Source organism: Eubalaena glacialis, chromosome 12 (genome assembly GCF_028564815.1).
Source record: "Eubalaena glacialis isolate mEubGla1 chromosome 12, mEubGla1.1.hap2.+ XY, whole genome shotgun sequence".
In the NCBI taxonomy this organism is placed as follows: domain Eukaryota; kingdom Metazoa; phylum Chordata; class Mammalia; order Artiodactyla; family Balaenidae; genus Eubalaena; species Eubalaena glacialis.
The window spans coordinates 81,874,155-81,945,964 of NC_083727.1; positions in this window are offsets into that span (position 1 = coordinate 81,874,155).

A 71,810-nucleotide genomic window follows, 5' to 3' on the forward strand; every position below is an offset into this window, starting at 1 on the left:
TTTGCCTTTCCGGCTTGCTTGGTTGGCCAAAAAGGGCGTATGCGTTTTTTCCTGAATATATTCAGGAAAAAACGCATACGCCCTTTTTGGCCAAGGGCATCATTGTCAACGCTTTGCCGCTTTTCATGTGCTTTCAAGGCGAGTCGAATCTACATCCTGAAACCGGTTTCCTGCAATTCTGCCTTGCTTTCAAATCCTCTTCGTTGCCTTCCCTCAATATATTTGTGGACGAGAGTTATCATTTACAACTTTGCAGGTTTGTGAATTGCAGTGCCCCTGAGCTCCATTTGTCAACTCGCTTTTTTGGGAGCTGGCCGCAAAAGCGCAGGATTGCTTCAGGCCCTATTCTGGTTCCGGGGGGCAGGCTGAGCCTGTGGTTCATTCTTCTTCCTGGTGGGAAAATAGGGTAACCTGTGCCTGTCCCAACACCTAGAGCTAGTCTCTCATTGGTTCCCCCTCTTCCCGTTCATCCTCGGGACAAATTGCGACCTGTACGAAACAGGAGGTCAACGGTGCTGATTCTCCACGTAGGGAGATTGTTAGTGAAGCGGCTGGAATGGCGAACCCGTGCACAAGGAGAGGAGAAATGAGGTGCGTTTTAGAAACCTTTCCCGATCACACGGTGTACCATCTTCTGGGTTTCCCAGGCATGTTTTCGATGTAGGAAGATGCCCTTGAACCTGGAGATTTGGGACCCATGGCATGGGTACCACGCAGTATTACTTTAAAGGGTCTGCGTTTGCTCACCCAACCTCACCAATCCTCTCAGCCCCAAGAGTGTCCAGCCTTATGTCTCATCCAGCTGTGGGTCTAGATATGGTCAATGCAGGTTGCATCAGAGCCCCTGATCGGATTTTGTAAGAATTTCTCTCTCTTTCACTGTCTTTGTTTTATGGGTTTTTTTTTAAGTAATCTATTTTTATAATGGGGTTTAGCTGCCTTTCCCTGCTGTGTTTATGCCGCTTTACACCCTCTTGATTCACTTCCAGAGAGATATCAATACATAGGTTTTAAGACTCTTCCTAGTCAGATATATTCTTGGGCGGTGAATAGGGGGTGTTGAGTCCAGTTCACTGAGGAGGGATTAGGACTTGTCTGTTACATATTTGGCTTGTGGAACGGTATCTGAGCTAATTTCAAACCCTTGTTTTATGCATCGCCCCACCTCACCTTTCCCGTTAAGCAGCCATAGTGTGTTTTCTAAATGTGTGACTCTGTTCTGTTTTGGAATTCAGTTCAGGTGTAGCGATTTTGACATTCCCTCTACAAGTGATAACTTAGGATAAGTGTCCTTTTCTGTGTGACTTACTTCACTTAGAGTCATTGTCCCTAAATGCACTCATCATGCTGCTACTAGCCTTATGACACTGATTTCATGGCTGAGTGATATTCCATTGTGCATAAGTACCACAACTTCTTTATCCATGTTTCTCTTTCCTGGGATATTTAAGGTGTACCGAAGTGGAGGTTCTTGGAAACAGAGCAGCCCTAAACTTTGGGGTGCCTGTGTCTTGTTGATTTTTAGGTTTCCCGATTTCTACGCCCATGAGTGGAAGTGCCCTATGCTCTCTAAGCTGTGTTTATTCCATGTTTCAGAACGCAGCGTACACTTCTCCAGAGTGGCTGTTGGCAATTTCCACCCCGCCCATCAGCGTAGCAAGGCTCCCATGTCTCCATGGCCTGTCCTGCATTTCCGGTTTTTACACTTTTTTCAGCATGGCCCTTTTGACCGCTGGCAAGCGAGACTTCTTTGTAGCGCCGATTTGCCTTTCCGGCTTGCTTGGTTGGCCAAAAAGGGCGTATGCGTTTTTTCCTGAATATATTCAGGAAAAAACGCATACGCCCTTTTTGGCCAAGGGCATCATTGTCAACGCTTTGCCGCTTTTCATGTGCTTTCAAGGCGAGTCGAATCTACATCCTGAAACCGGTTTCCTGCAATTCTGCCTTGCTTTCAAATCCTCTTCGTTGCCTTCCCTCAATATATTTGTGGACGAGAGTTATCATTTACAACTCTGCAGGTTTGTGAATTGCAGTGCCCCTGAGCTCCATTTGTCAACTCGCTTTTTTGGGAGCTGGCCGCAAAAGCGCAGGATTGCTTCAGGCCCTATTCTGGTTCCGGGGGGCAGGCTGAGCCTGTGGTTTATTCTTCTTCCTGATGGGAAAATAGGGTGACCTGTGCCTGTCCCAACACCTAGAGCTAGTCTCTCATTGGTTCCCCCTCTTCCCGTTCATCCTCGGGACAAATTGCGACCTGTACGAAACAGGAGGTCAACGGTGCTGATTCTCCACGTAGGGAGATTGTTAGTGAAGCGGCTGGAATGGCGAACCCGAGCACAAGGAGAGGAGAAATGAGGTGCGTTTTAGAAACCTTTCCCGATCACACGGTGTACCATCTTCTGGGTTTCCCAGGCATGTTTTCGATGTAGGAAGATGCCCTTGAACCTGGAGATTTGGGACCCATGGCATGGGTACCAGGCAGTATTACTTTAAAGGGTCTGCGTTTGCTCACCCAACCTCACCAATCCTCTCAGCCCCAAGAGTGTCCAGCCTTATGTCTCATCCAGCTGTGGGTCTAGATATGGTCAATGCAGGTTGCATCAGAGCCCCTGAACGGATTTTGTAAGAATTTCTCTCTCTTTCACTGTCTTTGTTTTATGGGTTTTTTTTTTTTAAGTAGTCAATGTTTATAAGGGGGTTTAGCTTCTTTTCCTTGCTGTGTTTATGCCGCTTTACACCCTCTTGATTCACTTCCAGAGAGATATCAATACATAGGTTTTAAGACTCTTCCTAGTCAGATATATTCTTGGGTGGTGAATAGGGGGTGTTGAGTCCAGTTCACTGAGCAGGGAGTAGGTCTTGTCTGTTACATATTTGGCTTGTGGAACGGTATCTGAGCTAATTTCAAACCCTTGTTTTATGCATCGCCCCACCTCACCTTTCCCGTTAAGCAGCCATAGTGTGTTTTCTAAATGTGTGACTCTGTTCTATTTTGGAATTCAGTTCAGGTGTAGCGATTTTGACATTCCCTCTATAAGTGATAACTTAGGATAAGTTTCCTTTTCTGTGTGACTTACTTCACTTAGAGTCATCGTCCCTAAATGCACTCATCATGCTGCTACTAGCCTTATGACACTGATTTCATGGCTGAGTGATATTCCATTGTGCATAAGTACCACAACTTCTTTATCCATTTTTCTCTTTCCTGGGATATTTAAGGTGTACCGAAGTGGAGGTTCTTGGAAACAGAGCAGCCCTAAACTTTGGGGTGCCTGTGTCTTGTTGATTTTTAGGTTTCCCGATTTCTACGCCCATTAGTGGAAGTGCCCTATGCTCTCTAAGCTGTGTTTATTCCATGTTTCAGAACGCAGCGTACACTTCTCCAGAGTGGCTGTTGGCAATTTCCACCCCGCCCATCAGCGTATCAAGGCTCCCATGTCTCCATGGCCTGTCCTGCATTTCCGGTTTTTACACTTTTTTCAGCATGGCCCTTTTGACCGCTGGCAAGCGAGACTTCTTTGTAGCGCCGATTTGCCTTTCCGGCTTGCTTGGTTGGCCAAAAAGGGCGTATGCGTTTTTTCCTGAATATATTCAGGAAAAAACGCATACGCCCTTTTTGGCCAAGGGCATCATTGTCAACGCTTTGCCGCTTTTCATGTGCTTTCAAGGCGAGTCGAATCTACATCCTGAAACCGGTTTCCTGCAATTCTGCCTTGCTTTCAAATCCTCTTCGTTGCCTTCCCTCAATATATTTGTGGACGAGAGTTATCATTTACAACTCTGCAGGTTTGTGAATTGCAGTGCCCCTGAGCTCCATTTGTCAACTCGCTTTTTTGGGAGCTGGCCGCAAAAGCGCAGGATTGCTTCAGGCCCTATTCTGGTTCCGGGGGGCAGGCTGAGCCTGTGGTTCATTCTTCTTCCTGATGGGAAAATAGAGTGACCTGTGCCTGTCCCAACACCTAGAGCTAGTCTCTCATTGGTTCCCCCTCTTCCCGTTCATCCTCGGGACAAATTGCGACCTGTACGAAACAGGAGGTCAACGGTGCTGATTCTCCACGTAGGGAGATTGTTAGTGAAGCGGCTGGAATGGCGAACCCGAGCACAAGGAGAGGAGAAATGAGGTGCGTTTTAGAAACCTTTCCCGATCACACGGTGTACCATCTTCTGGGTTTCCCAGGCATGTTTTCGATGTAGGAAGATGCCCTTGAACCTGGAGATTTGGGACCCATGGCATGGGTACCACGCAGTATTACTTTAAAGGGTCTGCGTTTGCTCACCCAACCTCACCAATCCTCTCAGCCCCAAGAGTGTCCAGCCTTATGTCTCATCCAGCTGTGGGTCTAGATATGGTCAATCCAGGTTGCATCAGAGCCCCTGAACGGATTTTGTAAGAATTTCTCTCTCTTTCACTGTCTTTGTTTTATGGGTTTTTTTTTTTTAAGTAGTCAATTTTTATAAGGGGGTTTAGCTTCTTTTCCTTGCTGTGTTTATGCCGTTTTACACCCTCTTGATTCACTTCCAGAGAGATATCAATACATAGGTTTTAAGACTCTTCCTAGTCAGATATATTCTTGGGTGGTGAATAGGGGGTGTTGAGTCCAGTTCTCTGAGCAGGGAGTAGGTCTTGTCTATTAAATATTTGGCTTGTGGAACGGTATCTGAGCTAATTTCAAACCCTTGTTTTATGCATCGCCCCACCTCAGCTTTCCCGTTAAGCAGCCATAGTGTGTTTTCTAAATGTGTGACTCTGTTCTGTTTTGGAATTCAGTTCAGGTGTAGCGATTTTGACATTCCCTCTACAAGTGATACAAGTTTCCTTTTCTGTGTGACTTACTTCACTTAGAGTCATTGTCCCTAAATGCACTCATCATGCTGCTACTAGCCTTATGACACTGATTTCATGGCTGAGTGATATTCCATTGTGCATAAGTACCACAACTTCTTTATCCATTTTTCTCTTTCCTGGGATATTTAAGGTGTACCGAAGTGGAGGTTCTTGGAAACAGAGCAGCCCTAAACTTTGGGGTGCCTGTGTCTTGTTGATTTTTAGGTTTCCCGATTTCTACGCCCATGAGTGGAAGTGCCCTATGCTCTCTAAGCTGTGTTTATTCCATGTTTCAGAACGCAGCGTACACTTCTCCAGAGTGGCTGTTGGCAATTTCCACCCCGCCCATCAGCGTAGCAAGGCTCCCATGTCTCCATGGCCTGTCCTGCATTTCCGGTTTTTACACTTTTTTCAGCATGGCCCTTTTGACCTCTGGCAAGCGAGACTTCTTTGTAGCGCCGATTTGCCTTTCCGGCTTGCTTGGTTGGCCAAAAAGGGCGTATGCGTTTTTTCCTGAATATATTCAGGAAAAAACGCATACGCCCTTTTTGGCCAAGTACATCATTGTCAAAGCTTTACCGCTTTTCATGTGCTTTCAAGGCGAGTCGAATCTACCTCCTGAAACCGGTTTCCTGCAATTCTGCCTTGCTTTCAAATCCTCTTCGTTGCCTTCCCTCAATATATTTGTGGACGAGAGTTATCATTTACAACTTTGCAGGTTTGTGAATTGCAGCGCCCCTGAGCTCCATTTGTCAACTCGCTTTTTTGGGAGCTGGCCGCAAAAGCGCAGGATTGCTTCAGGCCCTATTCTGGTTCCGGGGGGCAGGCTTAGCCTGTGGTTCATTCTTCTTCCTGGTGGGAAAATAGGGTGACCTGTGCCTGTCCCAACACCTAGAGCTAGTCTCTCATTGGTTCCCCCTCTTCCCGTTCATCCTGAGGACAAATTGCAACCTGTACGAAACAGGAGGTCAACGGTGCTGATTCTCCACGTAGGGAGATTGTTAGTGAAGCGGCTGGAATGGCGAACCCGAGCACAAGGAGAGGAGAAATGAGGTGCGTTTTAGAAACCTTTCCCGATCACACGGTGTACCATCTTCTGGGTTTCCCAGGCATGTTTTCGATGTAGGAAGATGCCCTTGAACCTGGAGATTTGGGACCCATGGCATGGGTACCACGCAGTATTACTTTAAAGGGTCTGCGTTTGCTCACCCAACCTCACCAATCCTCTCAGCCCCAAGAGTGTCCAGCCTTATGTCTCATCCAGCTGTGGGTCTAGATATGGTCAATCCAGGTTGCATCAGAGCCCCTGAACGGATTTTGTAAGAATTTCTCTCTCTTTCACTGTCTTTGTTTTATGGGTTTTTTTTTTAAGTAGTCAATTTTTATAAGGGGGTTTAGCTTCTTTTCCTTGCTGTGTTTATGCCGTTTTACACCCTCTTGATTCACTTCCAGAGAGATATCAATACATAGGTTTTAAGACTCTTCCTAGTCAGATATATTTTTGGGTGGTGAATAGGGGGTGTTGAGTCCAGTTCTCTGAGCAGGGAGTAGGTCTTGTCTATTACATATTTGGCTTGTGGAACGGTATCTGAGCTAATTTCAAACCCTTGTTTTATGCATCGCCCCACCTCAGCTTTCCCGTTAAGCAGCCATAGTGTGTTTTCTAAATGTGTGACTCTGTTCTGTTTTGGAATTCAGTTCAGGTGTAGCGATTTTGACATTCCCTCTACAAGTGATAACTTAGGATAAGTTTCCTTTTCTGTGTGACTTACTTCACTTAGAGTCATTGTCCCTAAATGCACTCATCATGCTGCTACTAGCCTTATGACACTGATTTCATGGCTGAGTGATATTCCATTGTGCATAAGTACCACAACTTCTTTATCCATTTTTCTCTTTCCTGGGATATTTAAGGTGTACCGAAGTGGAGGTTCTTGGAAACAGAGCAGCCCTAAACTTTGGGGTGCCTGTGTCTTGTTGATTTTTAGGTTTCCCGATTTCTACGCCCATGAGTGGAAGTGCCCTATGCTCTCTAAGCTGTGTTTATTCCATGTTTCAGAACGCAGCGTACACTTCTCCAGAGTGGCTGTTGGCAATTTCCACCCCGCCCATCAGCGTAGCAAGGCTCCCATGTCTCCATGGCCTGTCCTGCATTTCCGGTTTTTACACTTTTTCAGCATGGCCCTTTTGACCGCTGGCAAGCGAGACTTCTTTGTAGCGCCGATTTGCCTTTCCGGCTTGCTTGGTTGGCCAAAAAGGGCGTATGCGTTTTTTCCTGAATATATTCAGGAAAAAACGCATACGCCCTTTTTGGCCAAGGGCATCATTGTCAACGCTTTGCCGCTTTTCATGTGCTTTCAAGGCGAGTCGAATCTACATCCTGAAACCGGTTTCCTGCAATTCTGCCTTGCTTTCAAATCCTCTTCGTTGCCTTCCCTCAATATATTTGTGGACGAGAGTTATCATTTACAACTTTGCAGGTTTGTGAATTGCAGTGCCCCTGAGCTCCATTTGTCAACTCGCTTTTTTGGGAGCTGGCCGCAAAAGCGCAGGATTGCTTCAGGCCCTATTCTGGTTCCGGGGGGCAGGCTGAGCCTGTGGTTCATTCTTCTTCCTGGTGGGAAAATAGGGTGACCTGTGCCTGTCCCAACACCTAGAGCTAGTCTCTCATTGGTTCCCCCTCTTCCCGTTCATCCTCGGGACAAATTGCGACCTGTACGAAACAGGAGGTCAACGGTGCTGATTCTCCACGTAGGGAGATTGTTAGTGAAGCGGCTGGAATGGCGAACCCGTGCACAAGGAGAGGAGAAATGAGGTGCGTTTTAGAAACCTTTCCCGATCACACGGTGTACCATCTTCTGGGTTTCCCAGGCATGTTTTCGATGTAGGAAGATGCCCTTGAACCTGGAGATTTGGGACCCATGGCATGGGTACCACGCAGTATTACTTTAAAGGGTCTGCGTTTGCTCACCCAACCTCACCAATCCTCTCAGCCCCAAGAGTGTCCAGCCTTATGTCTCATCCAGCTGTGGGTCTAGATATGGTCAATGCAGGTTGCATCAGAGCCCCTGATCGGATTTTGTAAGAATTTCTCTCTCTTTCACTGTCTTTGTTTTATGGGTTTTTTTTAAAGTAATCTATTTTTATAATGGGGTTTAGCTGCCTTTCCCTGCTGTGTTTATGCCGCTTTACACCCTCTTGATTCACTTCCAGAGAGATATCAATACATAGGTTTTAAGACTCTTCCTAGTCAGATATATTCTTGGGCGGTGAATAGGGGGTGTTGAGTCCAGTTCACTGAGCAGGGATTAGGACTTGTCTGTTACATATTTGGCTTGTGGAACGGTATCTGAGCTAATTTCAAACCCTTGTTTTATGCATCGCCCCACCTCACCTTTCCCGTTAAGCAGCCATAGTGTGTTTTCTAAATGTGTGACTCTGTTCTGTTTTGGAATTCAGTTCAGGTGTAGCGATTTTGACATTCCCTCTACAAGTGATAACTTAGGATAAGTTTCCTTTTCTGTGTGACTTACTTCACTTAGAGTCATTGTCCCTAAATGCACTCATCATGCTGCTACTAGCCTTATGACACTGATTTCATGGCTGAGTGATATTCCATTGTGCATAAGTACCACAACTTCTTTATCCATGTTTCTCTTTCCTGGGATATTTAAGGTGTACCGAAGTGGAGGTTCTTGGAAACAGAGCAGCCCTAAACTTTGGGGTGCCTGTGTCTTGTTGATTTTTAGGTTTCCCGATTTCTACGCCCATGAGTGGAAGTGCCCTATGCTCTCTAAGCTGTGTTTATTCCATGTTTCAGAACGCAGCGTACACTTCTCCAGAGTGGCTGTTGGCAATTTCCACCCCGCCCATCAGCGTAGCAAGGCTCCCATGTCTCCATGGCCTGTCCTGCATTTCCGGTTTTTACACTTTTTTCAGCATGGCCCTTTTGACCGCTGGCAAGCGAGACTTCTTTGTAGCGCCGATTTGCCTTTCCGGCTTGCTTGGTTGGCCAAAAAGGGCGTATGCGTTTTTTCCTGAATATATTCAGGAAAAAACGCATACGCCCTTTTTGGCCAAGGGCATCATTGTCAACGCTTTGCCGCTTTTCATGTGCTTTCAAGGCGAGTCGAATCTACATCCTGAAACCGGTTTCCTGCAATTCTGCCTTGCTTTCAAATCCTCTTCGTTGCCTTCCCTCAATATATTTGTGGACGAGAGTTATCATTTACAACTCTGCAGGTTTGTGAATTGCAGTGCCCCTGAGCTCCATTTGTCAACTCGCTTTTTTGGGAGCTGGCCGCAAAAGCGCAGGATTGCTTCAGGCCCTATTCTGGTTCCGGGGGGCAGGCTGAGCCTGTGATTCATTCTTCTTCCTGATGGGAAAATAGGGTGACCTGTGCCTGTCCCAACACCTAGAGCTAGTCTCTCATTGGTTCCCCCTCTTCCCGTTCATCCTCGGGACAAATTGCGACCTGTACGAAACAGGAGGTCAACGGTGCTGATTCTCCACGTAGGGAGATTGTTAGTGAAGCGGCTGGAATGGCGAACCCGAGCACAAGGAGAGGAGAAATGAGGTGCGTTTTAGAAACCTTTCCCGATCACACGGTGTACCATCTTCTGGGTTTCCCAGGCATGTTTTCGATGTAGGAAGATGCCCTTGAACCTGGAGATTTGGGACCCATGGCATGGGTACCACGCAGTATTACTTTAAAGGGTCTGCGTTTGCTCACCCAACCTCACCAATCCTCTCAGCCCCAAGAGTGTCCAGCCTTATGTCTCATCCAGCTGTGGGTCTACATATGGTCAATGCAGGTTGCATCAGAGCCCCTGATCGGATTTTGTAAGAATTTCTCTCTCTTTCACTGTCTTTGTTTTATGGGGTTTTTTTTTTAAGTAATCTATTTTTATAATGGGGTTTAGCTGCCTTTCCCTGCTGTGTTTATGCCGCTTTACACCCTCTTGATTCACTTCCAGAGAGATATCAATACATAGGTTTTAAGACTCTTCCTAGTCAGATATATTCTTGGGCGGTGAATAGGGGGTGTTGAGTCCAGTTCACTGAGCAGGGAGTAGGTCTTGTCTATTACATATTTGGCTGGTGGAACGGTATCTGAGCTAATTTCAAACCCTTGTTTTATGCATCGCCCCACCTCAGCTTTCCCGTTAAGCAGCCATAGTGTGTTTACTAAATGTGTGACTCTGTTCTGTTTTGGAATTCAGTTCAGGTGTAGCGATTTTGACATTCCCTCTATAAGTCATATCTTAGGATAAGTGTCCTTTTCTGTGTGACTTACTTCACTTAGAGTCATTGTCCCTAAATCCACTCATAATGCTGCTACTAGCCTTATGACACTGATTTCATGGCTGAGTGATATTCCATTGTGCATAAGTACCGCAACTTCTTTATCCATTTTTCTCTTTCCTGGGATATTTAAGGTGTACCGAAGTGGAGGTTCTTGGAAACAGAGCAGCCCTAAACTTTGGGGTGCCTGTGTCTTGTTGATTTTTAGGTTTCCCGATTTCTACGCCCATGAGTGGAAGTGCCCTATGCTCTCTAAGCTGTGTTTATTCCATGTTTCAGGACGCAGCGTACACTTCTCCAGAGTGGCTGTTGGCAATTTCCACCCCGCCCATCAGCGTAGCAAGGCTCCCATGTCTCCATGGCCTGTCCTGCATTTCCGGTTTTTACACTTTTTTCAGCATGGCCCTTTTGACCGCTGGCAAGAGAGACTTCCTTGTAGCGCCGATTTGCCTTTCCAGCTTGCTTGGTTGGCCAAAAAGGGCGTATGCGTTTTTTCCTGAATATATTCAGGAAAAAACGCATACGCCCTTTTTGGCCAAGGGCATCATTGTCAACGCTTTGCCGCTTTTCATGTGCTTTCAAGGCGAGTCGAATCTACATCCTGAAACCGGTTTCCTGCAATTCTGCCTTGTTTTCAAATCCTCTTCGTTGCCTTCCCTCAATATATTTGTGGACGAGAGTTATCATTTACAACTCTGCAGGTTTGTGAATTGCAGTGCCCCTGAGCTCCATTTGTCAACTCGCTTTTTTGGGAGCTGGCCGCAAAAGCGCAGGATTGCTTCAGGCCCTATTCTGGTTCCGGGGGGCAGGCTGAGCCTGTGGTTCATTCTTCTTCCTGATGGGAAAATAGGGTGACCTGTGCCTGTCCCAACACCTAGAGCTAGTCTCTCATTGGTTCCCCCTCTTCCCGTTCATCCTCGGGACAAATTGCGACCTGTACGAAACAGGAGGTCAACGGTGCTGATTCTCCACGTAGGGAGATTGTTAGTGAAGCGGCTGGAATGGCGAACCCGTGCACAAGGAGAGGAGAAATGAGGTGCGTTTTAGAAACCTTTCCCGATCACACGGTGTACCATCTTCTGGGTTTCCCAGGCATGTTTTCGATGTAGGAAGATGCCCTTGAACCTGGAGATTTCGGACCCATGGCATGGGTACCACGCAGTATTACTTTAAAGGGTCTGCGTTTGCTCACCCAACCTCACCAATCCTCTCAGCCCCAAGAGTGTCCAGCCTTATGTCTCATCCAGCTGTGGGTCTAGATATGGTCAATGCAGGTTGCATTAGAGCCCCTGATCGGATTTTGTAAGAATTTCTCTCTCTTTCACTGTCTTTGTTTTATGGGTTTTTTTTTTAAGTAATCTATTTTTATAATGGGGTTTAGCTGCCTTTCCCTGCTGTGTTTATGCCGCTTTACACCCTCTTGATTCACTTCCAGAGAGATATCAATACATAGGTTTTAAGACTCTTCCTAGTCAGATATATTCTTGGGCGGTGAATAGTGGGTGTTGAGTCCACTTCACTGAGCAGGGATTAGGACTTGTCTGTTACATATTTGGCTTGTGGAACGGTATCTGAGCTAATTTCAAACCCTTGTTGTATGCATCGCCCCACCTCAGCTTTCCCGTTAAGCAGCCATAGTGTGTTTTCTAAATGTGTGACTCTGTTCTGTTTTGGAATTCAGTTCAGGTGTAGCGATTTTGACATTCCCTCTACAAGTGATAACTTAGGATAAGTTTCCTTTTCTGTGTGACTTACTTCACTTAGAGTCATTGTCCCTAAATCCACTCATCATTCTGCTACTAGCCTTATGACACTGATTTCATGGCTGAGTGATATTCCATTGTGCATAAGTACCACAACTTCTTTATCCATTTTTCTCTTTCCTGGGATATTTAAGGTGTACCGAAGTGGAGGTTCTTGGAAACAGAGCAGCCCTAAACTTTGGGGTGCCTGTGTCTTGTTGATTTTTAGGTTTCCCGATTTCTACGCCCATGAGTGGAAGTGCCCTATGCTCTCTAAGCTGTGTTTATTACATGTTTCAGGACGCAGCGTACACTTCTCCAGAGTGGCTGTTGGCAATTTCCATCCCGCCCATCAGCGTAGCAAGGCTCCCATGTCTCCATGGCCTGTCCTGCATTTCCGGTTTTTACACTTTTTTCAGCATGGCCCTTTTGACCTCTGGCAAGCGAGACTTCTTTGTAGCGCCGATTTGCCTTTCCGGCTTGCTTGGTTGGCCAAAAAGGGCGTATGCGTTTTTTCCTGAATATATTCAGGAAAAAACGCATACGCCCTTTTTGGCCAAGGGCATCATTGTCAACGCTTTGCCGCTTTTCATGTGCTTTCAAGGCGAGTCGAATCTACCTCCTGAAACCGGTTTCCTGCAATTCTGCCTTGCTTTCAAATCCTCTTCGTTGCCTTCCCTCAATATATTTGTGGACGAGAGTTATCATTTACAACTCTGCAGGTTTGTGAATTGCAGTGCCCCTGAGCTCCATTTGTCAACTCGCTTTTTTGGGAGCTGGCCGCAAAAGCGCAGGATTGCTTCAGGCCCTATTCTGGTTCCGGGGGGCAGGCTGAGCCTGTGGTTCAGTCTTCTTCCTGATGGGAAAATAGAGTGACCTGTGCCTGTCCCAACACCTAGAGCTAGTCTCTCATTGGTTCCCCCTCTTCCCGTTCATCCTCGGGACAAATTGCGACCTGTACGAAACAGGAGGTCAACGGTGCTGATTCTCCAGGTAGGGAGATTGTTAGTGAAGCGGCTGGAATGGCGAACCCGAGCACAAGGAGAGGAGAAATGAGGTGCGTTTTAGAAACCTTTCCCGATCACACGGTGTAGCATCTTCTGGGTTTCCCAGGCATGTTTTCGATGTAGGAAGATGCCCTTGAACCTGGAGATTTGGGACCCATGGCATGGGTACCACGCAGTATTACTTTAAAGGGTCTGCGTTTGCTCACCCAACCTCACCAATCCTCTCAGCCCCAAGAGTGTCCAGCCTTATGTCTCATCCAGCTGTGGGTCTAGATATGGTCAATCCAGGTTGCATCAGAGCCCCTGAACGGATTTTGTAAGAATTTCTCTCTCTTTCACTGTCTTTGTTTTATGGGGTTTTTTTTTTAAGTAGTCAATTTTTATAAGGGGGTTTAGCTTCTTTTCCTTGCTGTGTTTATGCCGCTTTACACCCTCTTGATTCACTTCCAGAGAGATATCAATACATAGGTTTTAAGACTCTTCCTAGTCAGAGATATTCTTGGGTGGTGAATAGGGGGTGTTGAGTCCAGTTCACTGAGCAGGGAGTAGGTCTTGTCTGTTACATATTTGGCTTGTGGAACGGTATCTGAGCTAATTTCAAACCCTTGTTTTATGCATCGCCCCACCTCACCTTTCCCGTTAAGCAGCCATAGTGTGTTTTCTAAATGTGTGACTCTGTTCTATTTTGGAATTCAGTTCAGGTGTAGCGATTTTGACATTCCCTCTATAAGTGATATCTTAGGATAAGTGTCCTTTTTTGTGTGACTTACTTCACTTAGAGTCATCGTCCCTAAATCCACTCATCATGCTGATACTAGCCTTATGACACTGATTTCATGGCTGAGTGATATTCCATTGTGCATAAGTACCACAACTTCTTTATCCATTTTTATCTTTCCTGGGATATTTAAGGTGTACCGAAGTGGAGGTTCTTGGAAACAGAGCAGCCCTAAACTTTGGGGTGCCTGTGTCTTGTTGATTTTTAGGTTTCCCGATTTCTACGCCCATGAGTGGAAGTGCCCTATGCTCTCTAAGCTGTGTTTATTACATGTTTCAGGACGCAGCGTACACTTCTCCAGAGTGGCTGTTGGCAATTTCCATCCCGCCCATCAGCGTAGCAAGGCTCCCATGTCTCCATGGGCTGTCCTGCATTTCCGGTTTTTACACTTTTTTCAGCATGGCCCTTTTGACCTCTGGCAAGCGAGACTTCTTTGTAGCGCCGATTTGCCTTTCCGGCTTGCTTGGTTGGCCAAAAAGGGCGTATGCGTTTTTCCCTGAATATATTCAGGAAAAAACGCATACGCCCTTTTTGGCCAAGTACATCATTGTCAAAGCTTTGCCGCTTTTCATGTGCTTTCAAGGCGAGTCGAATCTACCTCCTGAAACCGGTTTTCTGCAATTCTGCCTTGCTTTCAAATCCTCTTCGTTGCCTTCCCTCAATATATTTGTGGACAAGAGTTATCATTTACAACTCTGCAGGTTTGTGAATTGCAGTGCCCCTGAGCTCCATTTGTCAACTCGCTTTTTTGGGAGCTGGCCGCAAAAGCGCAGGATTGCTTCAGGCCCTATTCTGGTTCCGGGGTCCAGGCTGAGCCTGTGGTTCATTCTTCTTCCTGATGGGAAAATAGAGTGACCTGTGCCTGTCCCAACACCTAGAGCTAGTCTCTCATTGGTTCCCCCTTTTGCCGTTCATCCTGAGGACAAATTGCAACCTGTACGAAACAGGAGGTCAACGGTGCTGATTCTCCACGTAGGGAGATTGTTAGTGAAGCGGCTGGAATGGCGAACCCGAGCACAAGGAGAGGAGAAATGAGGTGCGTTTTAGAAACCTTTCCCGATCACACGGTGTACCATCTTCTGGGTTTCCCAGGCATGTTTTCGATGTAGGAAGATGCCCTTGAACCTGGAGATTTGGGACCCATGGCATGGGTACCATGCAGTATTACTTTAAAGGGTCTGCGTTTGCTCACCCAACCTCACCAATCCTCTCAGCCCCAAGAGTGTCCAGCCTTATGTCTCATCCAGCTGTGGGTCTAGATATGGTCAATGCAGGTTGCATCAGAGCCCCTGAACGGATTTTGTAAGAATTTCTCTCTCTTTCACTGTCTTTGTTTTATGGGGGTTTTTTTTAAGTAATCTATTTTTATAATGGGGTTTAGCTGCCTTTCCCTGCTGTGTTTATGCCGCTTTACACCCTCTTGATTCACTTCCAGAGAGATATCAATACATAGGTTTTAAGACTCTTCCTAGTCAGATATATTCTTGGGCGGTGAATAGGGGGTGTTGAGTCCAGTTCACTGAGCAGGGATTAGGACTTGTCTGTTACATATTTGGCTTGTGGAACGGTATCTGAGCTAATTTCAAACCCTTGTTTTATGCATCGCCCCACCTCACCTTTCCCGTTAAGCAGCCATAGTGTGTTTTCTAAATGTGTGACTCTGTTCTGTTTTGGAATTCAGTTCAGGTGTAGCGATTTTGACATTCCCTCTACAAGTGATAACTTAGGATAAGTTTCCTTTTCTGTGTGACTTACTTCACTTAGAGTCATCGTCCCTAAATGCACTCATCATGCTGCTACTAGCCTTATGACACTGATTTCATGGCTGAGTGATATTCCATTGTGCATAAGTACCACAACTTCTTTATCCATTTTTCTCTTTCCTGGGATATTTAAGGTGTACCGAAGTGGAGGTTCTTGGAAACAGAGCAGCCCTAAACTTTGGGGTGCCTGTGTCTTGTTGATTTTTAGGTTTCCCGATTTCTACGCCCATGAGTGGAACTGCCCTATGCTCTCTAAGCTGTGTTTATTCCATGTTTCAGGACGCAGCGTACACTTCTCCAGAGTGGCTGTTGGCAATTTCCACCCCGCCCATCAGCGTAGCAAGGCTCCCATGTCTCCATGGGCTGTCCTGCATTTCCGGTTTTTACACTTTTTTCAGCATGGCCCTTTTGACCTCTGGCAAGCGAGACTTCTTTGTAGCGCCGATTTGCCTTTCCGGCTTGCTTGGTTGGCCAAAAAGGGCGTATGCGTTTTTTCCTGAATATATTCAGGAAAAAACGCATACGCCCTTTTTGGCCAAGTACATCATTGTCAACGCTTTGCCGCTTTTCATGTGTTTTCAAGGCGAGTCGAATCTTCATCCTGAAACCGGTTTCCTGCAATTCTGCCTTGCTTTCAAATCCTCTTCGTTGCCTTCCCTCAATATATTTGTGGACGAGAGTTATCATTTACAACTCTGCAGGTTTGTGAATTGCAGTGCCCCTGAGCTCCATTTGTCAACTCGCTTTTTTGGGAGCTGGCTGCAAAAGCGCAGGATTGCTTCAGGCCCTATTCTGGTTCCGGGGGGCAGGCTGAGCCTGTGGTTCATTCTTCTTCCTGATGGGAAAATAGGGTGACCTGTGCCTGTCCCAACACCTAGAGCTAGTCTCTCATTGGTTCCCCCTCTTCCCGTTCATCCTCGGGACAAATTGCGACCTGTACGAAACAGGAGGTCAACGGTGCTGATTCTCCACGTAGGGAGATTGTTAGTGAAGCGGCTGGAATGGCGAACCCGAGCACAAGGAGAGGAGAAATGAGGTGCGTTTTAGAAACCTTTCCCGATCACACGGTGTACCATCTTCTGGGTTTCCCAGGCATGTTTTCGATGTAGGAAGATGCCCTTGAACCTGGAGATTTGGGACCCATGGCATGGGTACCACGCAGTATTACTTTAAAGGGTCTGCGTTTGCTCACCCAACCTCACCAATCCTCTCAGCCCCAAGAGTGTCCAGCCTTATGTCTCATCCAGCTGTGGGTCTACATATGGTCAATGCAGGTTGCATCAGAGCCCCTGATCGGATTTTGTAAGAATTTCTCTCTCTTTCACTGTCTTTGTTTTATGCGGTTTTTTTTAAGTAATCTATTTTTATAATGGGGTTTAGCTGCCTTTCCCTGCTGTGTTTATGCCGCTTTACACCCTCTTGATTCACTTCCAGAGAGATATCAATACATAGGTTTTAAGACTCTTCCTAGTCAGATATATTCTTGGGTGGTGAATAGGGGGTGTTGAGTCCAGTTCACTGAGCAGGGAGTAGGTCTTGTCTATTACATATTTGGCTTGTGGAACGGTATCTGAGCTAATTTCAAACCCTTGTTTTATGCATCGCCCCACCTCACCTTTCCCGTTAAGCAGCCATAGTGTGTTTTCTAAATGTGTGACTCTGTTGTGTTTTGGAATTCAGTTCAGGTGTAGCGGTTTTGACATTCCCTCTATAAGTGATATCTTAGGATAAGTGTCCTTTTCTGTGTGACTTACTTCACTTAGAGTCATCGTCCCTAAATCCACTCATCATGCTGCTACTAGCCTTATGACACTGATTTATGGCTGAGTGATATTCCATTGTGCATAAGTACCACAACTTCTTTATCCATTTTTCTCTTTCCTGGGATATTTAAGGTGTACCGAAGTGGAGGTTCTTGGAAACAGAGCAGCCCTAAACTTTCGGGTGCCTGTGTCTTGTTGATTTTTAGGTTTCCCGATTTCTACGCCCATGAGTGGAAGTGCCCTATGCTCTCTAAGCTGTGTTTATTACATGTTTCAGGACGCAGCGTACACTTCTCCAGAGTGGCTGTTGGCAATTTCCACCCCGCCCATCAGCGTAGCAAGGCTCCCATGTCTCCATGGCCTGTCCTGCATTTCCGGTTTTTACACTTTTTTCAGCATGGCCCTTTTGACCTCTGGCAAGCGAGACTTCTTTGTAGCGCCGATTTGCCTTTCTGGCTTGCTTGGTTGGCCAAAAAGGGCGTATGCGTTTTTTCCTGAATATATTCAGGAAAAAACGCATACGCCCTTTTTGGCCAAGGGCATCATTGTCAACGCTTTGCCGCTTTTCATGTGCTTTCAAGGCGAGTCGAATCTACCTCCTGAAACCGGTTTCCTGCAATTCTGCCTTGCTTTCAAATCCTCTTCGTTGCCTTCCCTCAATATATTTGTGGACGAGAGTTATCATTTACAACTCTGCAGGTTTGTGAATTGCAGTGCCCCTGAGCTCCATTTGTCAACTCGCTTTTTTGGGAGCTGGCCGCAAAAGCGCAGGATTGCTTCAGGCCCTATTCTGGTTCCGGGGGGCAGGCTGAGCCTGTGGTTCATTCTTCTTCCTGATGGGAAAATAGAGTGACCTGTGCCTGTCCCAACACCTAGAGCTAGTCTCTCATTGGTTCCCCCTCTTCCCGTTCATCCTGAGGACAAATTGCAACCTGTACGAAACAGGAGGTCAACGGTGCTGATTCTCCACGTAGGGAGATTGTTAGTGAAGCGGCTGGAATGGCGAACCCGAGCACAAGGAGAGGAGAAATGAGGTGCGTTTTAGAAACCTTTCCCGATCACACGGTGTACCATCTTCTGGGTTTCCCAGGCATGTTTTCGATGTAGGAAGATGCCCTTGAACCTGGAGATTTGGGACCCATGGCATGGGTACCACGCAGTATTACTTTAAAGGGTCTGCGTTTGCTCACCCAACCTCACCAATCCTCTCAGCCCCAAGAGTGTCCAGCCTTATGTCTCATCCAGCTGTGGGTCTAGATATGGTCAATGCAGTTTGCATCAGAGCCCCTGAACGGATTTTGTAAGAATTTCTCTCTCTTTCACTGTCTTTGTTTTATGGGTTTTTTTTTTTTAAGTAGTCAATTTTTATAAGGGGGTTTAGCTTCTTTTCCTTGCTGTGTTTATGCCGCTTTACACCCTCTTGATTCACTTCCAGAGAGATATCAATACATAGGTTTTAAGACTCTTCCTAGTCAGATATATTCTTGGGTGGTGAATAGGGGGTGTTGAGTCCAGTTCACTGAGCAGGGAGTAGGTCTTGTCTGTTACATATTTGGCTTGTGGAACGGTATCTGAGCTAATTTCAAACCCTTGTTTTATGCATCGCCCCACCTCACCTTTCCCGTTAAGCAGCCATAGTGGGTTTTCTAAATGTGTGACTCTGTTCTATTTTTGAATTCAGTTCAGGTGTAGCGATTTTGACATTCCCTCTATAAGTGATATCTTAGGATAAGTGTCCTTTTCTGTGTGACTTACTTCACTTAGAGTCATCGTCCCTAAATCCACTCATCATGCTGCTACTAGCCTTATGACACTGATTTCATGGCTGAGTGATATTCCATTGTGCATAAGTACCACAACTTCTTTATCCATTTTTATCTTTCCTGGGATATTTAAGGTGTACCGAAGTGGAGGTTCTTGGAAACAGAGCAGCCCTAAACTTTGGGGTGCCTGTGTCTTGTTGATTTTTAGGTTTCCCGATTTCTACGCCCATGAGTGGAACTGCCCTATGCTCTCTAAGCTGTGTTTATTACATGTTTCAGGACGCAGCGTACACTTCTCCAGAGTGGCTGTTGGCAATTTCCATCCCGCCCATCAGCGTAGCAAGGCTCCCATGTCTCCATGGGCTGTCCTGCATTTCCGGTTTTTACACTTTTTTCAGCATGGCCCTTTTGACCTCTGGCATGCCAGACTTCTTTGTAGCGCCGATTTGCCTTTCCGGCTTGCTTGGTTGGCCAAAAAGGGCGTATGCGTTTTTTCCTGAATATATTCAGGAAAAAACGCATACGCCCTTTTTAGCCAAGGGCATCATTGTCAACGCTTTGCTGCTTTTCATGTGCTTTCAAGGCGAGTCGAATCTACCTCCTGAAACCGGTTTCCTGCAATTCTGCCTTGCTTTCAAATCCTCTTTGTTGCCTTCCCTCAATATATTTGTGGACGAGAGTTATCATTTACAACTCTGCAGGTTTGTGAATTGCAGTGCCCCTGAGCTCCATTTGTCAACTCGCTTTTTTGGGAGCTGGCCTCAAAAGCGCAGGATTGCTTCAGGCCCTATTCTGGTTCTGGGGGGCAGGCTGAGCCTGTGGTTCATTCTTCTTCCTGATGGGAAAATAGAGTGACCTGTGCCTGTCCCAACACCTAGAGCTAGTCTCTCATTGGTTCCCCCGCTTCCCGTTCATCCTCGGGACAAATTGCGACCTGTACGAAACAGGAGGTCAACGGTGCTGATTCTCCACGTAGGGAGATTGTTAGTGAAGCGGCTGGAATGGCGAACCCGAGCACAAGGAGAGGAGAAATGAGGTGCGTTTTAGAAACCTTTCCCGATCACACGGTGTACCATCTTCTGGGTTTCCTAGGCATGTTTTCGATGTAGGAAGATGCCCTTGAACCTGGAGATTTGGGACCCATGGCATGGGTACCACGCAGTATTACTTTAAAGGGTCTGCGTTTGCTCACCCAACCTCACCAATCCTCTCAGCCCCAAGAATGTCCAGCCTTATGTTTCATCCAGCTGTGGGTCTAGATATGGACAACCCAGGTTGCATCAGAGCCCCTGAACGGATTTTGTAAGAATTTCTCTCACTTTCACTGTCTTTGTTTTATGGGGTTTTTTTTTAAAGTAGTCTATTTTTATAATGGGGTTTAGCTGCTTTTCCGTGCTGTGTTTATGCCGTTTTACACCCTCTTGATTCACTTCCAGAGAGATATCAATACATAGGTTTTAAGACTCTTCCTAGTCAGATATATTCTTGGGCGGTGAATAGGGGGTGTTGAGTCCAGTTCACTGAGCAGGGAGTCGGTCTTGTCTGTTACATATTTGGCTTGTGGAACGGTATCTGAGCTAATTTCAAACCCTTGTTTTATACATCGCCCCACCTCACCTTTCCCTTTAAGCAGCCATAGTGTGTTTTCTAAATGTGTGACTCTGTTCTGTTTTGGAATTCAGTTCAGGTGTAGAGATTTTGACATTCCCTCTATAAGTGATATCTTAGGATAAGTGTCCTTTTCTGTTTGACTTACTTCACTTAGAGTCATCGTCCCTAAATCCAGTCATCATGCTGCTACTAGCCTTATGACACTGATTTATGGCTGAGTGATATTCCATTGTGCATAAGTACCACAACTTCTTTATCCATTTTTCTCTTTCCTGGGATATTTAAGGTGTACCGAAGTGGAGGTTCTTGGAAACAGAGCAGCCCTAAACTTTGGGGTGCCTGTGTCTTGTTGATTTTTAGGTTTCCCGATTTCTACGCCCATGAGTGGAAGTGCCCTATGCTCTCTAAGCTGTGTTTATTCCATGTTTCAGGACGCAGCGTACACTTCTCCAGAGTGGCTTTTGGCAATTTCCACCCCGCCCATCAGCGTAACAAGGCTCCCATGTCTCCATGGCCTGTCCTGCATTTCTGGTTTTTACACTTTTTTCAGCATGGCCCTGTTGACCGCTGGCAAGCGAGACTTCTTTGTAGCGCCGATTTGCCTTTCCGGCTTGCTTGGTTGGCCAAAAAGGGCGTATGCGTTTTTTCCTGAATATATTTAGGAAAAAACGCATACGCCCTTTTTGGCCAAGGGCATCATTGTCAACACTTTGCCGCTTTTCATGTGCTTTCAAGGCGAGTCGAATCTACCTCCTGAAATCGGTTTCCTGCAATTCTGCCTTGCTTTCAAATCCTCTTCGTTGCCTTCCCTCAATATATTTGTGGACGAGAGTTATCATTTATAACTCTGCAGGTTTGTGAATTGCAGTGCCCCTGAGCTCCATTTGTCAACTCGCTTTTTTGGGAGCTGGCCTCAAAAGCGCAGGATTGCTTCAGGCCCTATTCTGGTTCCGGGGGGCAGGCTGAGCCTGTGGTTCATTCTTCTTCCTGATGGGAAAATAGAGTGACCTGTGCCTGTCCCAACACCTAGAGCTAGTCTCTCATTGGTTCCCCCGCTTCCCGTTCATCCTCGGGACAAATTGCGACCTGTACGAAACAGGAGGTCAACGGTGCTGATTCTCCACGTAGGGAGATTGTTAGTGAAGCGGCTGGAATGGCGAACCCGAGCACAAGGAGAGGAGAAATGAGGTGCGTTTTAGAAACCTTTCCCGATCACACGGTGTACCATCTTCTGGGTTTCCTAGGCATGTTTTCGATGTAGGAAGATGCCCTTGAACCTGGAGATTTGGGACCCATGGCATGGGTACCACGCAGTATTACTTTAAAGGGTCTGCGTTTGCTCACCCAACCTCACCAATCCTCTCAGCCCCAAGAGTGTCCAGCCTTATGTCTCATCCAGCTGTGGGTCTAGATATGGTCAATGCAGGTTGCATCAGAGCCCCTGAACGGATTTTGTAAGAATTTCTCTCTCTTTCACTGTCTTTGTTTTATGGTTTTTTTTTAAGTAATCTATTTTTATAATGGGGTTTAGCTGCCTTTCCCTGCTGTGTTTATGCCGCTTTACACCCTCTTGATTCACTTCCAGAGAGATATCAATACATGGGTTTTAAGACTCTTCCTAGTCAGATATATTCTCGGGCGGTGAATAGGGGGTGTTGAGTCCAGTTCACTGAGCAGGGAGTAGGTCTTGTCTATTACATATTTGGCTTGTGGAACGGTATCTGAGCTAATTTCAAACCCTTGTTTTATGCATCGCCCCACTTCAGCTTTCCCGTTAAGCAGCCATAGTGTGTTTTCTAAATGTGTGACTCTGTTCCGTTTTGGAATTCAGTTCAGGTGTAGCGATTCTGACATTCCTTCTATAAGTGATATCTTAGGATAAGTGTCCTTTTCTGTGTGACTTACTTCACTTAGAGTCATTGTCTCTAAATCCACTCATCATGCTGCTACTAGCCTTATGACACTGATTTCATGGCTGAGTGATATTCCATTGTGCATAAGTACCACAACTTCTTTATCCATTTTTATCTTTCCTGGGATATTTAAGGTGTCCCGAAGTGGAGGCTCTTGGAAACAGAGCAGCCCTAAAGTTTGGGGTGCCTGTGTCTTGTTGATTTTTAGGTTTCCCGATTTCTAGGCCCATGAGTGGAAGTGCTCTATGCTCTCTCAGCTGTGTCTATTACATGATTCAGGACGCAGCGTACACTTCTGCAGAGTGGCTGTTGGCAATTTCCACCCCGCCCATCAGCGTAGCAAGGCTCCCATGTCTCCATGGCCTGTCCTGCATTTCTGGTTTTTACACTTTTTTCAGCATGTCCCTTTTGACCGCTGGCAAGCGAGACTTCTGTGTAGCGCTGATTGCCTTTCCGGCTTGCTTGGTTTGCCAAAAAGGGCGTATGCGTTTTTTCCTGAATATAATCAGGAAAAAACGCATACGCCCTTTTTGGCCAAGGGCATCATTGTCAACGCTTTGCCGCTTTTCATGTGCTTTCAAGGCGAGTCGAATCTACCTCCTGAAATCTGTTTCCTGCAATTCTGCCTTGCTTTCAAATCCTCTTCGTTGCCTTCCCTCAATATATTTGTGGACGAGAGTTATCATTTATAACTCTGCAGGTTTGTGAATTTCAGTGCCCCTGAGCTCCATTTGTCAACTCGCTTTTTTGGGAGCTGGCCGCAAAAGCGCAGGATTGCTTCAGGCCCTATTCTGGTTCCGGGGGGCAGGCTGAGCCTGTGGTTCATTCTTCTTCCTGATGGGAAAATAGAGTGACCTGTGCCTGTCCCAACACCTAGAGCTAGTCTCTCATTGGTTCCCCCGCTTCCCGTTCATCCTCGGGACAAATTGCGACCTGTACGAAACAGGAGGTCAACGGTGCTGATTCTCCACGTAGGGAGATTGTTAGTGAAGCGGCTGGAATGGCGAACCCGAGCACAAGGAGAGGAGAAATGAGGTGCGTTTTAGAAACCTTTCCCGATCACACGGTGTACCATCTTCTGGGTTTCCTAGGCATGTTTTCGATGTAGGAAGATGCCCTTGAACCTGGAGATTTGGGACCCATGGCATGGGTACCACGCAGTATTACTTTAAAGGGTCTGCGTTTGCTCACCCAACCTCACCAATCCTCTCAGCCCCAAGAGTGTCCAGCCTTATGTCTCATCCAGCTGTGGGTCTAGATATGGTCAATGCAGGTTGCATCAGAGCCCCTGAACGGATTTTGTAAGAATTTCTCTCTCTTTCACTGTCTTTGTTTTATGGTTTTTTTTTAAGTAATCTATTTTTATAATGGGGTTTAGCTGCCTTTCCCTGCTGTGTTTATGCCGCTTTACACCCTCTTGATTCACTTCCAGAGAGATATCAATACATGGGTTTTAAGACTCTTCCTAGTCAGATATATTCTCGGGCGGTGAATAGGGGGTGTTGAGTCCAGTTCACTGAGCAGGGAGTAGGTCTTGTCTATTACATATTTGGCTTGTGGAACGGTATCTGAGCTAATTTCAAACCCTTGTTTTATGCATCGCCCCACTTCAGCTTTCCCGTTAAGCAGCCATAGTGTGTTTTCTAAATGTGTGACTCTGTTCCGTTTTGGAATTCAGTTCAGGTGTAGCGATTCTGACATTCCTTCTATAAGTGATATCTTAGGATAAGTGTCCTTTTCTGTGTGACTTACTTCACTTAGAGTCATTGTCTCTAAATCCACTCATCATGCTGCTACTAGCCTTATGACACTGATTTCATGGCTGAGTGATATTCCATTGTGCATAAGTACCACAACTTCTTTATCCATTTTTATCTTTCCTGGGATATTTAAGGTGTCCCGAAGTGGAGGCTCTTGGAAACAGAGCAGCCCTAAAGTTTGGGGTGCCTGTGTCTTGTTGATTTTTAGGTTTCCCGATTTCTAGGCCCATGAGTGGAAGTGCTCTATGCTCTCTCAGCTGTGTCTATTACATGATTCAGGACGCAGCGTACACTTCTGCAGAGTGGCTGTTGGCAATTTCCACCCCGCCCATCAGCGTAGCAAGGCTCCCATGTCTCCATGGCCTGTCCTGCATTTCTGGTTTTTACACTTTTTTCAGCATGTCCCTTTTGACCGCTGGCAAGCGAGACTTCTGTGTAGCGCTGATTGCCTTTCCGGCTTGCTTGGTTTGCCAAAAAGGGCGTATGCGTTTTTTCCTGAATATAATCAGGAAAAAACGCATACGCCCTTTTTGGCCAAGGGCATCATTGTCAACGCTTTGCCGCTTTTCATGTGCTTTCAAGGCGAGTCGAATCTACCTCCTGAAATCTGTTTCCTGCAATTCTGCCTTGCTTTCAAATCCTCTTCGTTGCCTTCCCTCAATATATTTGTGGACGAGAGTTATCATTTATAACTCTGCAGGTTTGTGAATTTCAGTGCCCCTGAGCTCCATTTGTCAACTCGCTTTTTTGGGAGCTGGCCGCAAAAGCGCAGGATTGCTTCAGGCCCTATTCTGGTTCCGGGGGGCAGGCTGAGCCTGTGGTTCATTCTTCTTCCTGATGGGAAAATAGAGTGACCTGTGCCTGTCCCAATACCTAGAGCTAGTCTCTCATTGATTCCCCCTCTTCCCGTTCATCCTCGGGACAAATTGCGACCTGCACGAAACAGGAGGTCAACGGTGCTGATTCTCCACGTAGGGAGATTGTTAGTGAAGCGGCTGGAATGGCGAACCCGAGCAGAAGGAGAGGAGAAATGAGGTGCGTTTTAGAAACCTTTCCCGATCACACGGTGTACCATCTTCTGGGTTTCCTAGGCATGTTTTCGATGTAGGAAGATGCCCTTGAACCTGGAGATTTGGGACCCATGGCATGGGTACCACGCAGTATTACTTTAAAGGGTCTGCGTTTGCTCACCCAACCTCACCAATCCTCTCAGCCCCAAGAGTGTCCAGCCTTATGTCTCATCCAGCTGTGGGTCTAGATATGGTCAATCCAGGTTGCATCAGAGCCCCTGAACGGATTTTGTAAGAATTTCTCTCTCTTTCACTGTCTTTGTTTTATGGTTTTTTTTTTAAGTAATCTATTTTTATAATGGGGTTTAGCTGCCTTTCCCTGCTGTGTTTATGCCGCTTTACACCCTCTTGATTCACTTCCAGAGAGATATCAATACATAGGTTTTAAGACTCTTCCTAGTCAGATATATTCTTGGGCGGTGAATAGGGGGTGTTGAGTCCAGTTCACTGAGCAGGGAGTAGGTCTTGTCTGTTACATATTTGGCTTGTGGAACGGTATCTGAGCTAATTTCAAACCCTTGTTTTATGCATCGCCCCACCTCACCTTTCCCGTTAAGCAGCCATAGTGTGTTTTCTAAATGTGTGACTCTGTTGTGTTTTGGAATTCAGTTCAGGTGTAGCGATTCTGACATTCCTTCTATAAGTGATAACTTAGGATAAGTTTCCTTTTCTGTGTGACTTACTTCACTTAGAGTCATCGTCCCTAAATCCACTCATCATGCTGCTACTAGCCTTATGACATTGATTTCTTGGCTGAGTGATATTCCATTGTGCATAAGTACCACAACTTCTTTATCCATTTTTCTCTTTCCTGGGATATTTAAGGTGTACTGAAGTGGAGGTTCTTGGAAACAGAGCAGCCCTAAACTTTGGGGTGCCTGTGTCTTGTTGATTTTTAGGTTTCCCGATTTCTACGCCCATGAGTGGAAGTGCCCTATGCTCTCTAAGCTGTGTTTATTACATGTTTCAGGACGCAGCGTACACTTCTGCAGAGTGGCTGTTGGCAATTTCCACCCCGCCTGTCAGCGTAGCAAGGCTCCCATGTCTCCATGGCCTGTCCTGCATTTCTGGTTTTTACACTTTTTTCAGCATGGCCCTTTTGACCGCTGGCAAGCCAGACTTTTTTGTAGCGCCGATATGCCTTTCCGGCTTGCTTGGTTGGCCAAAAAGGGCGTATGCGTTTTTTCCTGAATATATTCAGGAAAAAACGCATACGCCCTTTTTGGCCAAGGCCATCATTGTCAACGCTTTGCCGCTTTTCATGTGCTTTCAAGGCGAGTCGAATCTACCTCCTGAAATCGGTTTCCTGCAATTCTGCCTTGCTTTCAAATCCTCTTCGTTGCCTTCCCTCAATATATTTGTGGACGAGAGTTATCATTTATAACTCTGCAGGTTTGTGAATTGCAGTGCCCCTGAGCTCCATTTGTCAACTCGCTTTTTTGGGAGCTGGCTGCAAAAGCTCAGGATTGCTTCAGGCCCTATTCTGGTTCCGGGGGGCAGGCTGAGCTTGTGGTTCATTCTTCTTCCTGATGGGAAAATAGAGTGACCTGTGCCTGTCCCAACACCTAGAGCTAGTCTCTCATTGGTTCCCCCTCTTCCCGTTCATCCTCGGGACAAATTGCGACCTGTACGAAACAGGAGGTCAACTGGGCTGATTCTCCACGTAGGGAGATTGTTAGTGAATCGGCTGGAATGGCGAACCCGAGCACAAGGAGAGGAGAAATGAGGTGCGTTTTAGAAACCTTTCCCGATCACACGGTGTACCATATTCTGGGTTTCCCAGGCATGTTTTCGATGTAGGAAGATGCCCTTGAACCTGGAGATTTGGGACCCATGGCATGGGTACCACGCAGTATTACTTTAAAGGGTCTGTGTTTGCTCACCCAACCTCACCAATCCTCTCAGCCCCAAGAATGTCCAGCCTTATGTTTCATCCAGCTGTGGGTCTAGATATGGTCAATCCAGGTTGCATCATAGCCCCTGAACGGATTTTGTAAGAATTTCTCACACTTTCAGTGTCTTTGTTTTATGCGGTTTTTTTTAAAGTAGTCTATTTTTATAATGGTGTTTAGCTGCTTTTCCGTGCTGTGTTTATGCCGCTTTACACCCTCTTGATTCACTTCCAGAGAGATATCAATACATATGTTTTAAGACTCTTCCTAGTCAGATATATTCTCGGGCGGTGAAGAGGGGGTGTTGAGTCCAGTTCACTGAGCAGGGAGTAGGTCTTGTCTATTACATATTTGGCTTGTGGAACGGTATCTGAGCTAATTTCAAACCCTTGTTTTATGAATCGCCCCACTTCAGCTTTCCCGTTAAGCAGCCATAGTGTGTTTTCTAAATGTGTGACTCTGTTCCGTTTTGGAATTCAGTTCAGGTGTAGCGATTCTGACATTCCTTCTATAAGTGATATCTTAGGATAAGTGTCCTTTTCTGTGTGACTTACTTCACTTAGAGTCATTGTCCCTAAATCCACTCATCATGCTGCTACTAGCCTTATGACACTGATTTCATGGCTGAGTGATATGCCATTGTGCATAAGTACCACAACTTCTTTATCCATTTTTCTCTTTCCTGGGATATTTAAGGTGTCCCGAAGTGGAGGCTCTTGGAAACAGAGCAGCCCTAAAGTTTGGGGTGCCTGTGTCTTGTTGATTTTTAGGTTTCCCGATTTCTAGGCCCATGAGTGGAAGTGCTCTATGCTCTCTCAGCTGTGTCTATTACATGATTCAGGACGCAGCGTACACTTCTGCAGAGTGGCTGTTGGCAATTTCCACCCCGCCCATCAGCGTAGCAAGGCTCCCATGTCTCCATGGCCTGTCCTGCATTTCTGGTTTTTACACTTTTTTCAGCATGGCCCTTTTGACCGCTGGCAAGCGAGACTTCTGTGTAGCGCTGATTTGCCTTTCCGGCTTGCTTGGTTTGCCAAAAAGGGCGTATGCGTTTTTTCCTGAATATAATCAGGAAAAAACGCATACGCCCTTTTTGGCCAAGGGCATCATTGTCAACGCTTTGCCGCTTTTCATGTGCTTTCAAGGCGAGTCGAATCTACCTCCTGAAATCGGTTTCCTGCAATTCTGCCTTGCTTTCAAATCCTCTTCGTTGCCTTCCCTCAATATATTTGTGGACGAGAGTTATCATTTATAACTCTGCAGGTTTGTGAATTTCAGTGCCCCTGAGCTCCATTTGTCAACTCGCTTTTTTGGGAGCTGGCCGCAAAAGCGCAGGATTGCTTCAGGCCCTATTCTGGTTCCGGGGGGCAGGCTGACCCTGTGGTTCATTCTTCTTCCTGATGGGAAAATAGAGTGACCTGTGCCTGTCCCAACACCTAGAGCTAGTCTCTCATTGGTTCCCCCTCTTCCCGTTCATCCTCGGGACAAATTGCGACCTGTACGAAACAGGAGGTCAACTGGGCTGATTCTCCACGTAGGGAGATTGTTAGTGAATCGGCTGGAATGGCGAACCCGAGCACAAGGAGAGGAGAAATGAGGTGCGTTTTAGAAACCTTTCCCGATCACACGGTGTACCATCTTCTGGGTTTCCCAGGCATGTTTTCGATGTAGGAAGATGCCCTTGAACCTGGAGATTTGGGACCCATGGCATGGGTACCACACAGTATTACTTTAAAGGGTCTGTGTTTGCTCACCCAACCTCACCAATCCTCTCAGCCCCAAGAATGTCCAGCCTTATGTTTCATCCAGCTGTGGGTGTAGATATGGTCAATCCAGGTTGCATCATAGCCCCTGAACGGATTTTGTAAGAATTTCTCACACTTTCAGTGCTTTGTTTTATGCGGTTTTTTTTAAAGTAGTCTATTTTTATAATGGTGTTTAGCTGCTTTTCCGTGCTGTGTTTATGCCGCTTTACACCCTCTTGATTCACTTCCAGAGAGATATCAATACATGGGTTTTAAGACTCTTCCTAGTCAGATATATTCTCGGGCGGTGAATAGGGGGTGTTGAGTCCAGTTCACTGAGCAGGGAGTAGGTCTTGTCTATTACATATTTGGCTTGTGGAACGGTATCTGAGCTAATTTCAAACCCTTGTTTTATGCATCGCCCCACTTCAGCTTTCCCGTTAAGCAGCCATAGTGTGTTTTCTAAATGTGTCACTCTGTTCCGTTTTGGAATTCAGTTCAGGTGTAGCGATTCTGACATTCCTTCTATAAGTGATATCTTAGGATAAGTGTCCTTTTCTGTGTGACTTACTTCACTTAGAGTCATTGTCCCTAAATCCACTCATCATGCTGCTACTAGCCTTATGACACTGATTTCATGGCTGAGTGATATTCCATTGTGCATAAGTACCACAACTTCTTTATCCATTTTTATCTTTCCTGGGATATTTAAGGTGTCCCGAAGTGGAGGCTCTTGGAAACAGAGCAGCCCTAAAGTTTGGGGTGCCTGTGTCTTGTTGATTTTTAGGTTTCCCGATTTCTAGGCCCATGAGTGGAAGTGCTCTATGCTCTCTCAGCTGTGTCTATTACATGATTCAGGACGCAGCGTACACTTCTGCAGAGTGGCTGTTGGCAATTTCCACCCCGCCCATCAGCGTAGCAAGGCTCCCATGTCTCCATGGCCTGTCCTGCATTTCTGGTTTTTACACTTTTTTCAGCATGGCCCTTTTGACCGCTGGCAAGCGAGACTTCTGTGTAGCGCTGATTGCCTTTCCGGCTTGCTTGGTTTGCCAAAAAGGGCGTATGCGTTTTTTCCTGAATATAATCAGGAAAAAACGCATACGCCCTTTTTGGCCAAGGGCATCATTGTCAACGCTTTGCCGCTTTTCATGTGCTTTCAAGGCGAGTCGAATCTACCTCCTGAAATCTGTTTCCTGCAATTCTGCCTTGCTTTCAAATCCTCTTCGTTGCCTTCCCTCAATATATTTGTGGACGAGAGTTATCATTTATAACTCTGCAGGTTTGTGAATTTCAGTGCCCCTGAGCTCCATTTGTCAACTCGCTTTTTTGGGAGCTGGCCGCAAAAGCGCAGGATTGCTTCAGGCCCTATTCTGGTTCCGGGGGGCAGGCTGAGCCTGTGGTTCATTCTTCTTCCTGATGGGAAAATAGAGTGACCTGTGCCTGTCCCAACACCTAGAGCTAGTCTCTCATTGGTTCCCCCTCTTCGCGTTCATCCTCGGGACAAATTGCGACCTGTACGAAACAGGAGGTCAACGGTGCTGATTCTCCACGTAGGGAGATTGTTAGTGAAGCGGCTGGAATGGCGAACCCGAGCAGAAGGAGAGGAGAAATGAGGTGCGTTTTAGAAACCTTTCCCGATCACACGGTGTACCATCTTCTGGGTTTCCTAGGCATGTTTTCGATGTAGGAAGATGCCCTTGAACCTGGAGATTTGGGACCCATGGCATGGGTACCACGCAGTATTACTTTAAAGGGTCTGCGTTTGCTCACCCAACCTCACCAATCCTCTCAGCCCCAAGAGTGTCCAGCCTTATGTCTCATCCAGCTGTGGGTCTAGATATGGTCAATCCAGGTTGCATCAGAGCCCCTGAACGGATTTTGTAAGAATTTCTCTCTCTTTCACTGTCTTTGTTTTATGGTTTTTTTTTTAAGTAATCTATTTTTATAATGGGGTTTAGCTGCCTTTCCCTGCTGTGTTTATGCCGCTTTACACCCTCTTGATTCACTTCCAGAGAGATATCAATACATAGGTTTTAAGACTCTTCCTAGTCAGATATATTCTTGGGCGGTGAATAGGGGGTGTTGAGTCCAGTTCACTGAGCAGGGAGTAGGTCTTCTCTATTACATATTTGGCTTGTGGAACGGTATCTGAGCTAATTTCAAACCCTTGTTTTATGCATCGCCCCACCTCAGCTTTCCCGTTAAGCAGCCATAGTGTGTTTTCTAAATGTGTGACTCTGTTCTGTTTTGGAATTCAGTTCAGGTGTAGCGATTTTGACATTCCCTCTACAAGTGATAACTTAGGATAAGTTTCCTTTTCTGTGTGACTTACTTCACTTAGAGTCATTGTCCCTAAATGCACTCATCATGCTGCTACTAGCCTTATGACACTGATTTCATGGCTGAGTGATATTCCATTGTGCATAAGTACCACAACTTCTTTATCCATGTTTCTCTTTCCTGGGATATTTAAGGTGTACCGAAGTGGAGGTTCTTGGAAACAGAGCAGCCCTAAACTTTGGGGTGCCTGTGTCTTGTTGATTTTTAGGTTTCCCGATTTCTACGCCCATGAGTGGAAGTGCCCTATGCTCTCTAAGCTGTGTTTATTCCATGTTTCAGAACGCAGCGTACACTTCTCCAGAGTGGCTGTTGGCAATTTCCACCCCGCCCATCAGCGTAGCAAGGCTCCCATGTCTCCATGGCCTGTCCTGCATTTCCGGTTTTTACACTTTTTTCAGCATGGCCCTTTTGACCGCTGGCAAGCGAGACTTCTTTGTAGCGCCGATTTGCCTTTCCGGCTTGCTTGGTTGGCCAAAAAGGGCGTATGCGTTTTTTCCTGAATATATTCAGGAAAAAACGCATACGCCCTTTTTGGCCAAGGGCATCATTGTCAACGCTTTGCCGCTTTTCATGTGCTTTCAAGGCGAGTCGAATCTACATCCTGAAACCGGTTTCCTGCAATTCTGCCTTGCTTTCAAATCCTCTTCGTTGCCTTCCCTCAATATATTTGTGGACGAGAGTTATCATTTACAACTCTGCAGGTTTGTGAATTGCAGTGCCCCTGAGCTCCATTTGTCAACTCGCTTTTTTGGGAGCTGGCCGCAAAAGCGCAGGATTGCTTCAGGCCCTATTCTGGTTCCGGGGGGCAGGCTGAGCCTGTGGTTCATTCTTCTTCCTGATGGGAAAATAGGGTGACCTGTGCCTGTCCCAACACCTAGAGCTAGTCTCTCATTGGTTCCCCCTCTTCCCGTTCATCCTCGGGACAAATTGCGACCTGTACGAAACAGGAGGTCAACGGTGCTGATTCTCCACGTAGGGAGATTGTTAGTGAAGCGGCTGGAATGGCGAACCCGAGCACAAGGAGAGGAGAAATGAGGTGCGTTTTAGAAACCTTTCCCGATCACACGGTGTACCATCTTCTGGGTTTCCCAGGCATGTTTTCGATGTAGGAAGATGCCCTTGAACCTGGAGATTTGGGACCCATGGCATGGGTACCACGCAGTATTACTTTAAAGGGTCTGCGTTTGCTCACCCAACCTCACCAATCCTCTCAGCCCCAAGAGTGTCCAGCCTTATGTCTCATCCAGCTGTGGGTCTACATATGGTCAATGCAGGTTGCATCAGAGCCCCTGATCGGATTTTGTAAGAATTTCTCTCTCTTTCACTGTCTTTGTTTTATGGGGTTTTTTTTTTAAGTAATCTATTTTTATAATGGGGTTTAGCTGCCTTTCCCTGCTGTGTTTATGCCGCTTTACACCCTCTTGATTCACTTCCAGAGAGATATCAATACATAGGTTTTAAGACTCTTCCTAGTCAGATATATTCTTGGGCGGTGAATAGGGGGTGTTGAGTCCAGTTCACTGAGCAGGGAGTAGGTCTTGTCTATTACATATTTGGCTTGTGGAACGGTATCTGAGCTAATTTCAAACCCTTGTTTTATGCATCGCCCCACCTCAGCTTTCCCGTTAAGCAGCCATAGTGTGTTTTCTAAATGTGTGACTCTGTTCTGTTTTGGAATTCAGTTCAGGTGTAGCGATTTTGACATTCCCTCTATAAGTCATATCTTAGGATAAGTGTCCTTTTCTGTGTGACTTACTTCACTTAGAGTCATTGTCCCTAAATCCACTCATAATGCTGCTACTAGCCTTATGACACTGATTTCATGGCTGAGTGATATTCCATTGTGCATAAGTACCGCAACTTCTTTATCCATTTTTCTCTTTCCTGGGATATTTAAGGTGTACCGAAGTGGAGGTTCTTGGAAACAGAGCAGCCCTAAACTTTGGGGTGCCTGTGTCTTGTTGATTTTTAGGTTTCCCGATTTCTACGCCCATGAGTGGAAGTGCCCTATGCTCTCTAAGCTGTGTTTATTCCATGTTTCAGGACGCAGCGTACACTTCTGCAGAGTGGCTGTTGGCAATTTCCACCCCGCCCATCAGCGTAGCAAGGCTCCCATGTCTCCATGGCCTGTCCTGCATTTCCGGTTTTTACACTTTTTTCAGCATGGCCCTTTTGACCGCTGGCAAGAGAGACTTCCTTGTAGCGCCGATTTGCCTTTCCAGCTTGCTTGGTTGGCCAAAAAGGGCGTATGCGTTTTTTCCTGAATATATTCAGGAAAAAACGCATACGCCCTTTTTGGCCAAGGGCATCATTGTCAACGCTTTGCCGCTTTTCATGTGCTTTCAAGGCGAGTCGAATCTACATCCTGAAACCGGTTTCCTGCAATTCTGCCTTGTTTTCAAATCCTCTTCGTTGCCTTCCCTCAATATATTTGTGGACGAGAGTTATCATTTACAACTCTGCAGGTTTGTGAATTGCAGTGCCCCTGAGCTCCATTTGTCAACTCGCTTTTTTGGGAGCTGGCCGCAAAAGCGCAGGATTGCTTCAGGCCCTATTCTGGTTCCGGGGGGCAGGCTGAGCCTGTGGTTCATTCTTCTTCCTGATGGGAAAATAGGGTGACCTGTGCCTGTCCCAACACCTAGAGCTAGTCTCTCATTGGTTCCCCCTCTTCCCGTTCATCCTCGGGACAAATTGCGACCTGTACGAAACAGGAGGTCAACTGGGCTGATTCTCCACGTAGGGAGATTGTTAGTGAATCGGCTGGAATGGCGAACCCGAGCACAAGGAGAGGAGAAATGAGGTGCGTTTTAGAAACCTTTCCCGATCACACGGTGTACCATATTCTGGGTTTCCCAGGCATGTTTTCGATGTAGGAAGATGCCCTTGAACCTGGAGATTTCGGACCCATGGCATGGGTACCACGCAGTATTACTTTAAAGGGTCTGCGTTTGCTCACCCAACCTCACCAATCCTCTCAGCCCCAAGAGTGTCCAGCCTTATGTCTCATCCAGCTGTGGGTCTAGATATGGTCAATGCAGGTTGCATTAGAGCCCCTGATCGGATTTTGTAAGAATTTCTCTCTCTTTCACTGTCTTTGTTTTATGGGTTTTTTTTTTAAGTAATCTATTTTTATAATGGGGTTTAGCTGCCTTTCCCTGCTGTGTTTATGCCGCTTTACACCCTCTTGATTCACTTCCAGAGAGATATCAATACATAGGTTTTAAGACTCTTCCTAGTCAGATATATTCTTGGGTGGTGAATAGGGGGTGTTGAGTCCAGTTCACTGAGCAGGGAGTAGGTCTTGTCTGTTACATATTTGGCTTGTGGAACGGTATCTGAGCTAATTTCAAACCCTTGTTTTATGCATCGCCCCACCTCACCTTTCCCGTTAAGCAGCCATAGTGTGTTTTCTAAATGTGTGACTCTGTTCTATTTTTGAATTCAGTTCAGGTGTAGCGATTTTGACATTCCCTCTATAAGTGATATCTTAGGATAAGTGTCCTTTTCTGTGTGACTTACTTCACTTAGAGTCATCGTCCCTAAATCCACTCATCATGCTGCTACTAGCCTTATGACACTGATTTCATGGCTGAGTGATATTCCATTGTGCATAAGTACCACAACTTCTTTATCCATTTTTCTCTTTCCTGGGATATTTAAGGTGTACCGAAGTGGAGGTTCTTGGAAACAGAGCAGCCCTAAACTTTGGGGTGCCTGTGTCTTGTTGATTTTTAGGTTTCCCGATTTCTAGGCCCATGAGTGGAAGTGCTCTATGCTCTCTCAGCTGTGTCTATTACATGATTCAGGACGCAGCGTACACTTCTGCAGAGTGGCTGTTGGCAATTTCCACCCCGCCCATCAGCGTAGCAAGGCTCCCATGTCTCCATGGCCTGTCCTGCATTTCTGGTTTTTACACTTTTTTCAGCATGTCCCTTTTGACCGCTGGCAAGCGAGACTTCTGTGTAGCGCTGATTGCCTTTCCGGCTTGCTTGGTTTGCCAAAAAGGGCGTATGCGTTTTTTCCTGAATATAATCAGGAAAAAACGCATACGCCCTTTTTGGCCAAGGGCATCATTGTCAACGCTTTGCCGCTTTTCATGTGCTTTCAAGGCGAGTCGAATCTACCTCCTGAAATCTGTTTCCTGCAATTCTGCCTTGCTTTCAAATCCTCTTCGTTGCCTTCCCTCAATATATTTGTGGACGAGAGTTATCATTTATAACTCTGCAGGTTTGTGAATTTCAGTGCCCCTGAGCTCCATTTGTCAACTCGCTTTTTTGGGAGCTGGCCGCAAAAGCGCAGGATTGCTTCAGGCCCTATTCTGGTTCCGGGCGGCAGGCTGAGCCTGTGGTTCATTCTTCTTCCTGATGGGAAAATAGAGTGACCTGTGCCTGTCCCAATACCTAGAGCTAGTCTCTCATTGATTCCCCCTCTTCCCGTTCATCCTCGGGACAAATTGCGACCTGTACGAAACAGGAGGTCAACGGTGCTGATTCTCCACGTAGGGAGATTGTTAGTGAAGCGGCTGGAATGGCGAACCCGAGCAGAAGGAGAGGAGAAATGAGGTGCGTTTTAGAAACCTTTCCCGATCACACGGTGTACCATCTTCTGGGTTTCCTAGGCATGTTTTCGATGTAGGAAGATGCCCTTGAACCTGGAGATTTGGGACCCATGGCATGGGTACCACGCAGTATTACTTTAAAGGGTCTGCGTTTGCTCACCCAACCTCACCAATCCTCTCAGCCCCAAGAGTGTCCAGCCTTATGTCTCATCCAGCTGTGGGTCTAGATATGGTCAATCCAGGTTGCATCAGAGCCCCTGAACGGATTTTGTAAGAATTTCTCTCTCTTTCACTGTCTTTGTTTTATGGTTTTTTTTTTAAGTAATCTATTTTTATAATGGGGTTTAGCTGCCTTTCCCTGCTGTGTTTATGCCGCTTTACACCCTCTTGATTCACTTCCAGAGAGATATCAATACATAGGTTTTAAGACTCTTCCTAGTCAGATATATTCTTGGGCGGTGAATAGGGGGTGTTGAGTCCAGTTCACTGAGCAGGGAGTAGGTCTTGTCTGTTACATATTTGGCTTGTGGAACGGTATCTGAGCTAATTTCAAACCCTTGTTTTATGCATCGCCCCACCTCACCTTTCCCGTTAAGCAGCCATAGTGTGTTTTCTAAATGTGTGACTCTGTTGTGTTTTGGAATTCAGTTCAGGTGTAGCGATTCTGACATTCCTTCTATAAGTGATAACTTAGGATAAGTTTCCTTTTCTGTGTGACTTACTTCACTTAGAGTCATCGTCCCTAAATCCACTCATCATGCTGCTACTAGCCTTATGACACTGATTTATGGCTGAGTGATATTCCATTGTGCATAAGTACCACAACTTCTTTATCCATTTTTCTCTTTCCTGGGATATTTAAGGTGTACTGAAGTGGAGGTTCTTGGAAACAGAGCAGCCCTAAACTTTGGGGTGCCTGTGTCTTGTTGATTTTTAGGTTTCCCGATTTCTACGCCCATGAGTGGAAGTGCCCTATGCTCTCTAAGCTGTGTTTATTACATGTTTCAGGACGCAGCGTACACTTCTGCAGAGTGGCTGTTGGCAATTTCCACCCCGCCTGTCAGCGTAGCAAGGCTCCCATGTCTCCATGGCCTGTCCTGCATTTCTGGTTTTTACACTTTTTTCAGCATGGCCCTTTTGACCGCTGGCAAGCCAGACTTTTTTGTAGCGCCGATATGCCTTTCCGGCTTGCTTGGTTGGCCAAAAAGGGCGTATGCGTTTTTTCCTGAATATATTCAGGAAAAAACGCATACGCCCTTTTTGGCCAAGGCCATCATTGTCAACGCTTTGCCGCTTTTCATGTGCTTTCAAGGCGAGTCGAATCTACCTCCTGAAATCGGTTTCCTGCAATTCTGCCTTGCTTTCAAATCCTCTTCGTTGCCTTCCCTCAATATATTTGTGGACGAGAGTTATCATTTATAACTCTGCAGGTTTGTGAATTTCAGTGCCCCTGAGCTCCATTTGTCAACTCGCTTTTTTGGGAGCTGGCCGCAAAAGCGCAGGATTGCTTCAGGCCCTATTCTGGTTCCGGGGGGCAGGCTGACCCTGTGGTTCATTCTTCTTCCTGATGGGAAAATAGAGTGACCTGTGCCTGTCCCAACACCTAGAGCTAGTCTCTCATTGGTTCCCCCTCTTCCCGTTCATCCTCGGGACAAATTGCGACCTGTACGAAACAGGAGGTCAACTGGGCTGATTCTCCACGTAGGGAGATTGTTAGTGAATCGGCTGGAATGGCGAACCCGAGCACAAGGAGAGGAGAAATGAGGTGCGTTTTAGAAACCTTTCCCGATCACACGGTGTACCATCTTCTGGGTTTCCCAGGCATGTTTTCGATGTAGGAAGATGCCCTTGAACCTGGAGATTTGGGACCCATGGCATGGGTACCACACAGTATTACTTTAAAGGGTCTGTGTTTGCTCACCCAACCTCACCAATCCTCTCAGCCCCAAGAATGTCCAGCCTTATGTTTCATCCAGCTGTGGGTCTAGATATGGTCAATCCAGGTTGCATCATAGCCCCTGAACGGATTTTGTAAGAATTTCTCACACTTTCAGTGCTTTGTTTTATGCGGTTTTTTTTAAAGTAGTCTATTTTTATAATGGTGTTTAGCTGCTTTTCCGTGCTGTGTTTATGCCGCTTTACACCCTCTTGATTCACTTCCAGAGAGATATCAATACATGGGTTTTAAGACTCTTCCTAGTCAGATATATTCTCGGGCGGTGAATAGGGGGTGTTGAGTCCAGTTCACTGAGCAGGGAGTAGGTCTTGTCTGTTACATATTTGGCTTGTGGAACGGTATCTGAGCTAATTTCAAACCCTTGTTTTATACATCGCCCCACCTCACCTTTCCCTTTAAGCAGCCATAGTGTGTTTTCTAAATGTGTGACTCTGTTCTGTTTTGGAATTCAGTTCAGGTGTAGAGATTTTGACATTCCCTCTATAAGTGATATCTTAGGATAAGTGTCCTTTTCTGTTTGACTTACTTCACTTAGAGTCATCGTCCCTAAATCCAGTCATCATGCTGCTACTAGCCTTATGACACTGATTTATGGCTGAGTGATATTCCATTGTGCATAAGTACCACAACTTCTTTATCCATTTTTCTCTTTCCTGGGATATTTAAGGTGTACCGAAGTGGAGGTTCTTGGAAACAGAGCAGCCCTAAACTTTGGGGTGCCTGTGTCTTGTTGATTTTTAGGTTTCCCGATTTCTACGCCCATGAGTGGAAGTGCCCTATGCTCTCTAAGCTGTGTTTATTCCATGTTTCAGGACGCAGCGTACACTTCTCCAGAGTGGCTGTTGGCAATTTCCACCCCGCCCATCAGCGTAACAAGGCTCCCATGTCTCCATGGCCTGTCCTGCATTTCTGGTTTTTACACTTTTTTAAGCATGGCCCTGTTGACCGCTGGCAAGCGAGACTTCTTTGTAGCGCCGATTTGCCTTTCCGGCTTGCTTGGTTGGCCAAAAAGGGCGTATGCGTTTTTTCCTGAATATATTCAGGAAAAAACGCATACGCCCTTTTTGGCCAAGGGCATCATTGTCAACACTTTGCCGCTTTTCATGTGCTTTCAAGGCGAGTCGAATCTACCTCCTGAAATCGGTTTCCTGCAATTCTGCCTTGCTTTCAAATCCTCTTCGTTGCCTTCCCTCAATATATTTGTGGACGAGAGTTATCATTTATAACTCTGCAGGTTTGTGAATTGCAGTGCCCCTGAGCTCCATTTTTCAACTCGCTTTTTTGGGAGCTGGCCTCAAAAGCGCAGGATTGCTTCAGGCCCTATTCTGGTTCTGGGGGGCAGGCTGAGCCTGTGGTTCATTCTTCTTCCTGATGGGAAAATAGAGTGACCTGTGCCTGTCCCAACACCTAGAGCTAGTCTCTCATTGGTTCCCCCGCTTCCCGTTCATCCTCGGGACAAATTGCGACCTGTACGAAACAGGAGGTCAACGGTGCTGATTCTCCAAGTAGGGAGATTGTTAGTGAAGCGGCTGGAATGGCGAACCCGAGCACAAGGAGAGGAGAAATGAGGTGCGTTTTAGAAACCTTTCCCGATCACACGGTGTACCATCTTCTGGGTTTCCTAGGCATGTTTTCGATGTAGGAAGATGCCCTTGAACCTGGAGATTTGGGACCCATGGCATGGGTACCACGCAGTATTACTTTAAAGGGTCTGCGTTTGCTCACCCAACCTCACCAATCCTCTCAGCCCCAAGAGTGTCCAGCCTTATGTCTCATCCAGCTGTGGGTCTAGATATGGTCAATGCAGGTTGCATCAGAGCCCCTGAACGGATTTTGTAAGAATTTCTCTCTCTTTCACTGTCTTTGTTTTATGGTTTTTTTTTAAGTAATCTATTTTTATAATGGGGTTTAGCTGCCTTTCCCTGCTGTGTTTATGCCGCTTTACACCCTCTTGATTCACTTCCAGAGAGATATCAATACATAGGTTTTAAGACTCTTCCTAGTCAGATATATTCTTGGGCGGTGAATAGGGGGTGTTGAGTCCAGTTCACTGGGCAGGGAGTAGGTCTTGTCTATTACATATTTGGCTTGTGGAACGGTATCTGAGCTAATTTCAAACCCTTGTTTTATGAATCACCCCACCTCAGCTTTCCCGTTAAGAAGCCATAGTGTGTTTTCTAAATGTGTGACTCTGTTCTGTTTTGGAATTCAGTTCAGGTGTAGCGATTTTGACATTCCTTCTACAAGTGATAACTTAGGATAAGTTTCCTTTTCTGTGTGACTTACTTCACTTAGAGTCATCGTCCCTAAATCCACTCATCATGCTGCTACTAGCCTTATGACACTGATTTATGGCTGAGTGATATGCCATTGTGCATAAGTACCACAACATCTTTATCCATTTTTCTCTTTCCTGGGATATTTAAGGTGTACCGAAGTGGAGGTTCTTGGAAACAGAGCAGCCCTAAACTTTGGGGTGCCTGTGTCTTGTTGATTTTTAGGTTTCCCGATTTCTACGCCCATGAGTGGAAGTGCCCTATGCTCTCTAAGCTGTGTTTATTCCATGTTTCAGGACGCAGCGTACACTTCTCCAGAGTGGCTGTTGGCAATTTCCACCCCGCCGATCAGTGTAGCAAGGCTCCCATGTCTCCATGGCCTGTCCTGCATTTCTGGTTTTTACACTTTTTTCAGCATGGCCCTTTTGACCGCTGGCAAGCCAGACTTTTTTGTAGCGCCGATATGCCTTTCCGGCTTGCTTGGTTGGCCAAAAAGGGCGTATGCGTTTTTTCCTGAATATATTCAGGAAAAAACGCATACGCCCTTTTTTGCCAAGGGCATCATTGTCAACGCTTTGCCGCTTTTCATGTGCTTTCAAGGCGAGTCGAATCTACCTCCTGAAATCGGTTTCCTGCAATTCTGCCTTGCTTTCAAATCCTCTTCGTTGCCTTCCCTCAATATATTTGTGGACGAGAGTTATCATTTATAACTCTGCAGGTTTGTGAATTGCAGTGCCCCTGAGCTCCATTTGTCAACTCGCTTTTTTGGGAGCTGGCCTCAAAAGCGCAGGATTGCTTCAGGCCCTATTCTGGTTCTGGGGGGCAGGCTGAGCCTGTGGTTCATTCTTCTTCCTGATGGGAAAATAGAGTGACCTGTGCCTGTCCCAACACCTAGAGCTAGTCTCTCATTGGTTCCCCCGCTTCCCGTTCATCCTCGGGACAAATTGCGACCTGTACGAAACAGGAGGTCAACGGTGCTGATTCTCCACGTAGGGAGATTGTTAGTGAAGCGGCTGGAATGGCGAACCCGAGCACAAGGAGAGGAGAAATGAGGTGCGTTTTAGAAACCTTTCCCGATCGCACGGTGTACCATCTTCTGGGTTTCCTAGGCATGTTTTCGATGTAGGAAGATGCCCTTGAACCTGGAGATTTGGGACCCATGGCATGGGTACCACGCAGTATTACTTTAAAGGGTCTGCGTTTGCTCACCCAACCTCACCAATCCTCTCAGCCCCAAGAATGTCCAGCCTTATGTTTCATCCAGCTGTGGGTCTAGATATGGACAATCCAGGTTGCATCAGAGCCCCTGAACGGATTTTGTAAGAATTTCTCTCTCTTTCACTGTCTTTGTTTTATGGGGTTTTTTTTTAAAGTAGTCTATTTTTATAATGGGGTTTAGCTGCTTTTCCGTGCTGTGTTTATGCCGTTTTACACCCTCTTGATTCACTTCCAGAGAGATATCAATACATAGGTTTTAAGACTCTTCCTAGTCAGATATATTCTTGGGCGGTGAATAGGGGGTGTTGAGTCCAGTTCACTGAGCAGGGAGTAGGTCTTGTCTGTTACATATTTGGCTTGTGGAACGGTATCTGAGCTAATTTCAAACCCTTGTTTTATACATCGCCCCACCTCACCTTTCCCTTTAAGCAGCCATAGTGTGTTTTCTAAATGTGTGACTCTGTTCTGTTTTGGAATTCAGTTCAGGTGTAGAGATTTTGACATTCCCTCTATAAGTGATATCTTAGGATAAGTGTCCTTTTCTGTTTGACTTACTTCACTTAGAGTCATCGTCCCTAAATCCAGTCATCATGCTGCTACTAGCCTTATGACACTGATTTATGGCTGAGTGATATTCCATTGTGCATAAGTACCACAACTTCTTTATCCATTTTTCTCTTTCCTGGGATATTTAAGGTGTACCGAAGTGGAGGTTCTTGGAAACAGAGCAGCCCTAAACTTTGGGGTGCCTGTGTCTTGTTGATTTTTAGGTTTCCCGATTTCTACGCCCATGAGTGGAAGTGCCCTATGCTCTCTAAGCTGTGTTTATTCCATGTTTCAGGACGCAGCGTACAATTCTCCAGAGTGGCTGTTGGCAATTTCCACCCCGCCCATCAGCGTAACAAGGCTCCCATGTCTCCATGGCCTGTCCTGCATTTCTGGTTTTTACACTTTTTTCAGCATGGCCCTGTTGACCGCTGGCAAGCGAGACTTCTTTGTAGCGCCGATTTGCCTTTCCGGCTTGCTTGGTTGGCCAAAAAGGGCGTATGCGTTTTTTTCTGAATATATTCAGGAAAAAACGCATACGCCCTTTTTGGCCAAGGGCATCATTGTCAACACTTTGCCGCTTTTCATGTGCTTTCAAGGCGAGTCGAATCTACCTCCTGAAATCGGTTTCCTGCAATTCTGCCTTGCTTTCAAATCCTCTTCGTTGCCTTCCCTCAATATATTTGTGGACGAGAGTTATCATTTATAACTCTGCAGGTTTGTGAATTGCAGTGCCCCTGAGCTCCATTTGTCAACTCGCTTTTTTGGGAGCTGGCCTCAAAAGCGCAGGATTGCTTCAGGCCCTATTCTGGTTCTGGGGGGCAGGCTGAGCCTGTGGTTCATTCTTCTTCCTGATGGGAAAATAGAGTGACCTGTGCCTGTCCCAACACCTAGAGCTAGTCTCTCATTGGTTCCCCCGCTTCCCGTTCATCCTCGGGACAAATTGCGACCTGTACGAAACAGGAGGTCAACGGTGCTGATTCTCCACGTAGGGAGATTGTTAGTGAAGCGGCTGGAATGGCGAACCCGAGCACAAGGAGAGGAGAAATGAGGTGCGTTTTAGAAACCTTTCCCGATCACACGGTGTACCATCTTCTGGGTTTCCTAGGCATGTTTTCGATGTAGGAAGATGCCCTTGAATCTGAAGATTTGGGACCCATGGCATGGGTACCACGCAGTATTACTTTAAAGGGTCTGCGTTTGCTCACCCAACCTCACCAATCCTCTCAGCCCCAAGAGTGTCCAGCCTTATGTCTCATCCAGCTGTGGGTCTAGATATGGTCAATGCAGGTTGCATCAGAGCCCCTGAACGGATTTTGTAAGAATTTCTCTCTCTTTCACTGTCTTTGTTTTATGGTTTTTTTTTAAGTAATCTATTTTTATAATGGGGTTTAGGTGCCTTTCCCTGCTGTGTTTATGCCGCTTTACACCCTCTTGATTCACTTCCAGAGAGATATCAATACATAGGTTTTAAGACTCTTCCTAGTCAGATATATTCTTGGGCGGTGAATAGGGGGTGTTGAGTCCAGTTCACTGGGCAGGGAGTAGGTCTTGTCTATTACATATTTGGCTTGTGGAACGGTATCTGAGCTAATTTCAAACCCTTGTTTTATGAATCGCCCCACCTCAGCTTTCCCGTTAAGCAGCCATAGTGTGTTTTCTAAATGTGTGACTCTGTTCTGTTTTGGAATTCAGTTCAGGTGTAGCGATTTTGACATTCCTTCTACAAGTGATAACTTAGGATAAGTTTCCTTTTCTGTGTGACTTACTTCACTTAGAGTCATTGTCCCTAAATCCACTCATCATGCTGCTACTAGCCTTATGACACTGATTTCATGGCTGAGTGATATTCCATTGTGCATAAGTACCACAACTTCTTTATCCATTTTTCTCTTTCCTGGGATATTTAAGGTGTCCCGAAGTGGAGGCTCTTGGAAACAGAGCAACCCTAAAGTTTGGGGTGCCTGTGTCTTGTTGATTTTTAGGTTTCCCGATTTCTAGGCCCATGAGTGGAAGTGCTCTATGCTCTCTCAGCTGTGTCTATTACATGATTCAGGACGCAGCGTACACTTCTGCAGAGTGGCTGTTGGCAACTTCCACCCCGCTCATCAGCGTAGCAAGGCTCCCATGTCTCCATGGCCTGTCCTGCATTTCTGGTTTTTACACTTTTTTCAGCATGGCCCTTTTGACCGCTGGCAAGCGAGACTTCTGTGTAGCGCTGATTTGCCTTTCCGGCTTGCTTGGTTTGCCAAAAAGGGCGTATGCGTTTTTTCCTGAATATAATCAGGAAAAAACGCATACGCCCTTTTTGGCCAAGGGCATCATTGTCAACGCTTTGCCGCTTTTCATGTGCTTTCAAGGCGAGTCGAATCTACCTCCTGAAATCGGTTTCCTGCAATTCTGCCTTGCTTTCAAATCCTCTTCGTTGCCTTCCCTCAATATATTTGTGGACGAGAGTTATCATTTATAACTCTGCAGGTTTGTGAATTTCAGTGCCCCTGAGCTCCATTTGTCAACTCGCTTTTTTGGGAGCTGGCCGCAAAAGCGCAGGATTGCTTCAGGCCCTATTCTGGTTCCGGGGGGCAGGCTGACCCTGTGGTTCATTCTTCTTCCTGATGGGAAAATAGAGTGACCTGTGCCTGTCCCAACACCTAGAGCTAGTCTCTCATTGGTTCCCCCTCTTCCCGTTCATCCTCGGGACAAATTGCGACCTGTACGAAACAGGAGGTCAACTGGGCTGATTCTCCACGTAGGGAGATTGTTAGTGAATCGGCTGGAATGGCGAACCCGAGCACAAGGAGAGGAGAAATGAGGTGCGTTTTAGAAACCTTTCCCGATCACACGGTGTACCATCTTCTGGGTTTCCCAGGCATGTTTTCGATGTAGGAAGATGCCCTTGAACCTGGAGATTTGGGACCCATGGCATGGGTACCACACAGTATTACTTTAAAGGGTCTGTGTTTGCTCACCCAACCTCACCAATCCTCTCAGACCCAAGAATGTCCAGCCTTATGTTTCATCCAGCTGTGGGTGTAGATATGGTCAATCCAGGTTGCATCATAGCCCCTGAACGGATTTTGTAAGAATTTCTCACACTTTCAGTGCTTTGTTTTATGCGGTTTTTTTTAAAGTAGTCTATTTTTATAATGGTGTTTAGCTGCTTTTCCGTGCTGTGTTTATGCCGCTTTACACCCTCTTGATTCACTTCCAGAGAGATATCAATACATAGGTTTTAAGACTCTTCCTAGTCAGATATATTCTCGGGCGGTGAATAGGGGGTGTTGAGTCCAGTTCACTGAGCAGGGAGTAGGTCTTGTCTATTACATATTTGGCTTGTGGAACGGTATCTGAGCTAATTTCAAACCCTTGTTTTATGAATCGCCCCACTTCAGCTTTCCCGTTAAGCAGCCATAGTGTGTTTTCTAAATGTGTGACTCTGTTCCGTTTTGGAATTCAGTTCAGGTGTAGCGATTCTGACATTCCTTCTATAAGTGATATCTTAGGATAAGTGTCCTTTTCTGTGTGACTTACTTCACTTAGAGTCATTGTCCCTAAATCCACTCATCATGCTGCTACTAGCCTTATGACACTGATTTCATGGCTGAGTGATATTCCATTGTGCATAAGTACCACAACTTCTTTATCCATTTTTCTCTTTCCTGGGATATTTAAGGTGTCCCGAAGTGGAGGCTCTTGGAAACAGAGCAGCCCTAAAGTTTGGGGTGCCTGTGTCTTGTTGATTTTTAGGTTTCCCGATTTCTAGGCCCATGAGTGGAAGTGCTCTATGCTCTCTCAGCTGTGTCTATTACATGATTCAGGACGCAGCGTACACTTCTGCAGAGTGGCTGTTGGCAATTTCCACCCCGCCCATCAGCGTAGCAAGGCTCCCATGTCTCCATGGCCTGTCCTGCATTTCTGGTTTTTACACTTTTTTCAGCATGGCCCTTTTGACCGCTGGCAAGCGAGACTTCTGTGTAGCGCTGATTGCCTTTCCGGCTTGCTTGGTTTGCCAAAAAGGGCGTATGCGTTTTTTCCTGAATATAATCAGGAAAAAACGCATACGCCCTTTTTGGCCAAGGGCATCATTGTCAACGCTTTGCCGCTTTTCATGTGCTTTCAAGGCGAGTCGAATCTACCTCCTGAAATCTGTTTCCTGCAATTCTGCCTTGCTTTCAAATCCTCTTCGTTGCCTTCCCTCAATATATTTGTGGACGAGAGTTATCATTTATAACTCTGCAGGTTTGTGAATTGCAGTGCCCCTGAGCTCCATTTGTCAACTCGCTTTTTTGGGAGCTGGCCGCAAAAGCGCAGGATTGCTTCAGGCCCTATTCTGGTTCTGGGGGGCAGGCTGAGCCTGTGGTTCATTCTTCTTCCTGATGGGAAAATAGAGTGACCTGTGCCTGTCCCAACACCTAGAGCTAGTCTCTCATTGGTTCCCCCGCTTCCCGTTCATCCTCGGGACAAATTGCGACCTGTACGAAACAGGAGGTCAACGGTGCTGATTCTCCACGTAGGGAGATTGTTAGTGAAGCGGCTGGAATGGCGAACCCGAGCACAAGGAGAGGAGAAATGAGGTGCGTTTTAGAAACCTTTCCCGATCACACGGTGTACCATCTTCTGGGTTTCCCAGGCATGTTTTCGATGTAGGAAGATGCCCTTGAACCTGGAGATTTGGGACCCATGGCATGGGTACCACGCAGTATTACTTTAAAGGGTCTGCGTTTGCTCACCCAACCTCACCAATCCTCTCAGCCCCAAGAGTGTCCAGCCTTATGTCTCATCCAGCTGTGGGTCTAGATATGGTCAATGCAGGTTGCATCAGAGCCCCTGAACGGATTTTGTAAGAATTTCTCTCTCTTTCACTGTCTTTGTTTTATGGTTTTTTTTTAAGTAATCTATTTTTATAATGGGGTTTAGGTGCCTTTCCCTGCTGTGTTTATGCCGCTTTACACCCTCTTGATTCACTTCCAGAGAGATATCAATACATAGGTTTTAAGACTCTTCCTAGTCAGATATATTCTTGGGCGGTGAATAGGGGGTGTTGAGTCCAGTTCACTGGGCAGGGAGTAGGTCTTGTCTATTACATATTTGGCTTGTGGAACGGTATCTGAGCTAATTTCAAACCCTTGTTTTATGAATCGCCCCACCTCAGCTTTCCCGTTAAGCAGCCATAGTGTGTTTTCTAAATGTGTGACTCTGTTCTGTTTTGGAATTCAGTTCAGGTGTAGCGATTTTGACATTCCTTCTGCAAGTGATAACTTAGGATAAGTTTCCTTTTCTGTGTGACTTACTTCACTTAGAGTCATCGTCCCTAAATCCACTCATCATGCTGCTACTAGCCTTATGACACTGATTTCATGGCTGAGTGATATGCCATTGTGCATAAGTACCACAACTTCTTTATCCATTTTTCTCTTTCCTGGGATATTTAAGGTGTACTGAAGTGGAGGTACTTGGAAACAGAGCAGCCCTAAACTTTGGGGTGCCTGTGTCTTGTTGATTTTTAGGTTTCCCGATTTCTACGCCCATGAGTGGAAGTGCCCTATGCTCTCTAAGCTGTGTTTATTACATGTTTCAGGACGCAGCGTACACTTCTACAGAGTGGCTGTTGGCAATTTCCACCCCGCCTGTCAGCGTAGCAAGGCTCCCATGTCTCCATGGCCTGTCCTGCATTTCTGGTTTTTACACTTTTTTCAGCATGGCCCTTTTGACCGCTGGCAAGCCAGACTTTTTTGTAGCGCCGATATGCCTTTCCGGCTTGCTTGGTTGGCCAAAAAGGGCGTATGCGTTTTTTCCTGAATATATTCAGGAAAAAACGCATACGCCCTTTTTGGCCAAGGACATCATTGTCAACGCTTTGCCGCTTTTCATGTGCTTTCAAGGCGAGTCGAATCTACCTCCTGAAATCGGTTTCCTGCAATTCTGCCTTGCTTTCAAATCCTCTTCGTTGCCTTCCCTCAATATATTTGTGGACGAGAGTTATCATTTATAACTCTGCAGGTTTGTGAATTGCAGTGCCCCTGAGCTCCATTTGTCAACTCGCTTTTTTGGGAGCTGGCTGCAAAAGCTCAGGATTGCTTCAGGCCCTATTCTGGTTCCGGGGGGCAGGCTGAGCTTGTGGTTCATTCTTCTTCCTGATGGGAAAATAGAGTGACCTGTGCCTGTCCGAACACCTAGAGCTAGTTTCTCATTGGTTCCCCCTCTTCCCGTTCATCCTCGGGACAAATTGCGACCTGTACGAAACAGGAGGTCAACTGGGCTGATTCTCCACGTAGGGAGATTGTTAGTGAATCGGCTGGAATGGCGAACCCGAGCACAAGGAGAGGAGAAATGAGGTGCGTTTTAGAAACCTTTCCCGATCACACGGTGTACCATATTCTGGGTTTCCCAGGCATGTTTTCGATGTAGGAAGATGCCCTTGAACCTGGAGATTTGGGACCCATGGCATGGGTACCACGCAGTATTACTTTAAAGGGTCTGTGTTTGCTCACCCAACCTCACCAATCCTCTCAGCCCCAAGAATGTCCAGCCTTATTTTTCATCCAGCTGTGGGTCTAGATATGGTCAATCCAGGTTGCATCATAGCCCCTGAACGGATTTTGTAAGAATTTCTCACACTTTCAGTGTCTTTGTTTTATGCGGTTTTTTTTAAAGTAGTCTATTTTTATAATGGTGTTTAGCTACTTTTCCGTGCTGTGTTTATGCCGCTTTACACCCTCTTGATTCACTTCCAGAGAGATATCAATACATAGGTTTTAAGACTCTTCCTAGTCAGATATATTCTCGGGCGGTGAAGAGGGGGTGTTGAGTCCAGTTCACTGAGCAGGGAGTAGGTCTTGTCTATTACATATTTGGCTTCTGGAACGGTATCTGAGCTAATTTCAAACCCTTGTTTTATGCATCGCCCCACCTCAGCTTTCCCGTTAAGCAGCCATAGTGTGTTTTCTAAATGTGTGACTCTGTTCTGTTTTGGAATTCAGTTCAGGTGTAGCGATTTTGACATTCCTTCTATAAGTGATATCTTAGGATAAGTGTCCTTTTCTGTGTGACTTACTTCACTTAGAGTCATCGTCCCTAAATCCACTCATCATGCTGCTACTAACCTTATGACACTGATTTCATGGCTGAGTGATATTCCATTGTGCATGAGTACCACAACTCCTTTATCCATTTTTCTCTTTCCTGCGATATTTAAGGTGTCCCGAAGTGGAGGCTCTTGGAAACAGAGCAGCCCTAAAGTTTGGGGTGCTTGTGTCTTGTTGAGTTTTAGGTTTCCCGATTTCTAGGCCCATGAGTGGGATTGCCCTATGCTCTCTAAGCTGTGTCTATTACATGATTCAGGACGCAGTGTACACTTCTGCAGAGTGGCTGTTGGCAATTTCCAACCCGCCCATCAGCGTAGCAAGGCTCCCATGTCTCCATGGCCTGTCCTGCATTTCTGGTTTTTACACTTTTTTCAGCATGGCCCTTTTGACCGCTGGCAAGCGAGACTTCTGTGTAGCGCTGATTTGCCTTTCCGGCTTGCTTGGTTGGCCAAAAAGGGCGTATGCGTTTTTTCCTGAATATAATCAGGAAAAAACGCATACGCCCTTTTTGGCCAAGGGCATCATTGTCAACGCTTTGCCGCTTTTCATGTGCTTTCAAGGCGAGTCGAATCTACCTCCTGAAATCTGTTTCCTGCAATTCTGCCTTGCTTTCAAATCCTCTTCGTTGCCTTCCCTCAATATATTTGTGGACGAGAGTTATCATTTATAAGTCTTCAGGTTTGTGAATTGCAGTGCCCCTGAGCTCCATTTGTCAACTCGCTTTTTTGGGAGCTGGCCGCAAAAGCGCAGGATTGCTTCAGGCCCTATTCTGGTTCCTGGGGGCAGGCAGAGCCTGTGGTTCATTCTTCTTCCTGATGGGACAATAGAGTGATCTGTGCCTGTCCCAACACCTAGAGCTAGTCTCTCATTGATTCCCCCTCTTCCCGTTCATCCTCAGGACAAATTGCGACCTGTACGAAACAGGAGGTCAACGGTGCTGATTCTCCAAGTAGGGAGATTGTTAGTGAAGCGGCTGGAATGGCAAACCCGAGCACAAGGAGAGGAGAAATGAGGTGCGTTTTAGAAACCTTTCCCGATCACACTGTGTACCATCTTCTGGGTTTCCCAGGCATGTTTTCGATGGAGGAAGATGCCCTTGAACCTGGAGATTTGGGACCCATGGCATGGGTACCACGCAGTATTACTTTAAAGGGTCTGCGTTTGCCCACCCAACCTCACCAATCCTCTCAGCCCCAAGAGTGTCCAGCCTTATGTCTCATCCAGCTGTGGGTCTAGATATGGTCAATCCAGGTTGCATCAGAGCCCCTGAACGGGTTTTGTAAGAATTTCTCTCTCTTTCACTGTCTTTGTTTTATGGGTGTTTTTTTGAAGTAATCTATTTTTATAATGGGGTTTAGCTGCTTTTCCCTGCTGTGTTTATGCCGCTTTACACCCTCTTGATTCACTTCCAGAGAGATATCAATACATAGGTTTTAAGACTCTTCCTAGTCAGATATATTCTTGGGCGGTGAATAGGGGGTGTTGAGTCCAGTTCACTGAGCAGGGAGTAGGTCTTGTGTATTACATATTTGGCTTGTGGAACGGTATCTGAGCTAATTTCAAACCCTTGTTTTATGCATCGCCCCACCTCAGCTTTCCCGTTAAGCAGCCATAGTGTGTTTTCTAAATGTGTGACTCTGTTCTGTTTTGGAATTCAGTTCAGGTGTAGCAATTTTGACATTCCTTCTATAAGTGATATCTTAGGATAAGTGTCCTTTTCTGTGTGACTTACTTCACTTAGAGTCATCGTCCCTAAATCCACTCATCATGCTGCTACTAACCTTATGACACTGATTTCATGGCTGAGTGATATTCCATTGTGCATGAGTACCACAACTCCTTTATCCATTTTTCTCTTTCCTGCGATATTTAAGGTGTCCCGAAGTGGAGGCTCTTGGAAACAGAGCAGCCCTAAAGTTTGGGGTGCTTGTGTCTTGTTGAGTTTTAGGTTTCCCGATTTCTAGGCCCATGAGTGGGAGCGCCCTATGCTCTCTCAGCTGTGTCTATTACATGATTCAGGACGCAGTGTACACTTCTGCAGAGTGGCTGTTGGCAATTTCCAACCCGCCCATCAGCGTAGCAAGGCTCCCATGTCTCCATGGCCTGTCCTGCATTTCTGGTTTTTACACTTTTTTCAGCATGGCCCTTTTGACCGCTGGCAAGCAAGACTTCTTTGTAGCGCTGATTTGCCTTTCTGGCTTGCTTGGTTGGCCAAAAAGGGCGTATGCGTTTTTTCCTGAATATAATCAGGAAAAAACGCATACGCCCTTTTTGGCCAAGGGCATCATTGTCAACGCTTTGCCGCTTTTCATGTGCTTTCAAGGCGAGTCGAATCTACCTCCTGAAATCTGTTTCCTGCAATTCTGCCTTGCTTTCAAATCCTCTTCGTTGCCTTCCCTCAATATATTTGTGGACGAGAGTTATCATTTATAAGTCTTCAGGTTTGTGAATTGCAGTGCCCCTGAGCTCCATTTGTCAACTCGCTTTTTTGGGAGCTGGCCGCAAAAGCGCAGGATTGCTTCAGGCCCTATTCTGGTTCCTGGGGGCAGGCAGAGCCTGTGGTTCATTCTTCTTCCTGATGGGACAATAGAGTGATCTGTGCCTGTCCCAACACCTAGAGCTAGTCTCTCATTGATTCCCCCTCTTCCCGTTCATCCTCAGGACAAATTGCGACCTGTACGAAACAGGAGGTCAACGGTGCTGATTCTCCAAGTAGGGAGATTGTTAGTGAAGCGGCTGGAATGGCAAACCCGAGCACAAGGAGAGGAGAAATGAGGTGCGTTTTAGAAACCTTTCCCGATCACGCGGTGTACCATCTTCTGGGTTTCCTAGGCATGTTTTCGATGTAGGAAGATGCCCTTGAACCTGGAGATTTGGGACCCATGGCATGGGTACCACGCAGTATTACTTTAAAGGGTCTGCGTTTGCTCACCCAACCTCACCAATCCTCTCAGCCCCAAGAGTGTCCAGCCTTATGTCTCATCCAGCTGTGGGTCTAGATATGGTCAATCCAGGTTGCATCAGAGCCCCTGAACGGATTTTGTAAGAATTTCTCTCTCTTTCACTGTCTTTGTTTTATGGGTTTTTTTTTAAGTAATCTATTTTTATAATGGGGTTTAGCTGCTTTTCCCTGCTGTGTTTATGCCGCTTTACACCCTCTTGATTCACTTCCAGAGAGATATCAATACATAGGTTTTAAGACTCTTCCTAGTCAGATATATTCTTGGGCGGTGAATAGGGGGTGTTGAGTCCAGTTCACTGGGCAGGGAGTAGGTCTTGTCTATTACATATTTGGCTTGTGGAACGGTATCTGAGCTAATTTCAAACCCTTGTTTTATGAATCGCCCCACCTCAGCTTTCCCGTTAAGCAGCCATAGTGTGTTTTCTAAATGTGTGACTCTGTTCTGTTTTGGAATTCAGTTCAGGTGTAGCGATTTTGACATTCCTTCTACAAGTGATAACTTAGGATAAGTTTCCTTTTCTGTGTGACTTACTTCACTTAGAGTCATCGTCCCTAAATCCACTCATCATGCTGCTACTAGCCTTATGACACTGATTTCATGGCTGAGTGATATTCCATTGTGCATAAGTACCACAACTTCTTTATCCATTTTTCTCTTTCCTGGGATATTTAAGGTGTACTGAAGTGGAGGTTCTTGGAAACAGAGCAGCCCTAAACTTTGGGGTGCCTGTGTCTTGTTGATTTTTAGGTTTCCCGATTTCTACGCCCATGAGTGGAAGTGCCCTATGCTCTCTAAGCTGTGTTTATTACATGTTTCAGGACGCAGCGTACACTTCTCCAGAGTGGCTGTTGGCAATTTCCACCCCGCCCATCAGCGTAGCAAGGCTCCCATGTGTCCATGGCCTGTCCTGATTTCTGGTTTTTACACTTTTTTCAGCATGGCCCTTTTGACCGCTGGCAAGCCAGACTTTTTTGTAGCGCCGATATGCCTTTCCGGCTTGCTTGGTTGGCCAAAAAGGGCGTATGCGTTTTTTCCTGAATATATTCAGGAAAAAACGCATACGCCCTTTTTGGCCAAGGACATCATTGTCAACGCTTTGCCGCTTTTCATGTGCTTTCAAGGCGAGTCGAATCTACCTCCTGAAATCGGTTTCCTGCAATTCTGCCTTGCTTTCAAATCCTCTTCGTTGCCTTCCCTCAATATATTTGTGGACGAGAGTTATCATTTATAACTCTGCAGGTTTGTGAATTGCAGTGCCCCTGAGCTCCATTTGTCAACTCGCTTTTTTGGGAGCTGGCTGCAAAAGCTCAGGATTGCTTCAGGCCCTATTCTGGTTCCGGGGGGCAGGCTGAGCTTGTGGTTCATTCTTCTTCCTGATGGGAAAATAGAGTGACCTGTGCCTGTCCCAACACCTAGAGCTAGTCTCTCATTGGTTCCCCCTCTTCCCGTTCATCCTCGGGACAAATTGCGACCTGTACGAAACAGGAGGTCAACTGGGCTGATTCTCCACGTAGGGAGATTGTTAGTGAATCGGCTGGAATGGCGAACCCGAGCACAAGGAGAGGAGAAATGAGGTGCGTTTTAGAAACCTTTCCCGATCACACGGTGTACCATCTTCTGGGTTTCCCAGGCATGTTTTCGATGTAGGAAGATGCCCTTGAACCTGGAGATTTGGGACCCATGGCATGGGTACCACGCAGTATTACTTTAAAGGGTCTGTGTTTGCTCACCCAACCTCACCAATCCTCTCAGCCCCAAGAATGTCCAGCCTTATGTTTCATCCAGCTGTGGGTCTAGATATGGTCAATACAGGTTGCATCATAGCCCCTGAACGGATTTTGTAAGAATTTCTCACACTTTCAGTGTCTTTGTTTTATGGGTTTTTTTTTAAAGTAGTCTATTTTTATAATGGTGTTTAGCTGCTTTTCCGTGCTGTGTTTATGCCGCTTTACACCCTCTTGATTCACTTCCAGAGAGATATCAATACATAGGTTTTAAGTCTCTTCCTAGTCAGATATATTCTCGGGCGGTGAAGAGGGGGTGTTGAGTACAGTTCACTGAGCAGGGAGTAGGTCTTGTCTATTACATATTTGGCTTGTGGAACGGTATCTGAGCTAATTTCAAACCCTTGTTTTATGAATCGCCCCACTTCCGCTTTCCCGTTAAGCAGCCATAGTGTGTTTTCTAAATGTGTGACTCTGTTCCGTTTTGGAATTCAGTTCAGGTGTAGCGATTCTGACATTCCTTCTATAAGTGATATCTTAGGATAAGTGTCCTTTTCTGTGTGACTTACTTCACTTAGAGTCATTGTCCCTAAATCCACTCATCATGCTGCTACTAGCCTTATGACACTGATTTCATGGCTGAGTGATATTCCATTGTGCATAAGTACCACAACTTCTTTATCCATTTTTATCTTTCCTGGGATATTTAAGGTGTCCCGAAGTGGAGGCTCTTGGAAACAGAGCAGCCCTAAAGTTTGGGGTGCCTGTGTCTTGTTGATTTTTAGGTTTCCCGATTTCTAGGCCCATGAGTGGAAGTGCTCTATGCTCTCTCAGCTGTGTCTATTACATGATTCAGGACGCAGCGTACACTTCTGCAGAGTGGCTGTTGGCAATTTCCACCCCGCCCATCAGCGTAGCAAGGCTCCCATGTCTCCATGGCCTGTCCTGCATTTCTGGTTTTTACACTTTTTTCAGCATGGCCCTTTTGACCGCTGGCAAGCGAGACTTCTGTGTAGCGCTGATTTGCCTTTCCGGCTTGCTTGGTTTGCCAAAAAGGGCGTATGCGTTTTTTCCTGAATATAATCAGGAAAAAACGCATACGCCCTTTTTGGCCAAGGGCATCATTGTCAACGCTTTGCCGCTTTTCATGTGCTTTCAAGGCGAGTCGAATCTACCTCCTGAAATCTGTTTCCTGCAATTCTGCCTTGCTTTCAAATCCTCTTCGTTGCCTTCCCTCAATATATTTGTGGACGAGAGTTATCATTTATAACTCTGCAGGTTTGTGAATTGCAGTGCCCCTGAGCTCCATTTGTCAACTCGCTTTTTTGGGAGCTGGCCGCAAAAGCGCAGGATTGCTTCAGGCCCTATTCTGGTTCCGGGGGGCAGGCTGAGCCTGTGGTTCATTCTTCTTCCTGATGGGAAAATAGAGTGACCTGTGCCTGTCCCAACACCTAGAGCTAGTCTCTCATTGATTCCCCCTCCTCCCGTTCATCCTCAGGACAAATTGCGACCTGTACGAAACAGGAGGTCAACGGTGCTGATTCTCCACGTAGGGAGATTGTTAGTGAAGCGGCTGGAATGGCGAACCCGAGCACAAGGAGAGGAGAAATGAGGTGCGTTTTAGAAACCTTTCCCGATCACGCGGTGTACCATCTTCTGGGTTTCCTAGGCATGTTTTCGATGTAGGAAGATGCCCTTGAACCTGGAGATTTGGGACCCATGGCATGGGTACCACGCAGTATTACTTTAAAGGGTCTGCGTTTGCTCACCCAACCTCACCAATCCTCTCAGCCCCAAGAGTGTCCAGCCTTATGTCTCATCCAGCTGTGGGTCTAGATATGGTCAATCCAGGTTGCATCAGAGCCCCTGAACGGATTTTGTAAGAATTTCTCTCTCTTTCACTGTCTTTGTTTTATGGTTTTTTTTTTAAGTAATCTATTTTTATAATGGGGTTTAGCTGCCTTTCCCTGCTGTGTTTATGCCGCTTTACACCCTCTTGATTCACTTCCAGAGAGATATCAATACATAGGTTTTAAGACTCTTCCTAGTCAGATATATTCTTGGGCGGTGAATAGGGGGTGTTGAGTCCAGTTCACTGGGCAGGGAGTAGGTCTTGTCTATTACATATTTGGCTTGTGGAACGGTATCTGAGCTAATTTCAAACCCTTGTTTTATGCATCGCCCCACCTCAGCTTTCCCGTTAAGCAGCCATAGTGTGTTTTCTAAATGTGTGACTCTGTTCTGTTTTGGAATTCAGTTCAGGTGTAGCGATTTTGACATTCCCTCTATAAGTGATATCTTAGGATAAGTGTCCTTTTCTGTGTGACTTACTTCACTTAGAGTCATCGTCCCTAAATCCACTCATCATGCTGCTACTAACCTTATGACACTGATTTCATGGCTGAGTGATATTCCGTTGTGCATAAGTACCACAACTTCTTTATCCATTTTTCCCTTTCCTGGGATATTTAAGGTGTAGCGAAGTGGAGGCTCTTGGAAACAGAGCAGCCCTAAAGTTTGGGGTGCCTGTGTCTTGTTGATTTTTAAGTTTCCCGATTTCTACGCCCATGAGTGGAAGTGCCCTATGCTCTCCAAGCTGTGTCTATTACATGTTTCAGGACGCAGCGTACGCTTCTGCAGAGTGGCTGTGGGCAATTTCCACCCCGCCCATCAGCGTAGCAAGGCTCCCATGTGTCCATGGCCTGTCCTGCATTTCTGGTTTTTACACTTTTTTCAGCATGGCCCTTTTGACCGCTGGTAAGCGAGGCTTCTTTGTAGCGCTGATTTGCCTTTCCGGCTTGCTTGGTTGGCCAAAAAGGGCGTATGCGTTTTTTCCTGAATATATTCAGGAAAAAACGCATACGCCCTTTTTGGCCAAGGGCATCATTGTCAACGCTTTGCCGCTTTTCATGTGCTTTCAAGGCGAGTCGAATCTACCTCCTGAAATCTGTTTCCTGCAATTCTGCCTTGCTTTCAAATCCTCTTCGTTGCCTTCCCTCAATATATTTGTGGACGAGAGTTATCATTTATAACTCTGCAGGTTTGTGAATTGCAGTGCCCCTGAGCTCCATTTGTCAACTCGCTTTTTTGGGAGCTGGCCGCAAAAGCGCAGGATTGCTTCAGGCCCTATTCTGGTTCCGGGGGGCAGGCTGAGCCTGTGGTTCATTCTTCTTCCTGATGGGACAATAGAGTGACCTGTGCCTGTCCCAACACCTAGAGCTAGTCTCTCATTGGTTCCCCCTCTTCCCGTTCATCCTCAGGACAAATTGCGACCTGTACAAAACAGGAGGTCAACGGTGCTGATTCTCCAAGTAGGGAGATTGTTAGTGAAGTGGCTGGAATGGGGAACCCGAGCACAAGGAGAGGAGAAATGAGGTGAGTTTTAGAAACCTTTCCCGATCACACGGTGTACCATTTTCTGGGTTTCCCAGGCATGTTTTCGATGTAGGAAGATGCCCTTGAACCTGGAGATTTGGGACCCAGGGCATGGGTACCACGCAGTATTACTTTAAAGGGTCTGCGTTTGCTCACCCAACCTCACCAATCCTCTCAGCCCCAAGAGTGTCCAGCCTTATGTCTCATGCAGCTGTGGGTCTAGATATGGTCAATCCAGGTTGCATCAGAGCCCCTGAACGGATTTTGTAAGAATTTCTCTCTCTTTCCTGTCTTTGTTTTATGGGTCTTTTTTTGAAGTAATCTATTTTTATAATGGGGTTTAGCTGCTTTTCCCTGCTGTGTTTATGCCGCTTTATACCCTCTTGATTCACTTCCAGAGAGATATCAATACATAGGTTTTAAGACTCTTCCTAGTCAGATATATTCTTGGGCGGTGAATAGGGGGTGTTGAGTCCATTTCACTGAGCAGGGAGTAGGTCTTGTCTATTACATATTTGGCTTCTGGAACGGTATCTGAGCTAATTTCAAACGCTTGTTTTATGCATCACCCCACCTGACCTTTCCCGTTAAGCAGCCATAGTGTGTTTTCTAAACGTGTGACTCTGTTCTGTTTTGTAATTCAGTTCAAGGGTAGTGATTTTGACATTCCCTCTATAAGTGATATCTTAGGATAAGTGTCTTTTTCTGTGTGACTTATTTCACTTAGAGTCATCGTACCTAAATCCACTCATCATGCTGCTACTAGCCTTATGACATTGATTTCTTGGCTGAGTGATATTCCATTGTGCATAAGTAGCACAACTTCTTTATCCATTTTTCTCTTTCCTGGGCTATTTAAGGTGTACCGAAGTGGAGATTCTTGTAAACAGAACAGCCCTACACTTTGGGGTGCCTGTGTCTTGTGGATTTTCAGTTTTCCCATTGTATACGCCCATGAGTGGAAGTGCCCTATGCTCTCTAAGCTGTGTTTATTACATGTTTCAGGCCACACCGTACACTTCTCTAGAGTGGCTGTTGGCAATTTACATCCCGCCCATCAGCGTAGCAAGGCTCCCATGTGTCCATGGCCTGTCCTGCATTGCCGGTTTTTACACTTTTTTCAGCATGGCCCTTTTGACTGATGGCAAGCGAGACTTCTTTGTAGTGCTGATTTGCCTTTCCGGCTTGCTTGGTTGGCCAAAAAGGGCGTATGCGTTTTTTCCTGAATATATTCAGGAAAAAACGCATACGCCCTTTTTGGCCAAGGGCATCATTGTCGACGTTTTGCCGCTTTTCATGTGCTTTAAAGGCGAGTCGCATCTACCTCCTGAAATCGGTTTCCTGCAATTCTGCCTTGCTTTCAAATCCTCTTCGTTGCCTTCCCTCAATATATTTGTGGACGAGAGTTATCATTTATAACTCTGCAGGTTTGTGAATTGCAGTGCCCTTGAGCCCCGTTTGTCAACTCGCTTGTTTGGGAGCTGGCCGCAAAAGCGCAGGATTGCTTCAGGCCCTATTCTGGTTCTGGGGGGGCAGGCTGAGCCTGTGGTTCATTCTTCTTCCTGATGGGAAAATAGAGTGACCTGTGCCTGTCCCAACACCTAGAGCTAGTCTCTCATTGGTTCCCCCTCTTCCCGTTCATCCTCAGGACAAATTGCGACCTGTAAGAAACAGGAGGTCAACGGTGCTGATTCTCCAAGTAGGGAGATTGTTAGGAAAGCGGCTGGAATGGCGAACCCGAGCACAAGGAGAGGAGAAATGAGGTGCGTTTTAGAAACCTTTCCCGATCACACGGTGTACCATCTTCTGGGTTTCCCATGCATGTTTTCGATGTAGGAAGATGCCCTTGAACCTGGAGATTTGGGACCCATGGCATGGGTACCACGCAGTATTACTTTAAAGGGTCTGCGTTTGCTCACCCAACCTCACCAATCCTCTCAGCCCCAAGAGTGTCCAGCCTTATGTCTCATCCAGCTGTGGGTCTAGATATGGTCAATCCATGTTGCATCAGAGCCCATGAACGGATTTTGTAAGAATTTCTCTCTCTCTCACTGTCTTTTTTTTATGGGTTTTTTTTAAGTAATTTATTTTTATAATGGGGTTTAGCTGCTTTTCACTGCTGTGTTTATGCCGTTTTACACCCTCTTGATTCACTTCCACAGAGATATCAATACATAGGCTTTAAGATTCTTACTAGTCAGATATATTCTTGGGCGGTGAATAGGTGGTGTTGAGTCCAGTTCACTGAGCAGGGAGTAGGTCTTGTCTATTACATATTTGGCTTCTGGAACGGTATCTGAGCTAATTTCAAACCCTTGTTTTATGCATCACCCCACCTGACCTTTCCCGTTAAGCAGCCATAGTGTGTTTTCTAAACGTGTGACTCTGTTCTGTTTTGGAATTCAGTTCAGGTGTAGCGATTTTGACATTCCTTCTACAAGTGATAACTTAGGATAAGTTTCCTTTTCTGTGTGACTTACTTCACTTAGAGTCATCGTCCCTAAATCCACTCATCATGCTGCTACTAGCCTTATGACACTGATTTCATGGCTGAGTGATATGCCATTGTGCATAAGTACCACAACTTCTTTATCCATTTTTCTCTTTCCTGGGATATTTAAGGTGTACCGAAGTGGAGGTTCTTGGAAACAGAGCAGCCCTAAACTTTGGGGTGCCTGTGTCTTGTTGATTTTTAGGTTTCCCGATTTCTACGCCCATGAGTGGAAGTGCCCTATGCTCTCTAAGCTGTGTTTATTCCATGTTTCAGGACGCAGCGTACACTTCTCCAGAGTGGCTGTTGGCAATTTCCACCCCGCCCATCAGCGTAGCAAGGCTCCCATGTCTCCATGGCCTGTCCTGCATTTCCGGTTTTTACACTTTTTTCAGCATGGCCCTTTTGACCGCTGGCAAGCGAGACTTCTTTGTAGCGCTGATTTGCCTTTCCGGCTTGCTTGGTTGGCCAAAAAGGGCGTATGCGTTTTTTCCTGAATATATTCAGGAAAAAACGCATACGCCCTTTTTGGCCAAGGACATCATTGTCAACGCTTTGCCGCTTTTCATGTGCTTTCAAGGCGAGTCGAATCTACCTCCTGAAACCGGTTTCCTGCAATTCTGCCTTTCTTTCTAATCCTCTTCGTTTCCTTCCCTCAGTATATTTTTGAGCGAGAATGATCATTTATAACTCTGCAGGTTTGTGAATTGCAGTACCCCTGAGCTCCATTTTTCAACTCGCTTTTTTGGGCGCCGTCCGGAAAATCGCTTGTTTTCTTCTGGCCCTACTCTGGTTCCGGGCGGCAGGCTAAGCCTTTGCTTAATTCTTCTTCCTGATTGGAAATTAGAGTGGCATGTGCCTGTCTGAACATCTAGGGCTTGTCTCTCATTGTTTCTCCTCCTTCCCCTTCATCCTCTGGACAAATTCCAAACTCTGTGCAACAGGATGTTGAAGGTGCTGACATCCTGAAGTGGGGAGATTGTTAGGAAAGAGGCTGGAGGCGTGAACTCGACAACCAGGAGATTAGGAGATGAGGTGCCTTTTCCAAAATCTTCCTGATCCAATCGTGTACCACCTTCTGGGTATCACAGGCATGTTTTAGCTGTATGAAAGGTCCCATGTATGTAAGGAGAACACCAGGGATTTTTCCAAATCAGTGTCTCCCCGAACCCCAATCTGGGGAATTTTTAAGCTACTGGTACATGTATGTTCATTAAGGGACATGGGCCGTAGGCAGAGTCAGAACTTTAGATCATTGAAGTCTTCAGGGTCAGAAACGCTCACCATCGGCCTCCTTTAAGTTCCATTTTATCTGTAGTTGATAGATGATGTCGAAATAGATATCTATTTTTTTTCAGATTATTTCCCCTTAGGGGTTATTACAAAATATTGACTATAGTTCCCTGTGCTATACAGTAGTTCCTTGTTGATGATATATTTTATACATAGCAGTGTGTATATGTTAATCTGAAACTGTTAATTTATCCCTCCTCCCACCTTTCCCCTTTGGTAATAAAAAAATATAAGATTTTATACTTCTCAGAAATCTAGGAGCTGAAAGAGAGGTATCATTTTCAATGGAAAATCATTCAAAACAAGATTGAAACTTCAGCCAACATTATTAGATGTACATCCTTGGAAAGAAATCACTGCATTTCTCTAATGTTGACCTGACAAATAAGACAAACCCCTCCACTGAACTTGCTTATAATAAAGTGATGGAAATATCAAATGGAAGTGTTAGAAACATCTTATTTTACACGAGCCTTATACACTGCTCTATGTTAATTACAGTTTGGCTCACACATCTGTTCTTTGAAGTTACAATGTTCTCAAATTCTGTTACTGATCCTGCAGAGTGGGCCCCAACAAGGGTCCCCCTGCCCAGTGTCATTGGAGCCAACAGATCGAGACTGACTTTGGTTCAGAAGCAAAGGAAAACTTTATATTTTGATCAGAGAATGGAGAGGTGAGAGCGTGCGCTCCCCCGCGGGCTGTGGGCCGGGCTGCTGTGTAGGGATCCCGTCAGCGTCAGCGGGAGGGACGGGGCGGAGCTCTCGAGGGCCGGGTTGGCTGGAGCTCAGGCTCTATGTCGCGGAGTCTGCATGGGGCCCCGCGAGCTGAGGTGTCAGCCCAGCCATTTTGCACTAGGAAATCGGGTCTGAAGTGCTGGGTGTGGGACCTCTGCCTGTGGAAACCTAGGAGCAAGTGAAATTAGACAAAGCACAAAGGAAAAAAAGGTTAGACTTTATTTTATTGCCCAGATTCTATTTTTATCTCCCAGGAATTTTTAATGGGCTTTGCCGGTGACAAACCCCTCCTCTGCCTTTTTCCCATTCCTCATTCTTGGGGCGCTGAGGGTGCAGACACCTCTTCTGTAAATGCTTCGTGCTGAGTTGGGTGTCCTCATACCCGGGGGGAGGGGCAGGACTTCTCCCCAGCAGCCTCCAGGTGAGGTTGATTGTCCCCAGGCCTCCTCCCTCACTGCTCGTCCGCCTGAGCACCAGCATTGGAAGGTTTATAGATTCTAATGACCTTTAAGGGTCCAGGAAAGAGATGCGCAGGGACGCTGGGGGGGCCGGATTTACCCTGCTCCACATTGGTTCGACCCCCTTAGGCTGACGGTTTCTGCCAGCCTAGATGCTCTGACCAGTAGTCTGCGCTTTCTTCAGTTAGGCCACTGAATTAACGTACAAACAGCACCAGGTGTCAGAGCCCTGCCTGCTCAACTCCCAGACAGTCCAGGGCCGGTGGTGATCCAGGACCATGACGGCCACTCAGTCAACGGCCTTTTGAAGTAGCCAGGAGTCCAGCCGGTCTCATTGGCCGCCGTCACCGCGGTGTCTGTAGGCTTTTCTATGGTGGCAGCGTTATTTACGGTTCCCCTGCCAAGTTTATTAGCTCCGCTCTGGGTGCAGTAAGTCCTGCAAGCAATAGTCTGCTCTTTTGGGGCACACTCTTGTTGTTTTCTGAGAGAAGCTCCAGGTCATGTGATGGTCACACGAGTCGTCATGGGGGCCCGTTGCCCCAGGTTGTCTCTCTGGAGGTTGGAGTTGGAGGGCCTCCTCACTCGAGGTCATTGTGCCCACGGAGCGATCCCTGCAACTTCAGGGCATGGTGGGTGGTTAGGATCACCAAGTGGCGTCCTTTTCCCTCAGGAGGGAGCTGGCTTGCGGGCTGCTCACTTCCAGGTTTTTAGATACCCACAGTATCCTGGTCGGATGGGGTGGCTGGCCAATGCCTGGAGGGCATTCTTGCGTTGTTCTATTTCAAGTGGTCCCAATTTTTGCACTAATACTCCAAGGGTGATTCGCCTTGGACCAGGAATGTAAAGGTCAAAGGGTTTAGCTAAATTAGGGAGGTCCAGGGCAAGGGTCTGAATTGACTGCTCTTTCCATTCTTGAAAGGCCGCTTCTGGATTCTATTCAAAAGGATCATCATCTTTTCCTTTCAGTGTTTCATATAGAGGCCCAGCTATTAGACTGTAGTTAGGGATCCAGATGCAGCAAACCCCGGTCTCCCCAGGAACCCCTAGGCTGTCTTCTAGTTTTAGGAAGGGTGAGGCTGCAAATGGCTTCTTCCCTTTCCTGGGATGGGCTTCTCCGATCTTCTGTGAGAATGAAGCCCAGGCAGGTCACCATAGTCTGTGATATTTGAGCCTTTTTCTTGGACACCTTCTATCTTTTATTGGCTAGGTAGTTCAGAGGCCTCCTTAGTAGGGCTGGCGATCAGAATGTCGTCTGCATATTGAATGAGGGTTCCCTTCTCCAGAGGTAGATCTTTTAGGGCTTTAGCTAACGTTTCCCCAAAGATGGTGTGGGAATTTTTGAACCCCTGGGGCAGGACGGCCCAGCAGTATTGTTTTTGTTGTATGTTGAGTCCTGCCACTCCCAGCCAAAATTTCTTGTGACTCTGGGACTAATGGAATACAGAAGAAGGCATCATTGAAGTCTAATACAGAATAGCATGTCCTGGTGGATGGTAGAATGACCAGCAGGGTGTAGGAATTAGGAACTACTGGATGTATATCCTCTGTGGCTTCACTGACTGTCCTGGCATCCTTTACCAGGTCCCCAGCAGCCCACGGGGCTCTCGTGGTCAGGCCCCTCCCAGGATATGGAGCTCACCTGTGCAGGTAGCCAGCAGCCCACGGGGCTCTCGTGGTTAGGCCCCTCCCAGGATATGGAACTCACCTGGGCAGGTACCCAGCAGCCCACGGGGCTCTCGTGGTCAGGCCCCTCCCAGGATATGGAGCTCACCTGGGCAGGTACCCAGCAGCCCACGGGACTCTCGTGGTCAGGCCCTTCCCAGGATATGGAGCTCACCTGGGCAGGTACCCAGCAGCCCACGGGGCTCTCGTGGTCAGGCCCCTCCCAGGATATGGAGCTCACCTGGGCAGGTACCCAGCAGCCCACGGGGTTCTCGTGGTCAGGCCCCTCCCAGGATATGGAGCTCACCTGGGCAGGTACTCAGCAGCTCATGGGGCTCTCGTGGGCAGGCCTCTCCCTGAATATGGAGGTCCCCTGGACAGGTACCCCGGCAGGGCTGGGCACACAGGAACCGTGCACATAGCCCTCATTGCAGAACACCCCCAGCACACCTGTCGCTCAGAGCTGACCCAGAGCACCTCAGAGCAGGGCTTGAACTAACAAACAGCAGCTCCGACAGGTCTGTGACCCTAGGCTTCACTCCGTGCGGCCTCCCTCCACCTGGTCTTCCAGGGGCTTCCACTGCAGCTGGGGCACCAGGCCTCTGTCTCCACCCACCACCCCTCCTCTCCCTGACTCCTGGGTTCCTCTCATTAGGAGAGGGTCTTCTTGAAGTTGTCTCCCACTCATGGACCAGATAAAATGATTAGAAAACAAGCCAGGGCTGCCGCCCCTTGTCTATACTGACTCTCGGGACCCTACACCTGTTCCTTGGACCTGGCCGGTGCAGCAAGGCCCATTTTCTGCAACTCTGAGCCCCTGAGGGGCGAGGATTGGCTGACCTGGGCAGCCTGACCCGGCCGGCCAGCCAGTCCTTCCCAGGTGTGCCTGGGCTGAGGTCAATATAAACACCCCTCCAGGCAGCAAAAGCCTCTGCAGCTGTGCCTCACGCCATATTCTCTGCCCCGCCAGCAGTCTCGGGGTTGGGCTGGTGGGAGGGAGTAGGGCCCACGGCTCTATGAGTGGCCCCGTGTGAGTGGGGCTCTGCTGGACTTTCTGCAGGAGTTGCCGGGCTGCCACCTGCTAAAGAAGAGGATGTGTCACCCATACCTGCTGCTGGAATTTCTCCCCGGGCAGAGGTGAGGAAGGAAAAAAGCAGTGGGGGCCGGGACAGGAGGGGTACCTCAGGCAGGGAAATGGAAAGCTTCCAGAAGAGCGCCCGGGGCCAGGACCATCCTGGCTGGCCTGCAGGCACCAGGTTGGCCTGCGTGTTGTCGCTGGTGTGACTCCAAGCCCCTTCCTCTAGGCTTTAAAGTCTTTGCACACATTCAGGTGTTTTACCTGGGAAGGGTGGGAAAAGTTCAGCAGCAGCCTGGGGCTCAGCTCACGTTTACTCAGAGACGCCTCCTCACAGTCCCCCAGCTTTGCAATGAGGACGCTCATTGCGGGGAGCTGCTGGCTGCATGGGAGACGATTCCACACCTCTGACCAACTTCAGAATTGTTTACCACTGGAGCAAGTGCCCTGACAGCGTTTTCCTCTGTATGACTGGTGGGTTCTGTTGTTTTTTCTTTTTTTCTTTTTTGGTTCAAGGTAGGTTTTATTCCTCTTTTTGTATTTATAGATATAAGCATGGAAATAATTCATTCATATAAATACGTCTATGGGAAGGAGAGAACTTTTTTTCTGTTTTATTTTTTTAATATTTATTTTTTTAATTTTTGAATTTTATTTTATTTATTTTTTATACAGCAGGTTCCTACTGGTTATCTATTTTATACATATAAGTGTATATATGTCAATCCCAATCTCCCAATTCATCCCACCACCACCACCCCCCGCCACTTTCCCTCCTTGGTGTCCATACATTTGTCCTCTACATCTGTGTCTCTATTTCTTCCCTGCTAACCGGTTCATCTGTACCATTTTTCTAGGTTCCACATACATGCATTAATATATGATATTTGTTTTTCTCTTTCTGACTTACTTCACTCTGTATGACAGTCTCTAGATCCAACCACATATCTACAAATGACCCAATTTCATTCCTTTTTATGACAGTAATATTCCATTTTATATATGTACCACATCTTTTCCATTCATCTGTCTATGGGCATTTAGGTTGCTTCCATGACCTGGCTATTGTAAATAGTGCTTCAATGAACATTGTGGTGACTGTGTCTTTTTAAATTATGGTTTTCTCTGGGTGTATGACCAGTAGTGGGATTGCTGGGTCATATGGTAATTCTATTTTTAGTTTTTTAAGGAACCTCCATACTGTTCTCCATAGTGACTGTATCAATTTACATTCCCACAAATAGTGCAAGAGGGTTCCCTTTTCTCCACACCCTCTCCAGCATTTGTTGTTTGTAGATTTTCTGATGATGCCCATTCTGACTTGTGTGAGGTGATACCTCATTGTAGTTTTGGTTTATATTTCTCTAATAATTAGTGATGTTGAGCAGCTTTTCATGTGCTTCTTGGCCATCTGTATGTCTTCCTGGGACAAATGTCTATTTACGTCATCTGCCCATTTTTGGAATGGGTTGTTTGCTTTTTTACTGTTGAGCTGCATGAGCTCTTTATATATATTGGAGATTAATCCTTTGTCCATTGATTTGTTTGCAAATATTTTCTCCCATTCTGAGGGTTGTCTTTTCGTCTTGTTTGTAGTTTCCTTTGCTTTCCAAAAGCTTTTAGGTTTCATTTGCTCCCATTTGTTTATTTGTGTTTTTTATTCCATTACTCTAGGAGGTGGATCAAAAAAGATCTTGCTGTGATTTATGTCAAAGAGTGTTCTTCCTATGTTTTCCTCTAAGAGTTTTATAGTGTCCGGTCTTACATTTCAGTCTCTAATCCATTTTGAGTTTATTTTTGTGTATGGTGTTAGGGAGTGTTCTAATTTCATTCTTTTACATGTAGCTGTCCATTTTTCCCAGCACCACTTATTGAAGAGACTGTCTTTTCTCCATTGTATATCCTTGCCTCCTTTGTCATAGATTAGTGGACCATAGGTGTGTAGGTTTATCTCTGGGCTTTCTTTTTTTTTCCTTTTACATCTTTATTGGAGTATAATTGCTTTACAATTGTGTGTTAGTTTCTGCTGTATAAAAAAGTGAATCAGCTATACGTATACATATAACACCATATCCCCTCCCTCTTGCACCTCCCTCTCACTCCCTTATCCCACCCCTTTAGGTGGTCACAAAGCACCGAGCTGATCTCCCTGTGCTATGTGGCTGCTTCCCAGTAGCTATCAATTTTACATTTGGTAGTGTATATATGTCCATACCACTCTCTCACTTTGTCCCAGCTTACCCTTCCCCCTCCCCGTGTCCTCAAGTCCTTTCTCTACGTCTGTGTCCTTAATCCTTTCCTGCCCCTAGGTTCTTCATAAACTTTTTTCTTTTAGATTCCATATATATGTGTTAGCATACGGTATTTGTTTTTCTCTTTCTGACTTACTTTACTCTGTAGGACAGACTCTAGATCCATCCACCTCACTACAAATAACTCAATTTCGTTTCTTTTTATGGCTGAATAATGTTCCATTGTATATATGTGCCACATCTTCTTTATCCAGTTATCTGTTGATGGACACTTAGGTTGCTTCCATGTCCTGGCTATTGTAAATAGAGCTACAATGAACATTGTGGTACATGACTCTTTCTGAATTATGGTTTTCTCAGGGTAAATGTCCAGTAGTGGGATTGCTGGGTTTTACGGTAGTTCTATTTTTAGTTTTTAAGGCACCCCCATACCATTCTCCTTAGTGGCTATATCAATTTACATTCCCACCAACAGTGCAAGAGGGTTCCCTTTTCTCCAATAAATGCCTCTCCAGCATTTATTGTTTGTAGATTTTTTGATGATGGCCATTCTGACTGGTGTGAGGTGATACCTCACTGTAGTTTTGATTTGCATTTCTCTAATGATTAGTGATGTTCAGCATCCTTTCATGTGTTTGTTGGCAAACTGTATATCTTCTTTTTTTTTTTAATTTATTTATGGCTGTGTTGCATCTTCGTTTCTGTGCCAGGGCTTTCTCTAGTTGTGGCAAGTGGGGGCCACTCTTCATCGCGTTGCGTGGGCCTCTCACTATTGTGGCCTCTCTAGTCGCGGAGCACAGGCTCCAGACACGCAGGCTCAGTAGTTGTGGCTCACGGGCCCAGCTGCTCCACGGCATGTGGGATCCTCCCAGACCAGGGCTCGAACCCGTGTCCCCTGCATTGGCAGGCAGATTCTCAACCACTGCACCACCAGGGAAGCCCTGTATATCTTCTTTGGAGAAATGTCTATTTAGGTCTTCTGCCCATTTTTGGATTGGGTTGTTTGGTTTTGTGATATTGAGCTACATGAGCTGCTTTTTGGAGATTAATCCTTTGCCATTTGCTTCATTTGAAAATATTTTCTCCCATTCTGATGGTTGTCTTTTCGTCTTGCTTATGTTTTCCTTTGCTGTGCAAAAGATTTTAAGTTTCATTAGGTCCCATTTTTTTATTTTTGTTTTTATTTCCATTTCTCTAGGAGGTGGGTCAAAAAGGATCTTGCTGTGATTTATGTCATAGACTGTTCTGCTTATGTTTTCCTCTAAGTGTTTTATAGTGGCTGGTCTTACATTTAGGTCTCTAATCCATTTTGAGTTTATTTTTGTGTATGGTGTTAGGGAGTGTTCTAATTTCATTCTTTTACATGTAGCTGTCCAGTTTTCCCAGCACCACTTACTGAAGACACTGTCTTTTCTCCATTGTATACCCTTGCCTCCTTTGTCATAGATTAGTTAACCATAGGTACGTGGGTTTATCTCTGTGCTTTCTATCCTGTTCTATTGATCTATATTTCTGTTTTTGTGTCAGTACCATATTATCTTGATTACTGTAGCTTTGTAATACAGTCTGAGGTCTGGAAGTCTGATTCCTCCAGCTCTTTTTTTTTCCCCTCAAGACTGCTTTGGCTATCCAGGGTCTTTTGTGTCTCCCTACAAATTTTAAGATTTTTTTTTTAGTTCTGTAGAAAATGCCAAAGGTATTTTGATAGGGATTGCATTGAATCTGTAGATTGCTTTGGGTAGTATAGTCTTTTTCACAATATTGATTCTTCTAATCCAAGAACATGGTATATGTCTCCATCTGTTTATATCATCTTTGATTTCTTTCATCAGTGTCTTATAGTTTTCTGAGTACAGGTCTTTTACTTCCTTAGGTAGGTTTATTCCTAGGTATTTTATTCTTTTTGTTGCAGTGGTAATGGGATTGTTTCCTTAATTTCTCTTTCTGATCTTTCATTGTTAGTGTATAGGAATGCAAGCAATTTCTGTGCATTAATTTTGTATCCTGCAACTTTACCAAATTCATTGATTAGCTCCAGTGGTTTTCTGGTGACATCTTTAGGATTCTCTATCTATGATATGATGTCATCTGCAAACAGTGACAATTTTACTTCTTCTTTTCCTTTTTGTATTCCTTTTATTTCTTTTTCTTCTCTGATTGCCATGGCTAGGACTTCCAAAACTATGTTGAATAGTAGTGGTGAGAGTGGACATCCTCGTCTTGTTCCTGATCTTAGAGGAAACGCTTTCAGTTTTTCACCATTGAGAATGCTGTTTGCTGTGGGTTTGTCATATATGGCCTTTATTATGTTGAGGTAGTTTCCCTCTATTCCCACACTCTGCAGAGTTTTTATCATAAATGGGTGTTGGATTTTCTCAAAATCTTTTCCTGCATCTATTTAGATGATCATATGGTTTTATTGTACAATTTGTTAATATGGTGTATCACATTGATTTGTGTATATTGAAGAATCCTTGCATCCCTGGGATAAACCCCACTTGATCATGGTGTATGATCCTTTTGATGTGTTGTTCGATTCTGTTTGCTACTATTTTGTTGAGGATTTTTACATCTATATTCATCAGTGATATTGGTCTATAATTTTCTTTCCTTGTAGTATCTTTGTCTGGTTTTGGTATCAGGGTGATGGTGGTCTCATAGAATGAGTTTGGGAGTGTTCCTTCCCCTGCAATTGTTTTGAAGAATTTGAGAAGGTTGGGTGTTAGCTCATCTCTAAATATTTGATAGAATTCACCTGTGACGCCATCTGGTTCTGGACTTTTGTTTGTTGGAAGATTTTTAATCACAGTTTCAATTTCATTGTTTGTGATATATTTGTTCATATTTTCTATTTCTTCCTGATTCACTCTTGGAAGGTTATCCCTTTCTAAGAATTTGTCCATTTCTTCCAGGTTGTCCATTTTATTGGCATAGAGTTGCTTGTAGTAGTCTCTTAGGATGCTTTGTATTCCTGTGGTGTCTGTTGTAACTTCTCCTTTTTCACTTCTAATTTTGTTGATTTGAGTCCTCTCCCTCTTTTTCTTGAGTCTGGCTAAAGGCTTATCATTTTTGTTTATCTTCTCAAAGAACCAGCTTTTAGTTTTATTGATCTTTGCTTTTGTTTTCTTTGTTTCTATTTCATTTATTTCTGCTCTGATCTTTATGCTTCCTTTCCTTCTACTAACTTTGGGTTTTGTTCTTCTTTCTCTAGTTCCTCTAGGTGTAAGGTTGGATTGTTTATTTGAGATTTTTCTTGTTTCTTGAGGTAGGCTTGTATTGCTATAAACTTCCCTCTTAGAACTGCTTTTGCTGCATCCCATAGGTTTTGGATCATCGTGTTTTTGTTGTCATTTGTCTCTAGGTAGTTTTTGATTTCCTCTTTTATTTCTTCAGTGATCTCTTGGTTATTTAGTAACGTATTGTTTAGCCTCCATGTGTTTGTGTTTTTTACGGTTTTTTCCCTGTAATTGATTTCTAATCTCATAGCATTGTGGTCGGAACAGCTGCTTGATATGATTTCAGTTTTCTTAAATTTACTGAGGCTTTATTTGTGACCCAAGATGTGATCTATCCTGGAGAATGTTCCGTGTGCAGTTGAGAAGAACGTGTACTCTGCTGTTTTTGGATGGAATGTCCTATAAATATCAATTAACTCTATCTGGTCTATTGTGTCATTTAAAGCTTGTGTTTCCTTATTAATTTTCTGTCTGGATGATCTCCACTGGTGTAAGTGAGCTGTTAAAGTCCCCCGCTATTATTGTGTTACTGTCAATTTCCTCTTTTATAGCTGTTAGCAGTTGCCTTATATATTGAGGTGCTCCTATGTTGGGTACATATATATTTATAATCGTTATATCTTCTTCTTGGATTGATCCCTTGACCATTATGTAGTGTCTTTCCTTGTCTCTTGTAACATTCTTTATTTTAAAGTCTATTTTATCTGATATGAGTATTGCTACTCCAGCTTTCTTTTGATTTTCATTTGCATAGAATATATTTTTCCATCACCTCACTTTCAGTCTGTATGTGTCCCTAGGTCTGAAATGGGTCTCTGGTAGACAGCATATATATGGGTCTTGTTTTTGTATCCATTCAGCAAGCCTGTGTCTTTTGGTTGGAACATTTAGTCGATTCATGTTTAAGGTAATTATCAATATGTATGTTCCTATTACTATTTTCTTAATTGTTATGGGTTTGTCTTGGTGGGTCCTTTTCTTCTCTTGTGTTTCCCACTTAGAGAAGTTCCTTTAGCATTTGGTGTAGAGCTGGTTTCATGGTGCTGAATTCTCTTAGCTTTTGCTTGTCTGTAGGACTTTTGATTTCTCTGTCAAATCTGAATGAGATCCTTGCTCGGTGGAGTACTCTTGGTTGTAGGTTCTTCCCTTTCATCACTTTAAATTTATCATGCCACTCCCTTCTGGCTTGTAGATTTTCTGCTGAGAAATCAGCTGTTATGGGAGTTCCCTTGTATGTTATTTGTCATTTTTCCCTTGTTGCTTTCAATAATTTTTCTTTGTCTTTAATTTTTGTCAATTTGGTTACTATGTGTCTTGGCATTTTTCTCCTTTGGTTTATCCTGCCTGGGACTCTCTGAGCTTCCTGGACTTGGGTGGCTATTTCTTTTCCCATGCTAGGGAAGTTTTCAACTATAATCTCTTCAAATATATTCTTGGGTCCTTTCTCTCTCTCTTCTCCTTCTGGGACCCCTATAATTTGAATGTTGTTGCGTTTAATGTTGTCCCAGAGGACTCTTAGGGTGTCTTCATTTATTTTCATTCTTTTTCTTTATTCTGTTCCATGGCAGTGATTTCCACCTTTCTGTCTTCCAGGTCACTTATCCGTTCTTCTGCCACAGTTATTCTGCTA